The sequence below is a fragment of the Ictidomys tridecemlineatus genome, chromosome 14 (genome assembly GCF_052094955.1).
Source record: "Ictidomys tridecemlineatus isolate mIctTri1 chromosome 14, mIctTri1.hap1, whole genome shotgun sequence".
NCBI classification, from domain to species: Eukaryota; Metazoa; Chordata; class Mammalia; order Rodentia; family Sciuridae; genus Ictidomys; species Ictidomys tridecemlineatus.
Window position 1 is genome coordinate 69,358,413 of NC_135490.1, and position 70,170 is coordinate 69,428,582.

The following is a 70,170-nucleotide window of genomic DNA, read 5'->3' on the forward strand; positions in this document are numbered from 1 at the left end:
TACTGCTGCTAGCAGCTAAGCTCTAATGTGTTTCTTACATTATGCTACAAGTTTCTGACTTTCTGTGTCTCTGGCAGGAGAATCCCAAGTTCAAGACCAGCCTGAGCAAGTCAATGAGACCCTGTTTCAAAAGTGGGAGTGTAATTCAGTGTTAAAGCACCGCTGGGGTCAACCCCTGGTTCTGCTGCAACAACAACAAAAGTTTGTGTGTTTGTATGTCTTGTTGTTTTGTTTTAATTGGAAACTGAGTTTGATAGTTTTTCAGAAAGCATTTGACAAAATTTTTGCTTCAAGACTTTGACCAATTGTTTTTATAGCTTAGTGGCTTATTTTACCTGGAAATGCTTTTTAGAAACTGAGGCTAAGGGATTTTTCAACAAAATGAACTTTTTAAAATGGTGTCTGCCTCCCTCTCTCTCCCCACAACCCCCTCCCTCCCTCCCTCTCTCTCTCTCTCTCTCCTTTTTTCCTATTTCAGATCCAGAAACATGATGGAAAGTTTCCATCTAGGAAAATGTTTTGTCTTGAGCTTTAATTTGTTTTTAATTAGCAATGGAGACCGGAGCTTTAAACATATATATTTTTAAAAGCCTTGTCTAAATTTTTATGGCATCTTTCCTTCTCATTTTTTTTCTTTATATCTGAGAATTTGGGTTTTCTTAACTTTTATCTATTACTTTGTTTAGTACCAGAAACTGTGCAACAGATCTTGAAACACTGCTATGCATTGGAAAATATTTTTTAATGTCACTTAAAAATTATAGAGTCAGGCTTCAGGCTGCAGGCTTCTGCTAATCTTGTTTTACTTTGAAGCATAAGCTTTTAATTGCACATTGGTTATTTATACCACATAGTATTTCCAGATGGGTAGTGGTTAAATTCATTCATTCTTTGTTTTATTGAAGACATAGTTACTGAACTTCTATTCTGTGCCAGACACTCCTAGGCTTTGAAATACAGCAGTGAACAAAAACCAAGCTCCCAACCTCACTGTATATGGACTCAAGTGGGGGCTTTTAGGATTCTGTTGGGGAGTAGTGGGAAGGGTTGGTGACTGGGCAGTAGTCTGGAAGATGAAGGGTTTGAGCGTTTGGTGTCTGGTAAAGCTGGTGAATTTGGAGGAATGGACTCTCTCTAGAAGAATGAGCTAGAAATGAGAAAGGAGAAATAGAGAAAGGAGACTGGATTTGGGTAATTGGATTGCAGACTAATACGATTAAGATTTTACTGTGTGTGTCATTCAGAGGATGAGAGAATAGAATGCATCTGTTTTTTTTGTTGTTGTCTTAGCGCCAACTAGACAAAACAGCAATGCCCCCCTCCGCACTCAAATGTGGAAGGAGGTTCATTCATTCATTTTTTGTTTCATTTGATAAATATTTTACTGGGCTCTTACTCCATGCTAAGCTTTGGAGTATGACAGTGAACAAAACTTGGCCTCACTTTGCTTAGATTCAAGTTGGTATAATACTTTTTTTAAAATACAGAATTGCACTACAATCTGGCCTAGAAGTTAAGTAGCATACGGAGATGATTTCAGTGCTGGGAAAAGAGATAAAGCAGAGCTCATGTAAAGAGAGAATTGTAATTGAGACTCCTCTGTTGAGTCTTGCCACTTAAGTGGGACCAGAAAAAAAAAAAACCACACACTTGCACACAAAGACAACAAAGGAAGTGTATCTGTTTCAATGTGAAGATCTGGAGGGAAAAACTCACATAGCCCTAACTGTATGTTATGATTTGGATATAAGGTGCCCTCCCCCCACCCCCACCCCCCCCCCCCCGCCGAATTCCTGTGTTAGTGCAGGAGGTAAAATGATGAAATTATGAGAACTGTGACCTAATTATTGTGTTGATCAGTGTGATGTTTTAATAATTTGAAAGGACTACTGTATGAGGCAGTAACTGTAGGCAGATAGTATGCGACTGCAAAGTCTCTGGGAACATGCTCTTGAGGATTTCATATTGTTCCCTGATGTTCTCTCATATCTACCCCTTCCCACCTAGCATAGCTGCCATTAGCTGAGAAGTTTTTCTCTTCCATACCCTTCTGCCTTAATATTCTGCCTTACTTGGACCCAGAGCAATGGAGTCAGCTGTCCAAGGACTGATCTTGGAAACCTTGAGCTCAAATAACCTTTTCCTCCTCAAAGTTGCCCTTGTCAGATGTTTTGATCACAGCAACAAAAAGTTGACTAACACACCATCTGAAAACACAGACCAGAACCTAACCTGAATTTGTGATTTGAAATTGCAACAGCCAAGTTGTCTGGAGTGCGGGTGGGGCATCAGAAAGTTTGGCAGAAGCAAATGTAATGCTACTCTAAAATTATGTTCTTACGACTCCTTCTGCAGAGGATTCTCTCAGAAAAGCAAGTCGTAAAAGCTAAGATGAGCTGATTATTAAAAATGTCAACTTAGAGGAGGAACAATGGCTGAAGGTGAACAGAGTAAGTCTCAGCTCTGGAAACTCAAGTTCAGTGGAATATCAGTCAGAAAGAGAATATCAAGAAAGGGTGCTTTAAGAATTAGAGACAAATTAGGAAAACAAAAATCTCAAGAGAAAACAAGACCTTATGATACAAGGGCAGGCAGATTCGAAAAACTAATCAAATAGAAACTCTAGAAATAAAGAAGACAGGCATTGAAGGTAAAAACAAACACATACCATAAACAAAAAACCCTACGGAATGTTGGATTAGACATAGACAATGAAAAAATTAGTGAGCTAAAAGATTGGAATGAAGAAATTATTGGTAATGCAGCAAAAAGAGAAAAATACATGGAAATAATAAAAAGGCCAAGTATCAGGGCAGTGAAGAGAATGAACATTTATAAATAAAATGTTTTAATGAGAAAAAAATAGAGAATTAGGGGGAGAGCAGTAATCCAAAAAAAGAATGATGGACTTCGTTCTAGATTTAAGAAACACATGGCTCTCCTATTAAAGAAACACATGAATCTCTGCTTAGATAAAAAGGTTGAAAATTCAGAGTTCTTGTTTGTCGAGAGCCTTCTGTGGGCTGTGGGTGGACTTTGTCGGCATTGAAGTCTAGTGAATAGGAACATCTGGTGTCTGGGAACTTCCAGTGGACATTTCCTCTGCGTAAGGCTGCCCAGAGACATTGTGAATTTCTATCCCACTCTGCCATGTCCCACACAGCATCTGAGATGGTGTGACCTACCAAGATGCCAATCAACCTGCTGACTGCAAGTCATTATGAAGCAAGACTCCACCCTTGAAATCTTATCCCTGCCTGTGATGTACACCCTTAAATAAACCACTGGACCCATTTTCTTTGTCTAGCGCCAGCTTCTATGTGATATAAACCTATCAGGGGCTCTGCTTTTGAGAATATCTTTCTGACTCTGTGTCTTTTGTTCTTCACTAATTATTCTAGACTTTAATATCTCAGGTGGCTTACACCCTCTTCGGCAGGAAGAAGAGCCCCCCAACGAGATGGTGGCTGTCACTCCATATTTGTCACAGGCAGGAAAACACCCAAAATTTTGAAAGTGAACAACATTATCTACAAAGGAATGAAAATCAGAATGATAAGATTTGCCGTTAACAACAGTGGAATGCAGAAGAAAAAAGATTTTTACGTCTATTCCCTCACTCAATGGTGAGGTCAAAATTTAAAGGGGAAAAAAAAGTAAACAAAGGTAGATTTACCGAGTCACAGACTTTCCTGGAAGAAATCATGAGACACTTCAGAAACAAGACATTGAAAGAGAAGAGAGCAAGAAAAAAGACTGAATATAAAAACTGTAAACGTGTCGGTCAATCCAAAGCAGTGCTAATTATACAAATGATAATGGTGATAATGACTAACTTGGAGGTGTCAGAAGTTTGAAATAAAATAAGCAGCAATTTGTGCATCAGAAAGGAGTGATTCCAAGTGTTCCAAACTTCTTTATTCAGGAGGGTAAAGACCTTAGATATTGCTATGTAAAGGATGAATCTTAAATTTTAAGAGTAACCATGAAAAGAAGAGAAATCAGATATAAAATATCAAAACAACAGGAGGGAGAAAATTTAAGATTCAATGATCCTACTTGAGTTTAAAAAGCAGAGAAAGAAGAAAAGTGTAGAAAAAGCAGAGTAAATATCTTTAACAAAATAGAATGATATAAATAAGTCTATATGCATAGAAAATTATAATTAAAGCAAATAAACATAATTTACAATCAAAACATACAGGTTTTATCTTAGCATGTTTGAAGCCCTGAGTTTAATCTTGGACTCTGGAAAAAAAATGTACATATATGTATTTCCCATTGGACCAAACAAAATCCACTAATTAGCAATTTACAGGAAACAAATCTTAAAAAGGGTACAGACAGATTGAAAATACTGATACCAGAAGAAAATAGACTAGGCAATACTAATCAAACAAATATCAACCAGACACTTCAAGACATAAAGCATTAAGAGAGATTTTTTTAAAAGAACAACTTATTAAGAAATAATATTTTGGGCTGGGATTGTGGCTCAGTGGTAGAGTAGTTGCCTAGCATGTGTTGAGGCACTGGGTTCAATTCTCAGCACCACATTTTAACAAATATATAAAATAAAGATTCATCAACAACTAATAAAAATATTAAACAACAACAAAAAGAAATAAGGTTTTAAAACTTACATGAATACTATGATGATTAGAAAAGAGATTAAAACAAAGTAACTTTTAGAGTTTTAACATATCTTTCTGTGTTATTTGATACATAAATCGAAAATCAAAATTAGTAAAGGTATAGAATTACAAAAAACACAAGCTGGGCTTTACTTGGTGAATCCATGTAGAGCCAAACACTAGAGAATAAACATTCTTTTAAGTACACTTGAAGCATTTACCAAACTTGACCATGGTGTAGGGCAAAAGGTGGACCTCAACAAATACAAAGAATAAATTTTAAAAACACTATGCTGTCCAAATGGAAAACTATAAAATTAGTGTTATTATAAAAATAAATAAAATAAAATAATCCCTCCAAACAATAGATTTAGAAAATGTTAAGCATGTATTTTAGTAATTCACAGATTGAAGCAAATTTTAAGGGGAAGAATGGGAAAATATTTAGATTATAAGGACAAAAAAAAAAAACTATGTATAAAAACACATGAAATAGCTGAAGTAGGAGTTAGAAGGGAATTTAAGATCCAAATGCATGTTTTAGGCCAAATATAGAGAAAAGCTGCCTTTTTAAAATCCAAATTTAAAAGTTCTTTAAAAAATTCTTTATTATGAAAAGTTTCAAATATACATAGGACGTTGTAAAAACTGTATAAGGAGCCATCTTACACCTACGCCCACTTCAAGTCCTGTTTCACCCACCTTCCCTTCTTCCCTCCCCTCCCACAGTCCTTTGGATTATTTTGAAGCGAATGACTGCCATTCTGTTATTTCATTCACAAGTATTTCAGTACACACAAAGTTTACTTGCTTATTTTATTTATTGTTTGTTTTTCCCTGCTAGAAACTGAAACTCCATGAGAGAAGGAATTTTTCTCTGGTTCACTCCTATATTCCCAACACCTAGATTTCAGGCCCACATACATGCACAACAAATATTTGTCAAATGAGTTAATGCATTTACATCAATCGGTATTTGACAATTTTTTAAAAAGTCCCATTTAAAAGACAAGAAAAAGTTAAAAGACAACATAAGCATGAACAAAATATGTGAGTAGGATTTCACAGAGAAAGAAACTCAAATGGTCATATATATGACATTTTCAACTTCCCTAGACATCAACAACTAAACTAGCAATGAAAGCATTAAGATTTGCCAAAAATATTGCATAAATTAACTGGAAGGGTTGGTGATACTGTTGAACAACTGGAACCCCCTGCGAAATTCCACCTGATGGAAGTGGACATTGTTACCACCTTAGAGAATAATTTTACAATATCTGGAAAGCAGAAAATGTGCAACTTAGCAATGGGTGACTTCATTCCTAGAGGACATTTGGAAGTGTTTAGCGACATTTTTGGTTGTCACATTATGGAGATGAGGGTGTCACCAGTACTGAGTGGATAGAGACCATGAGTGTTGCTAAATGTCCTATAACACATAACAACCCATGATAAAGAATTATCCAGTTCCAAAATGTCAGTGCTGAGGTCAAGAAATCTTGCCCCAGAAGCATGTTCATAGCAGCAATATTTGTAATAATAAAACATGTACAGATCTAATTCTCAAAACAGAGGGCCATGTAATGATTAAAAAAGAAAACCTATGCAAATTTAAAAGTTATACTTTAAAAAGATAATTTTATAGACCTTGGCAGAGTAAGATCAAGTAAAATATGTATAGGATGTGTTCTCCAAAGATCTGCCAAAACATTGATTCTTTCAAAAAATAGCATCCATTCAAAGGCTATCCAGGCAATTTATGATTATGAAACTGATTATGATTCCTTCAGTTCTTTTTTGTTTTCTACTTTCCTTTCAGAAATTATTTTTTGACTGTCTCCCTCAGATACTTAGAAAACAACATTTTCTTAAACAGTTGCTTTGTTTAATATATTTTTTCAATAAAATAATAAATATTTAAATGTAGGGTAACTAATATTATAATAATTCTACATATTACTCTTTCAATATTGCATACCAGTTTCACAGAGAAGGTTTATTTATTAGTATTATGAAAAAATCTTATAGTATTTGTGTAAAATGTTGGAATAGTTGATTTACAATTGTTATAATTATTAGGTGGTCAAAGCTGTTAATTTATAATACCTGACTTGGTTTCAAATTTAGAAATAAAACCTCAGCAAAAATCTGGGTGTTAAGCAACTCAGTGAGACCCTGCCTCTAAATAAAATACGAAAAGGGCTGGGGGTGTAGCTCAGTAGTTGAGTTCAATCCCTGGTATCAAAACAAAACAAAACAAACAAACGAACAAACTTCCATAGGTTTAAGGTTGTTGGTAAGTTTAGAATACCAGTAAATGTTTTCCCTAAATTTGAAGGCTTCAATTGTTTCATATCTTGGGCTCTTTCTATAATCTGAACCTAAAATAAAATGAAAATTTTGTCTAAATTCATAACATGCATTTTATCCTTATTTGAAACATGTTTCAACAGAGGTGCTATTGCTGAGTATTAAATTTATATGGCTAATATTTAAAAAATATTTTTAATGTAATAAGTCTTTCACAGAATGAAAGAGATGACTAGATGGAAAACTTTGGTATTATTCTATGTTTTAACAATTTAAATATTATAAAACCATTATAGATAGCTGCAATATGTAAATTAGCCTAAGATTATAGTAAAAAAATATTAGAAAGCATCATTCACTTAGATATAACTTATTTAAGATAGAGTACGACAATTGATCATTCCATTTTTATGATGTCATCTGATTTATTAATACTCAGTTACTAATTTTACTATGTAACTCTATAACATAAGTTATAATTGAGAATAACATTATATTTGAGGGCAAACAGAGTTAGTATCCATCTTCTGATATTAAATACTTTCCTAAAATCATTGTTACATGATTTCTTTACATTTACTTTCTCTTGTTAATGATGTGTTCTATCATCCATATTTTTCAATAATTTATTGCACACTTTTTTCAGTGATGTGTTTAAAGATTACTGGCAGTTATTCTGGCATCTGTGAGGAGCTAAAGTCCTTATTAGATGATGTTCTTTGCTTTATCTCTTTAACCAGTACTGGCTGCCTCTGACACATCTGTTTCACACACAAAATTGTGACTAAGGATAATGCTGTGCTTAGGCAGGAGTTGACTCTTTATGAGAGTACATCCACTTTAGATAGAATAGTGTAAACCCAGTGGCATATTTGACAAATTATGTTCTACAAGGACAAAAGGATCCAATTAATGTGCAGATTGCTGAAGTTTCCACTTCTATCCTAAGTTTTAAATCAAGGTTGGTATTTACAATAATCATAAATTCTACTTTTAAATATAATAAGTACCATCACACAGGTATGTAATAATTTAGATTATAAAAATAATTCCTTACAGTTATTTCAATGGGATATTTAAAACTTAATTTTAAATACTAAGTATTCTGCAAATTAGTCTTCTTGTAATTACTGACTATGTGTTAATTCTCTGTATTACTTTATAAAAAATTAAATATTTTTTACTTATAAAAAAAAACAAATATGTATAGAGGGGATAAATTTCAAAATAAAATTGGGAGGAGGAAAGAAACAATTGCTACAGAATATGTACAAATGCAATTTTTGTAAAGTTGTAAACCAAAACAGTAGTGTAAGTAACCTTTCAATCATTTGGCCTTAAATTGAATGCAATTGACCACTGACCCCGTTCTCCTTGACACGTCCTTCTCTTCATTTTACTAAGCTTGTGGGAACAAGACCCCACTTTTTCATGATTTCTTGTGTTTTTGAAAAATAAAACTTTATAGATATAAAGAACTACAGACTCCCTACCAGAGGTAACCACTCTTCTGATGTTAAAGCATATCATTTCCATGTTTTTAAAATTACATATGTATGTAACAGCAAACATTTTCTTTCTTTCTTTCTTTTTTTTTCTTTTCTTTCTTTCTTTTTTCTTTTCTTTTCTTTTTTTTTTTTTTTTTTGGTGCTTGGGTATAGTAAATTTCCCCTACAGTCTGATTTACACCACTAATTTTTTTATAATGATATATTTTATTATTCAATTACAAGAAAATGAGTATCTTGAGAGGTTCTAAATTATAACTTTAATTGAATATTGAGTCTTGGGTATTCTGGGGTGAGAAGTATGAAAGCCTTCTCTTTCCACCTACTCCTTTGCTTCTACCTCTATTTCAGAACATAAGTGATCATTCTTTTGGAGCACAAGTTTGGAGTGAGCTGATAAATAAATAAAAACAGTGTCACACGTGGTGATTCCAGCTGTAGGTCAAATAACTGTGTTCTCAGAAGCACAGATTGAAAAAAAAATTTTTTTGGACACAAGCCCTTTCAGCCACAAAAGTAAATGCACTGGGGCCTTGCGCCAGCAGAGGGTCCAGAGCTTGGGGTTACAGGATGGTTGTCCTGAGCTACTTGTACAATGAAGTCCTGTGGCTCATGGAGTGTTTTGGATAAGATAGTTCCCTGCTAACCTAAGATTTTTACTTTGGTCCCAGTATGCTTTCAGGGAGGCAATCATGATACAGATAATTAAAAACCCCAAGCATAATTTTCATTTTGAAAAATAGCAACAGATTGAATCTAAAACTCTCTTTTTCATTCAAGAGGGAAATCCCTCTTTAAAGGTTTGGCAAGGGAAGCTTAGATCTGGGGAATGTCTAAAGGTTAAGCATGCATGTTATTCCGGTTCATCAACAAAATGCCTAAATGAAGAGTAAGCACTACATATCAGGACAGCTGGGTCAAAAAATATTTTGCATTTACTGTGCACAAGATATCAGACTAGGAGCTTTGGAGTTTATGCATAGGTCTAGCCATGGCCCCTGATCTCACAGAACTGGTTCTCCATTAGACAAAAATATGTGAAGACAAAATAGCAGGATACTCTTCATTTCAACACTTCAAGAGATGTCCTAGAACACCTAACATACGAGATCTGCTAAATGGCAGTGATAACAGCTGGATGATGACCTGGTCATTGTTTGTATCATTCACCGAGTGCTTACATGGTCCTAGGTATCTTGTGAAGTGTTTTCCAAATATGACCCAGATGCTTCCAAATCCTTCTGCTTTCCCTGGGTCTGTCTCCTTTAATATTGAGATAAAATATTGAGATAAAATACTCTCCGTCATAAGGTGTAAAGCCCAACACCTCCCACAGTGTTTTTTGAGCTTTCTGTGTGTGTTCATGAGGGAGTGAGGGTGGGGATGGGGCATTACGTTTGTGTCTCCTCTCCCCAGATTCCTTCTCCCTTATTGATGCTCAACCTCCCACCTGCCAGGTATCCACTTGAATGCTGGTCCTCTCCCCGCTCTCTTAATGCCACTCACAAATCTCTTCTCTTTTTCTTCATTCCCAAAGCATCACTCACCTACACCCATGGTGGCCACAAATGTTTCTGAGAGGAGAAAAAGATCAAAGACACTAAGTCCAGAAGAAAATAGAAAATAATGCAAGCTTGTATGTTTTACCTCTATAAGTTTCTCAAAGAAGACTCCTACCTATTTCTTTTTCCTCTCCAAACTGTAGCTCCTCAACTTTCGGTCCTCTTTCCTGCACTGACCACAGCTATCTGGATCTCAAATACTTTTCTGAATAGAGAAACTAAGGTCTTTTAGAATTCAATCTTCTTCCAAGATCTAGACTCGTGGGCAGGGGATGAGGCAAGTAGCTTCTCTTTATATCAGAAAGACACAGCAAGATGTCTTCTAAGCCAAACAGCAATTTTCCCCTTAGGAAGCATTCTACTGTCTTGACCATGTGACTCAAATGGAAACAATCTTTAAAAATAGCATACCTGCTTTCTGTACTTACCTGGGGGCAAGTTATTATTATTCTCATTTCATGGATGAACAAACAGAGCCTAAGGAGATTGATGTGTCCAATTCACCCAGATGATAAATAACATCTGGAATCCAGATCTATGTCTGCCCATTCATCAGCCTAATCTGGGGTTAGGGTTGTAGTTCAGTAGTAGAATGTTTGCTTAGCATGAGTAAGGTCATGGGTTCAATTGTTAACCTTGCCTAAAGAAATTAATAAATGAAGGCTTATCCACCTGACCACTTTCTTTATACATTTTCTGATACAGAAAGTCAGGGTTTTATGTATTCAAGAAAAGTGAGACACACAGAGGGAGAAGAGGGATCTCTGTTGGGAGGAAAGTCATGTAAATGAAAACCAATAGACACAAGGTGACAATTAATGGAGGGGATGGGATGGCAGTGGGTAGAGAACATTGACTATTTGGTGGGGAACCAAGAGAGAAATTTAAAATATCATCAAGTTTTCTAGCCTGACAAACATCATTCATTCATCCAACTAACAGTTATTGATGTGTCAGGCACCATATATATTAGGCATTGTGCAGAGTGCAGGAAGTAACAGGAGTGGGAAAGTCAGGGATGAGAAGACGAGGTGTCTGTCTGTTTCAGATGAGAGGAGGCTACCGTGAAGAGATGCTTTTCAGTGTGATGTCTAGCAGCCAGCAAGAAATACAAAACTCATTGTCTTTAAAGAGGGAGGTGCTCAGAGACACCAGGGGGCAGCATGTGCTCAGCAATTAACATGAAACTGGCAAAGCCAATATCCATGAAGACTTACATGTGGCATCTGAAACAGTTTAAGGCACAGCACTATTTTCTTGGGTGAGTACTTTAAAAAAAATCAGAAGTAGTGTTAACTCATTAAATACTGGTTTAAACACAAACAACTCCCCAGCTTTTTGTTGGTAGGTTGGTTGGTTGGTTGGTTTTAGTAGAAAGCTATGTGTGTTAATTTTGCTTACCTCTTACATAATGTAATTCATCAAAAATCTTGAGAAATATGTACATGATTAGGACAACAGTTGTTCAGATGGACACGTTCCTAATATTATTAAAGTATACATTACCAGGTTCGCAGTTTAAAAGCTCATGGCTGCCTCTATGGAAAGGGATGGAGACGACTGAGACATCTTGAGGTTTTATTATTGCTTCATGTTTTGTTACATAATTAGCTCATAGTATTCCTATGTGTTTAAGTAGATCTTTTTCTATATTTAGCATAATCTTCGTACAATGCTTTCCATCCCATCCCACCTAGCACTAAGTGCACTTAATAACCCCTTGCTCTCAGCTTGCTTCATCTTCCTGGTACAATTAGTTCCCTACCTTCTCACTTCCCCTGTACTACTCTCCAGGCTCCCATAAAACCACAGTTATTAGGGAAGGAACCAGTGTGAGAGCTCAACTCGAAATAATCCATGGAGGACAGAGGCAACACTTCACTCCTCCAAGCTGAGCGTTGTGTAGATACTTGAGAAAGAAACAATGTATAATTAATGCCACACTCACACTGTGGATATGATGGTTTCTAAATCCATGATTTGCAGTTTGCTGTAGAGAATTGTTCTTAATTTTATTTAATCAGTGGTAAAAAGTTTGTTTCAAACTGATATAATGGTTATCAGCAAGTCCATTTGTTGTCTTCCATAATTCCAAATAATTGAAATTCTTCAGGTATTGATTCTGAGTGCATCCAACAAAGTAAAAAATTAAAAAGTAAGAATAAAAAGTTAGAAGAAGCTTATATTATGAGCAATCTATCCATCAAAGCAAATGTCTATTTCTGGGATTTGGTTAAACTTTAGAAGGTGGAAAAAGAATTCATTGCAAGACTGCCACAAAAAGAAAAAAAAAAAAGGAAAGGAAAGGAGATAAATCAAAAAATAATCCAGAGGGAAACATCATACACTAGGGAAGGAGCATTTTACAAAACAACTGTCAATATTACAAAAGACCAAGAAAGCAAGACAGTTAAATGTAATCATTGTACTTGGATTGCACCTGAAATGAGAAAAACAATTTACAATAAAATAATTGAGATAATTGGCAAAATTTATATATGGGCTATATATTAGACAAAGTATTAGACCCATTTCCTGAATTTGATCATTGTACCTATGATTATCTAAAAAACTATCTTTAAGAGAAAGTGGTAGAAATATTTAGGGAGAAAAAGGTAAAATGCTTTACCTTTAGAAGAAAAGGCATACAAAAATGGAGAGAGGTAAGAAGTCAAATATACCAGGATATTAACAAATGTTGAGCCTAGTATGACTTAAAGGTGCAGTCCTTGGATTATAATAAATTTCCATACATTTACTGTTATTGTTAATTAAAGGTAATTATGATAATAATAATTCAGAGAAACTTGACCTATAAAGCTTCACACTAGTTACGTTTTTCTGTTTCAAATTAAACTAGTTTAGTTGGACACATTTTTATTTTCTTTATAAATTATTTTTTAGTTGTAGTTGGACACAGGACCTTTATTTTATTTATTTTTTTTGTGTGTGGTTCTGAAGATTGAACACAGGGCCACAACCCCAGCCCTTGGACACATTTTTCTAATCATCTATTATGGCTGTAGAAAGACATATGACTGAGTCTGTGTATAAGATTTATATTAAATAAACTTTGTTTTAATTTATTTACATATTTATTTTTATGTAATATGTTATTTAAAGAGTTTTTTTCGCAATAGGAATATTATCAATATAATACAAAGGTCTTTTTTTTTCCCTGAATCATGGATAGTAACTTACTAATCTGACACACAAAACCATGCAATACTCTACTGTGCATTCCCTACACACAAGGACATTCTCCTATGTAACTACAGAACAGCCAGCCAAATCAGAAAATTAACAATGATACATGCTTATTGACTAATTCTCAGATCCTGCCTTGCTAATGGTCCCAAAGGTTTATAGTGCATAGGGTCCAGTTCAGAACCTCATGTTGGATTTAGTTGTTGGTTCCTTCATGCTCCACTCCAAAACTGTTTCTCAGGACTTGCCGCTTTTGAAGATTACCAGAGTACTACTTTGTAGAATGTCCTTCATGATTTGATTGTCTGTTCCCTGTTGAGTTGATTCCTGTCACATGTCTCTGGCAGGCACATCCTCGATGAGAAGCTGTGATCCTCTCTTTGCATACTTTTGGTTCACTGTGACACTGTTGGTGCACATTTTTTATTTGTTCAATTACTAGTGAGGTCCTGTGATTGCTTGACTAAGCCTGGTGTCTGCCGGACTTCTCCAATGTAAAGGTATGCTTTTTTATCTTTGTAATTAGCAAGCATTCTGTGGAGAGGTGCTTTGAGAATGATATCCCACTCCTCATCAAATATGCAATTTATTTGTATTATGGATTTATAGTTTTTTATTTTATTTCAATTGGTTCTGATTTATGATGATGATGATGATGATGAAGATGATGATTAGAAAAGCAAATTGCCAGCAGAAGCCTCTTTGTCACAAGAGATGTCTCTGGAGAAATGTCCTAGGAGTTCCCAGAGAAAATGGGGAACTTGGCCCAGGACCAATGGGGTTCTTGGCTTATGTGAGATGATGGAAAAGAATTTCAGCACTTGTCAACCAACGGCATAGACAGAGGTTTATTTAAGGAAAGTTAGACAGGGTGGTGGAGGGCGTTCTCAAATGAGCGACACCTTTGGGGTAAAGCAAGGAATATGCATTTAGGAGAGGGCAGGCCATCTCCAGAGGGAGAGACAGCAACCGTTAATGTAAGTGTCAGCAGTATTTATAGGACAGTTGGAAGGGGCTGGACTAGAGGTGGAGGCAGGATGGAACTACACAATTTCATGCCAGTCCCCTGCCCCACCCCATCCTTGCCCTGTGCTTGTGCATTTCCCTCATTTTATAAGGACATGGGCCAAGGGCCTGTCACTCAAGATTTATAGCTGTGCTTTCTGCATCACAGGGGCTTGTGGGTATTTACTGTAAGACGCAGTATATCTCACTTTTTATCCTAAATTCCCATCTTACCTTCAAGCTGGTTCCTTTGATGTCTTCCTTCATTCTTTTAGCACTTTATTAATTCCTGACCCCAAAAGATGTCTTTATATTTTGTTTGTACGATTGTTTATTTTGCTTTTTGTGTGTGTGTGTGTGTGTGTGTGTGTGTGTTCTGGGGATTGGATCCAGAGCTGTGTAGATGCTAGCAAGCTCTTGACAACTGAGCCACATGCTTAGGCCTGTCTCACCTTATACTTTCTACACCTTACCTTTACGAGGAGGAAACGAGTTCCTTTTTGTGAAAAACAGTTTTAAGAAAACCAGATCTGGGAGCTGCATGTTCTGCTCATTGATATTGGAGCATCACTTCACCCAGATCCTGTCAGTGGACAGACCTGGAGTCTGTGTGTATCTATTTATCTTTCTTTACCTACCTCTCTCTATAGTCCGTTCTCCATACCCACTGGTTCTGTATCCACATTTTCAACCAACCACAGATCAAAAATACTAAAAAATTCCAGAAGTTTCTCCAAAGCAAAACTTGAATTGGCCACATATAGAGCATTATGTGAAATCCCTGGGAATAGAGTGATGTACAAACACATGTTGGCTGAAGCCTCCTGCCGTTTCCCAGACCCTCAGTCTCTCTAGCACTCACTGTTGGAGTGCATTTCACCTCATGTCTCCTTCATGTTCTCCTTGATGCTACCAATTCCACTCCAGTATCACTGAGTTCATTTAGTTTTCTCCCCTTCTCCAATGGTGAGAAGTCTGTGTCCTGTTACCCTTAATTGATCTGCTTATTTGATCAATTTCTCACTATGTCAAGTATCTCCGATGGCTGCCACCACCCACTTGGTCAGAGGGATGCTTTCTTCTCCCCTGGGGCTCAGCTGCCACCTTTACCCCCTTCCTGGCCTCCGTCCTGATGCTCACGTGGCTTCAAGTCTCAGAGGTGGCCTTCTCTCCCACACAGCCCCCATAAGCCATCATCTCTAAAGGTGTCCTTTACACTCTCTCCAGGTTCTAATGTCCCCAAGCAGGACACACCTGTGCATGAAAACTGTTCCTACACTGCCCAGGGGGGGTGGGGAGGCTCCTGCTTTCAACAGACTTCTTCACTTTTATTATTCTTTATAAAAACCAAGTGAAGATAAAAGGGAAAGTAAAATTTACCTGGGGTTAAATTCTGCCACTGGAAACAAGGCAAGGTATTTATAAGCTTCAATGCCGCATGCTTGAATTATTTATTTATCAAGATAATAATAGCCCAGGAAGCCCTAAGTTCTCTGAACTCAAATCCAATGACATTCATCCAGGCTGAGGAGAGTTGGTAGACAGCGTGAGATTCAGAAGTCAAAATAACAGAATCAGCTCTTCCTCTCTTCGCAAGATTATGGAATGATTTATGAGCATCCCAGATGATATCAAGAATTTCGAGAATGTGCTTCAAGCCTGCTCCATTTTAATGAAGTCATCTGCAGATTCTGTTTTTATTATTAAACAGACAATCTTGTCATTGAATGGCACATTTCTTGAGTAGCCCCTCGCCCAGGGCTTATTTGAATGGTTTGGAGCTAACAGTGGCCCTGGAACAACTATGGTGGGAGCCCTGTTTATCTCCTGCTTTGTTCTCTGACATGGAGAATCTGTAGGCAGTTTAGATAGTGTGGATGATGCCATTTACATGAATTTTTCTGGCGTCCTCTCTCTGGCTCTTGACCTGTGTTTAGACTTCCAGCTTGTATGTAGGAAAGAAAATGGGTTTCAGAACCAAAGTTTGAAATCTGTTTAAATAAAACATAATTTCCTCATATATATACAATAGCATAAAAATATATTCATTCTGCTAAATTCCTGTGAGGATTTGAGAAAGCATAAGTGCAATGGAGGAAATAATTGGATAATTCTGTGCGTTTTTTAAAATTATTTTTTCACTTCTGATTTTCCAAACACATGACCTTGATCCAAGAATGACCATCTGCCTACAAGAAGAAGATTAAGATTTCTATAAAAGGAACACAAAACAAAATCGACAACAACAGAATGACAAATAAGATTCAGTTTCTGTCATTTAAACTAGGACTTAAAGTATGATTCAGTTTAAATGAAGCAAAACATTTCGCACTTTGAAAAACATTAGAAATGTGGTTTAAATGGAGCCAAACAAAAGCCTCTCCGGCAGGGCCTTTGCCTCCAAAAAGGATTAACTCAATTCATTTATCTTTTTCCTTAGCATGTCGAGTTTCATGACAGGGACACGCAGAGGAGGAGAATGGGTGAGAAGTCACCCTTTCCTTTCCTGAGACAGTTAGGTAAGGGGGAGTGAGAGAGAGGAGATGGAGGTGGCCAGATAGACGCTTGGTGATCCTTCTCTCTGGACTTGGTTCTTCTGTAAGTCGAGTTCACGGACTCATGGCTGTTTGAGTCTCAGTGAGGAGAGCAACTCATGAGCACCCAACTTCCAGACAGGAAGCCATCCACAGTGGCCAGACACAGAAATGCTTTGGAATTCTACTTCCTAGGCTACTCCTGATTCCCGCCAGAAGAGGACGCTGTGCCGAGGGCCAGTGGGCTGGCAAGAGGTGGCCAGGAGAAGGCGAAATGACCTTCAGCAGTGACTAATGGTAGACTATGTAGCCAGGCCACCGCATGGAGGATAAGACAAAAACTGGAAGGTCAGAAAGCAGGGGGAGATGAACCAACCTGTGAGAGCTGACTGGAACTTTCTAGAAACATTACCCCCAAATCAGCCCCAAACAGCAGTTTTGGAAGCAACTGATCAAGCAATATCACCCTCGACGCCGACAGATGTGGCAGATCACGCTCCAAAGCCAGCACAAGACCCGAGTTCTCCATTCCCACCAACCAGGAGGTTGTGAGCCACCTGTCACCATCTTCTATATTGACTGTATTACCTTAGGGAGAAGGCAGGGCAGGGGGTGATCTGAGAAACAGATTATTTCACTCAAATGAGATTCTTCGTTTAATCGGGAAGATGGTATTTCATTTTTAAGGATGGACTGAGTGAACCGCCTTAGAGATTTCACTGTTTGGTGTCATCCTGTATAGAGATAAGGGAAGGGAAAAGTCCCTAAATGATCTATCCCTGCTCACAAACTAAACTTCTGTCATTCCTGACTTGCTTGTTCATAGGACATTTTTAGACCCAGTTCAATTCCAATGACTTCCACCAAAATAAGTATCCGAGAAACTGAGAACAGGGTCTGAACAGAGCCAAGGCCATGTTTCAAGAGTGGTTATTAACATCCCATCTGTCATGGGCTCCTCCGCCAACTCTGAGTGTGCCTTTGGTGGCCAAGGGTGGGAGACAAGGGGAGTTCCAGTGCCTTTGCCTTCTTTTTTGGTCATTTCTAATAAATAAACCTCTTTTTCATTTTTTTTTAAGGGCATATTGTTAAGAATGTTGAATTTCACAAAATAAGAAAAAGTCCTAAGGAAGTTTCCAAAGTAATGTAAGACTTTCTGTAATGCAGGCTGTTGGTGGGACAATATCAGCCAGTCATTTCTGTACATCCCAGGATATACATCCCGGGGACCAGCCTCTGCACCCCATCCAAATAGAAAACTACTTTCAAAAAGAATCCTGTGCTCAACTGAATACTTAGGACTTGGATCAAAGGAAGAAAACAAAACCAAACACAAAACAAAACAGGAAAGGAAAGTGTCTGGGCCTAAATGTTTACTTGGTACCACCTGGAACTGTATTGTAAAATACCAATGATTCAGCTCATGAAGCTCCCCTGCCAAAACAATACCTCTAAATGCACTTGGAACATCATTTGTGTTTAATTTTAAATGAAAATGATTAGAAGTGTATATGTTTTATTTACCAACAAGGCCAAATTGCTCACTAGTGTGGGCTGTGTTTCTGCCCAAGCTTTGCAGATGCCAAAGTCTATATAAAAAGAGCCTGAATTCTAAAGAGAAAATAGGAATTTTCCTACTGGCAGCTCTCATCTTGGTTAATTAGATGGTATTAGGAAGATAAAAAGGTTGGCCATGTTATCTAGAAGAAATTATTAGAGATGGCATTACATCCTAAAAACACTTAATATCTCATGTTCCGGTCTCTGATGTGCCATCTGGAGCAGTTACTTGGGGGAAAATTACAGCAAATTGATAGGAATTTTTAAAAATGCCTCAATTCATTAACAAAGACAAAAACTCTCCTGATGAAAAATAGCATTTCAAATGTCATTTGTGTGTCATGATTTGACAGACAACAAATGTAGATAGATGATAGAAAGTCACAAGACTCTTATCTCTTGTAAGAATCAGTATCACATCTGTACTATTAGAAGGCAAGTCATTTCTCAGAGATTCATTTTCTCTTGTAAAATAGGAGTAACAACTTGTTAATGGAAAAAAAACATAGCTAAAAGTCTTTTGCAAAGAAAAATTGAAAACTAACTATTACCACTACACACCCATTAGGATGGCTAAAATCTAGAACGCTGATATCACCAATTATTGGCAAGGATATGGAGCAACAGGAAGTCTCATTCGCTGCTCTGGGGAATGCAACATGGTGCAGCCACTTTGGAAGACAGTTGGCCAGTTTCTTAAAAACGAAACATATTCTTATCATGTGATCTAGCAATCACACTGCTTGATATTTACCCTACAGACTTGAAAACTTATATCCAGCCCAAACCTGCACAAAGACGTTCATAACAACTTTATTAATTGCCAAAGCTCGGAAGCAACTAAGATATTCTTCAGTTAATGCATAGATAAACTAACTGTGATCCAGCCAGACAACGGAATATTATTCACTGCTAAAAAGAGATGAGCTATCAAGCCATGAATGATGGAAGAATCTTAAACTCATGTCACTAAGTGGCAAAAGCCAATCTGAAGATGCCACATACTGTAGGATTCTAACCCCATACCACTCTGAAGAGGAAAAATTATGTAGCAAACATATTGGTGGTTTCCAGGGATAGGGTTGAGGGAGGGATAAACAAGCACAAGACAGTGAAAGACAGTGAGAACTGTCCCGTAGGATATGTTAATGGTGGATACATGTCACACACCAAGAGTGAGTACTAACGTAAATCGTAGGCTTCATTGATAATGTCTGTCAATATAAGTTCATCCTTCATAACTAATGCACTGCACAGCAGGGGGTGGTAGGATAGGAGAGGCTTTGCATATATTGGGACTGGGGTCTACGGGATCTCTGTGCTTCAATTTTGTGGTAAACCTCACACTGCTCTAAAAATAAAGTCTTAAAAAACTATTCTGTTTTTTTCTTTATTTTCTGACTTAAATAAGGAGTGTTCTGATGATTACTGATTGTGTTTTTTGTTGTTGTTTTTGTTTGTTTGTTTGTTTGTTTTTTGGTACTGGACCACTGAGCCACCTCCCCAGCCCTATTTTTGAATATTATTTAGAGATAAGGTCTCACTGAGTTGCTTAGGGCCTCAGTTCTGCTGAGGCTAGCTATGAACTTGCGATCCTCCTGCTTCAGCCTCCTGAGCCTCTGGGATTACAGGCACACACCACCACGCCAGGCTCAGATTTTGCTTTTAAAGTCTCAAAAAAAAGTTTTATTACCATAATCTTATTTCCAAAAGCTCCTCATGCTTTCAATCAATTCAAGAAGAATGGGGAAAACAATTGAAACATTTAAGACATAGTTCTCAAAAATAAATAAGTCATGGTGAACATACCTGCTATTTACTTACATTTGCCATAAAAGACTTTAAAAGACTAATAGAAACAGAAGAGGAGGAGAAAGCAGGAAGGAGCCACTCTTGAAAATACCACCACTTTGTCTATACACCTGGTTCTTGGAGTCCCAGAGCAGCATTCTGGTTATTATTATTATTTTTGCCTGTTATAAAAACCAATGGGTTCTCTCTCTCTCTCTCTCTCTCTCTCTCTGTGTGTGTGTGTGTGTGTGTGTGTGTGTCCAGGGATGGAACCTAGGACTCTGCATGCGAGGCAAGTGTTCTAACAACTGATCTATATCCCCAGCCCTTCAGTAAATGAATGGATAAAGAAACTGTGGCACATATACACAATGGAATATTACTCAGCAATAAAAGAGAATAAAGTCATGGCCTTTGCAGGTAAATAGATGGAATTGGAGAATATCATGCTAAGCGAAGTAAGCCAATCCCCCAAAACCAAAGGCTGAATGTTCTCTCTGATAAGTAGATGCTGATCCTTAATGGGGGCGTGAGAGGCATGGGAAAAATAGAGGAACTTTGATTTTGGACAAAGTGTTAGAGAGGGTTCAGGAAAGTGTAGAGGGGCAGGAAAGATGGTGGAATGAGATGGACATGATTACCCTAGGTACACGTATGACTGCACATATGGTGCAACGCTATATCACATACAACCATAGAAATGTAAAGTTGTGCTGAAATTGTGTACAAAGAATCAAAATGCATCCTGCTGTCATATATAACTAATTAAAAAACAAAACAAAAAACAAAGGGCCAGTGGATCTGATGTCCGCCCTTCATTCCCAATTAACAAAATGCATCTGTGTTATGTTTTTATTTGATGAAACAGGAGATAAGCTCTCCTGGTTCCCAACTGTTGATGTTAGTGACTGGACAGCATCTGGCTTCTCACACTTGCCATCTAAAGGCCACTGCAAATCCAAGATAGCTAGTACCCAGGATCATCCAATACATTTTTAGTCCACATCTCTGGAAATAAGAAAATTATCTTCAGTCCCAGCAACTTGTTGGCGAAGGGAAAGAAATATATGGGATCAGGCAAATAGTTCATGAAAAGTGGTTTAAGTATCTGGCCCCAAAGCATTTAAAATGCATTTACTCCACTAGGAGTTAGCAAAGCACAACAAGTTTTAACAAGATCTGAACAGACTGGAGGTTTGAATTATATAAACATATTTCAGTGCCAAGAGAAAACATTGTTGAGTGGTTTAAGCAATTCAAAGAATAGAGGTTCTAAGTAAATGTTTAAGCAGGGAAGGAGAAACCAGTACCTTTCCAAAAGGGGAGCGGTCGTGAAGGTATTGATATCGGATTTAACATTTTCAAATGATCTTCCTTGACCTACTTATTTTAAATAGTTTTAACATTTTATTTGCACTTAATTCTTTTTTATCTGTTTCTGTAGCATTCACTGAAAAACAAGCACAGAAAAATCGAAAGTCTCTTTGAGAAACTTCGTAGCTCACCCCTGTGAAGATTCAGGGAATCAAAGTCCTCCATCTCTGGTCACAAGTGATACCCAGAGAAAATTACATTATTCTGGCTTCTCTATTTATTTCTATATGGTGTAGGTTTAATTTGCACAAGGACTGTCCTGGTTAGAAAAAAGAAGAGGCAGCAGAGCATCCTGATGTCCTGGATAGGACAACATAGAAGAAACTGCAGCCTACGCCGTGTCCAAGGTTAGTGCCAGTAAAAGCCTTTGTACATTAATAATATAATGAAAAACCTCAGTGCTCTGCCATGTTTGGCACAGGTACCTCCCCCTCTCATGCTGGTAGCCTTGCTGAATTATTATCCTCAACCCCCTGTATCAATGATCTATTATTCTGTAGCAAATTACCTCAAAAGACAGAGAAACAGCTGGGCTTGGTGGCACATGCCTGTAATCCCAGAGGCTTAGGAGGCTTTGGCAGGAGGCTCTTGAGTTCAAAACCAGCCTCAGCAATGGCAAGGCACTAAGCAACTCAGTGAGGCCCTGTCTCTAAATAAAATAAAAAAAAAAATAGGTCTGGGGATGTGGCTCCGTGGTTGAGTATGCCTGAATTTCATCTTCTGTCCCTCCCCCACCCCCGCAAGAAAAGAGAAACCAGTTGTTTCTCTTCTTCCTCCTCTTCCTCCTCCTTCTTCCTCTCCTCTTTCTCCTCCTCCTCTACTGGGAATTGAAGCCAGGTGTGCACTCCACTGAGCTATACCTCCAGCCCTTTTAATTTTTAAATTTGGAGACTGGGCCTCAGTTGCCCAGGCTGCCCTCAAACTTTTAATCCTTGGCTTCAGCCTTCCAAATCGCTGGGCTCACCGGTGTGCACCACTGCACTTGGGTCATCACACGTATTTGCTAAGGTCCAACACCAGTTTAGCTGTATAGTTCTAGCTCAGCGTCTTTCATGAGGCTGTCGTCAAGACATTGGCCAAGGCTACAGTGATCTGAAGCTTGACAGGGGCTAAGGAATCTATTCCAAGATGGTAACCCCACAGGAGTTTTGGAAGAAGCCTTAGATCCTCATTGGAGAATGGGAGGCTCAATTCTGTCCTCTGTGAGCCAATTCCTATGGGTTGCTTGTGTGTCTTCATGATTTGGTAGCTGGCTTCCCCCTACAGAGTGATTCAAGGGCCAGAACATGAGCAAATGACAGTGTCTTTTTATAAGCCAGCATCAGAAGTGACATAGCATTACTTCTGTGGTATTCTGCTGGTCACACAGACCAATCCGGACACAATCTGAGCGGAGATTACATAGTGTTTGACAAAGAAAAGACAGATCCTTGGAAGCCACCTTGGAGTCAGGCTACTACAACTACCCCAAATAATGAACTGCTGATATCTGTTTCAATAGCCTCACTTCTTATTTCAAATTAGCTCTTTTCCTGGGTACATTCAAGTTTATTTTTTTTTCCTTTGGAATGAAAAAATATGAAAATACATAGATTTTAACTGTTGAATTTATGAATTATCCCTCCAGAAGTATTTTACTGTTAGAGAGGTTTTTTTTGGAGTTTATAAAAATATTCTGAAATTAAATGGTGATGATGGCTGTGCAACATTGAGAATATACTAAAACCATTGAATCATATACTTAAATTATGTGAGCTTTATATCAATAAAAATATAAGCAAAAAAGAGTGGGAAAGACCACATAAACAGTACTGATATCCATTTATCTGGAACAGAAAGATTAATAGTTGATTTTAGCTCTAATTATTTGTTCTCATGGTTCAAAACTTTTTATGATTAATCCAGACACTACAAGGTCCTGTGAAGATGGATATGGAGCTAAAACTCATGGTAGATTGGATCTACTGGAAGTTAGAGTAAGCCCTGGTGCAATGTCATGACAAAATTTTCATAATACCATTGATACACATTTTTGTGATCTGATTCACATGATTATTCTATCAAAAATACATATAGCATATTTTATTCTGGCATAACTGATGTTGACCAATGGTAACAACAGATATGTGTATTCTTTGAACAATTCCTCCAATGTCACTTTTGTAAGGATAGTTTTTTGTATGATTTGTGATTTCATTTGGCAATTATTTTGCATTATATTTCATTATATTATCAGTTACTTGGACAGACTCCAGTTTTCTTTTCTTGTATTTAATACCATTAATAACTGTGAGAGCCAAATCTGCCAAAGCTCTTTGAACAGTTTTACTGTCGTCATGTACATTTCATCCTTATCAGTATTCAGGAAAACAAAGTCAACATCAATGGGTACTGATTACCTACTATGAGCCAGGAATCATATACAGTGTGTGATTTAATATCAATAACTGTACTGAATCGTTGTTTGTCTTTGCCATTGAGCCTTGGATTGGTTATTTGACTTTCCCAGAGGTCACACAACAAGTTAGAAATGTATCAACAAAAATAAGACGCTGAAACACAGATCTATCAGCTTTAAAGCAATTCAATATGTTATAGTCAATTTAGCTGAAATTAATGAATTGAACTCATCCGACTGGAAATGTACAAAGATTATGTGTCAGCTGGCACTCCCTAAGAAACCACTGTAGGATAAACTGAAATGGCAAGTTAGAGGAAGCAGAGAAACGAATATTTCAAAATACCCTAAACCTCATTTTGAAATCATTTAGCTCAGTAAGAGGGACTCAGAGGAAATAGCAATTATAGATAGGGTATTTGGAAATATAGCTAAACAGGAAAACATCAATTATAGGGAATCACCTGATAAGGAGATGGAAATTTCATACCAAATAGTCAAAAGAAATAAGTAGATTTTGCTTAAAATTTAATCCTAAAAATAGCCAGAGGAATAATAAATATAAACTTATTTCATCTCCTATTCAACAAGTTTAGTTTTCATTGCATCTATATGCTAATTCTCTGAAGGAAGCAAAACATAAATGAAGTGTTTGATGAATTAGAGTTTGGGTAGAACATAAATTAAGTAGCAGTAATGAAATGTTCATCCATCATTGAGTGCTCATGCCTTGGAAAGAGTCAGAGAAATGTGTCTGAGGATGCAAGCCTGCTCCTCTAAGCTGGTGAATTAAGGGCTCTTCTATCAACACCTATGTCAAATGCAGAGACAGAGAGAAATGGAGTCAGATACTTTAAAACATCAAGCTGATGGCTGTGAGATTTGCTGCTCAAATTTGCAAAAGGATGACTACAAAGACTTTCCAGAGGTAGAGGGTCAGAGGACTTAGAGAGCTCCAGTCTTTTGGGAAATAAAGAAGGGAGCAACGGGAACACAAAAATCTTGTACCCAGGCTTGTGGGTGGAGCTTTGGGTAATCCCAGAATGACCTGGGATCTGAATATGCTCTCTGATACCACCAACAGATAATAATCCTGGGGTCCAGCATAAACCTCTCCAAAAGGAACTCATTGAATATGTCTGCCTTAACAAATGTTAGGGTTCCAGCAACGCCCTTTCAGTAGAGCTAAAGGTAACAGGGGAAGAAAAAAAAAAGAAAATCAGAAATTACTTATTTTTAATGACTATATCCCAATCAAGAAACTTATGCTTTAAAAGCTGGATATCAAGAGTATTTCATGCCAGACACGATGGCTTACGCCTGAAAATCTCAGAGGCTTGGGAGGCTGAGTCAGGAGGATGGCGAATTCAAAGACAGTTGCTAAGTGAGGCACTTAGCAACTCAGTGAGACCCTCTCTCTAAATAAAATATTAAGAAAGGGCTGGGCTCAGTGGTTAAGAACCCCTGGGTTCAATCCCCAGTACAAGAAAAAAAAGTGTGTGGTTTTTTTGTTTGTTTGTTTGTTTTTGGTTTTTTTTTTTTTTTTTTTTTTTGATGGGCTTCAAACAGTTTTGGAAAGTTTAAAATCCTCCTGTATGCCCAAAAGCAAAATGTTTTCATTGGTAACTTGGACTTTTGGCCAAAGATGGTATTAAAAATATTTAATAACCAGTAAAGTAATATTAAAAAGTAGATTTAAAATCTTAAAACATGCCTCTTTATATCCTCTATAAAAATTTTTTAAAAATCTATATATTTTATGAGATTACTTTGCCAAGTGATTAGAGTATAAATGAATCATTCTAATAATTTCCAAATCATTTGTTGATTCTTAGAAATTGCTTATGTGGTTTTTATTTGATATGAGTGTCCCTAGCCCCGTCTGAGCTCCCAACATTAAGCTTCTTCACAAATTTTCCACTGAGTCTGTGCGGACAAGGTGATCTGTGATCCTGTGGATCCCTTGAGGGCACTGGTGTCTCATCTCAGCTCTCAGCTCTCCCCACAGCCCTCTGGACCTTGCATCCTTTCTTGCCATGTCCCTAACACCTCATCATCCACAAGAGGACTTCCTGGGGCTGATGATACACCAGGAGCCAGTCCTGGGATACGTGAGCCCCAGGTGGGAGGAGAACGGAAGGGGAAGGGAAGGGGAGGCAGAGGGTTGGTCTTCTGGTCTCCAGAAGCCCACATTGTTCATCTGCTTCACACCACCTTGACAATGGGAGAGGATGGCTGCAGGTGCTGCGTGGGTCAATGTGGGGTCAGCCTGCAAAAGTTAAACCCAGCTACTAAACAGGATGAAATGGAGGGGAAGGAAAAGGGAAGAGGAAAATGGCAATTAATGACAGGCTGGACAAGTGCTTTAGGGCTGCCCAGAGATAGGAGGGCTCTGTGGCTCAGAGGTCCCATTTGTCCCAGAGAGCAGAGAACAGGCTGAGGGAGACAGGCCTCCATGGCAGCAGCTCACCATTGGCTGAGGGAAGGTTGTATGGTTACCTAAGTGGATGGTTCACCTTTCCCTGTTAAATAGGCTGGTGGCACTTTTATCTCATGTGCGTGAAGATCCTCAACATAGAGGGGAAAAAACACAGAGGTCCTAGGTAGGTAAATCCTCTCCCACAGTCCTCTTCATATTGCTCAGAAGTGGCCACTTGCACCCTTGGACAAGTGGTCAAACAAGCTCCCCTAGCCATATAACGGACTCCGCCACACAGGGACCCCAAATAAAACCTTGCTGTGCCCAGCAGCTCCCCAATAACTATCTGAATGCAGTTAAGAAGTGATACATAGTGATACACAGAAGTGATACATAGAAGTGCACTATTATATAGTGATACATAGAAGTGCACTATTATACAGTATTTGTACCATAAGATATAGTAAATGCAAATAATTTTGAGCACAGGTAAAATAATTAGGAATCAAGGAGTTTTGAGAATTTATTACTTAAAAATTATTTAGTTTAATTGTAAGTTTGTACAACTTACCTTTTCTTTTTCCTTTTTTTTTTTTTTTTTTTGGCATTAAAGATAGCACCCAGGGTCTCATATGTGCTAGGCAAACACCCTACCACTGAGCCAGATCTTTTTTGGTACCAGGGATGCTTAATTACTGAGCCATAGCTCCAGCCCCTTTTTATATTTTATTTAGAGACAGCGTCTTGCCAAGTTGCTTAGATCCTTGCCAAGTTGCTGAGACTGGCTTTGAACTTGCAATCCTCCACTTTTGCAATCCTTTGAACTTGCAATCCTTACTTTTTAATAATGGCTATGAGTTACAAATTTCCTAAATATTTAACAGTGGGCTCTTAAGAGCTAATAGAAGCCCACATGAGATACCACTGTTTGTAACCCAGAAATGACACTTCTAGATATACATCCACAGAAATATGTACACATGTTTTCAAAACACATGCACAACAATTCTTATTACAATATTTTTTTTGTCATAGTCAAATATTAGAAGCAATCCAGAGGCCCGTCGGTGGTAAAATGGAAAGATAAATGGTTGCATTTTCCTGGCACAGAATATGAGTCAGTAATAAAAGTGAAATTACTGCTCCAGCAGACTCAACAAAAAGAATACTGAGCCAGGTACAAAAGAGTAGGTACTATCTGATCCCATTCACCTATGTTTGAAAAAGAGGCCACATTCATCAATGATAATAGAAGTTGGGATCCTGGCAGGAGCTGGCACATGCCTGTAGTCCCAGCAACTCTGGGAGACAGAGGCAAGAGGATCACAAGTTTGAGGCCAGCTTGGGTAATTTAGCAAGACCCTGTCTCAAGATCAAAAGGGCTGGGGATGGAGCTCAGTGGTACAGTGCCTGCCTAACCTGTGCTCGCACCTCAGTTAAAGCCCAGTACCATGAAAGAAGAAGGAGGAGAAGGAGAAAAAGGAGAAGAAAAGGAAGAAGAAGTCAAGATCCTGGTTATGTTCTGGAGAGGAGTAGGGTGGAGAGTGACTGGGAGTGGGCCTTCGAGAAGTTTCTATGGTGCTGGCAAAAGCTATTTCTTATTCTAATGTGATTCCATGAGTAGTTACAGCATTAAATAATTAAATGTTATTGAGCTGTACCCTTAATGTTGGTACAGGTGCATGTTATCCTTCCTAAGAAAACTTATGTTTTTAAAAATCATGTTGGGAGTTATTTTTCTTGCTTCACATGCTCCCCAGCAAAAATTGCTCTGTGATATCCTCTCCTTTAAAGGAAATGAGCTGATTTTAAGGAAGTTGTTGGGAAAAGTAAGGGCGAGCAGCTGATTGTGGTAGAATGTGTGGCTGAAGGGAAAACACATCCTGGCCCGTACCGGGGAACACATTTCCCAGAGGGTGGAAAATGCTTGGTTACAATGACCTATTCTACTCTAAGAATAAAAATATGATAAGTCAGATCAAATTAAACGTTTAGGGAAGTTGGTAAAAACCATGAAAGCAGGGTCAGGTGATGCAGTTTCTACTGATGTTCTCAGGCGTGCCAGAGTGTGGGGAAGGCTGGGGGATTCTCACATCGCAAAGGAGCCAGGCTAGTTCAACAGTAACACATTATCATCTCCATAAGGAGCATATTCTGATGTAGAGTTTGAGATCTTTCAGGGAGAGTGATTCTCTCCTCTCAGGTTTTATCTTATTCTAATGTATTATATCATAAAAATATTCTGCCAACTCTAAGGTTTTTCTTCAATGCATGAACTTATTCCCTATGTTTGGATTTATTGATTTATTTTTTGAGATAGAATCTTGCTATTTCCCAGGCTGACCTTGAACTCACAATCCTTTTGCGTTAACCTTTTAAGAGGCTGAGATTACAGATGTGCCACCATCATTGACTTCTCAGAGTTTGGATTTCTTTTCCTTTTTCCTTCTTTTTCTTTTCCCTAAGTGTTTTGGCTTTGCTTACTTATGGTGTTAAGAACAAAGTCATACTCCATATAGTCATTAAAATGATAGAGGACATTCTGTAATGCTAAAGAAATCCATCAGCCAACTACATTTTAAACATTTTGTGCAGGAAATTCTAGAAGGTCATAGTTAAAAAGGCATTTAAGTCAAGTAATGGGTTTAAGTAGAAATAGAACAAAGTAGTTGGAAGACTTCCTTGTTTTTTCAGTGTTCATTAAGAGGGAGTCACATGACTAGTATTCTCCCTTTATCCTTCTCTCAACATTTTAACTACCAAGAATCCTTCAAAAATCTTAATATCCCTCTACCCCTGTGTTTTATAAGATTGTTATTCATTTAAAATGATACAGGATTGCCAAAGAGGACATCTATTCAGCATAAGCCAAGCTGATGACCAGCATTACCAAAATGAGACAACAAATTTCATCTGAAGGAAAAAGATACACATTTTAGTTATCTTGCACTGACTAAATGGAAATATGACATCAATATACAATTGATGCTAAATGATTTTGGATACATTAACTGAAATTTAGTTTTTTTTAAGTCTTCTTTCATTTTTAAGCCCTTTATCCTGAGTTGAAAAACAGAGAATTATTGTGAAAGCAATATGGACATTTCCCCATTACTCAATGCTTCATCTTCAATTTATGAGTTGGCTGCCAGAAGGATTTTCCTCCTCATCTGACATTACTTAGTAGAGGGTGCAAGGACAGCAGCAGCAGCAACAACAACAAAAATCTTATCCTTGTATAATAGAAGACTGGAGTAGAGGTCAAAATGATTTTCTAAAGTGAGGTATGAGATGATATGCCAAACTTCAATTACCCACATTAGCCATGATATTTTTTTCTTTCTTTCTTTTTCTGAAGACAATAACACTTCTATCCTCATTGAAAGGCTACAAAGCATTTTTCTCAATCTTCTTTTTACATTTCTTATAGGAAAATCAATGCATGTATTGTTATTCTCATTTGTGTATATGGAAATGGAGGCTAGAGAGGGAGCGGCACCCATCCAAGACCTTTTTGATTCCCAACTCAAGAGTTCTGTCACCATGAGATCATATTGTCCAACAGATAATTAAAGATTCCTTAAGGTTGTTGTAGTTTTGAATCATGTTTCCTCAAAAAGCTATGTTGAGTCCTCCCTGTAAGAAGAGGAACACGTCATGTTGGAGACTGAAGATAGGAGGCTGGAGCAGTGGAGCTGTCCCTCCCAGATGCCACAAATCCACGGCCAGCATCCGGTGGGAAGGGGCTGGGAAGGACCACTTTGGGTCCCAGAAGGAGCAGGGCCCTGCTTTACTTTGTATTTCTGGCCTCCAGAACCGTGAAAGAATAAATTATATTGTTTTAAGCCACCCAGTTTGTGGCACTTTGTTACAGAAGGCCTAAAAGACAAATACTAGAGCAAATACTTGAGTTTCAGTTGAAGGCCAGAGGCCTGGAGACAGTTATTTTCCTGTAAAGTTCATCTGGCTCCCATAACTGAGCCTGGCTATTTCTGTGAGCACTGACATAAGGATCCCCGATTCAAAATCACATCTCAATTGTAGTTATAGCTCTCTAGATCCCACCCAAAAGAGAACCTCTTCAAAGGAGACAAAACTTCAGGGTGACTCTCTTGAAGGCACACCCTCTCCTTCACAAGTGACTTAACATTTTTACATGATTCTCTAGGTTTTCCCAGAGACCTGAGAGATGGGCCAGTGTCGCCCCAGAAATGCCGGTGTCACTAGAATCAATGCTTAACAAGCAGCACACTCTAGACAGGGAGAAACTAAAAAGAATCAGATCTGGAATAAAAATCACCTTCTTATGATAATGCAACAAAAATAAAACACATACCTTCTCCAAAGAGATGCTCTGTAAATAATTCCTGCATGGACCAGGGAAGAGATTCTAAGCTGTGCTCCACAGAAACCTAGTCCATAAAGTATTCCTTAAAAAGGGAGTTTGAGCCAGGCACAGTGGGACATGCCTGTAATCCCTGCGGCTGGGGAGGCTGAGGCAGGAAGATCGTGAGTTCAAAAATCCAGCCTCAGCAAAAGCAAGGCACTAAGCAACTGAGTGAAACCCTGTCTCTAAATAATAAAAATCAAAATAGGGTTGGTGATGTGGCTCAGTGGTCGAGTGCCCCCGAGTTCAATCCCAGTACCCAAAAAACGAAAGTTGGGATTTGATGGTCCCATAAGTTTTCGGAAGCAACAACATTCTCTTTTTCTGGAATATCCACCATGCTCATTCGCTTATACTTTCTCCAAGAAATATAGCTTTAAATGGAGTCAGAAAATGTATTATCTCATATTGTATTTCCCCATATTAACTTGATTATGAAATCTTTTTCTTATAACAGTCATTCATATCTAAGAATCTACTATAAGAAACAATGGGATATGCTATCCCTGTAAAGCACCAAGTACCCTCAGGTTGACTTGATCTGAAAGTATGGCATATTTATTGTGCAATGCGTAAGGCTGAGTAATCAGGGGTGCGGCTCCACAGAAGAGGCATACATGAAAAGACTCGCTGACCTGCTAAAGATGAGGTGTGAGGCCTTTGCAATGTGGGAACCCCCTTGAAGGAATAAAATACAAGGCGGTCATGTAAACACATTGCTAAATTTCCTCAGGCCTTGAACAGTCCCAGGCAAGTGAAGGTCTCTGATGCATACACTCATTGGCTTCATGGAAAAATCTATCTTTGCTTAAACTCTGATTGGCTACCTTGAGATAAAATAGAAACCCAAATTCACAGTGGCATAAACAGAATAGAACTGTATTTCTCTCTCAGGTAATAAATAATCCAAAAAGAGACACTTCAAGGATGGCTACAGTGGCTTTGTTTGCATGAAGTCCCTTCTAACTTGTTTCTCTGTCATTCCTAGGATGTTGGCTTTGATACCAAGTTCCTGGTCCAGACAGCAGGACTGAGCAAGGGCTGGAAGGATGAAAACACCCCAGGCTATAGGGACGTGCTCTGCTAGAGAGGTCTAGAGCTCTTTAAATCCCATTGGCCAGAATTTAGTCACATGGGCTTCCTTAGCCCCTGGGGAACTTGAGAAAGATAGTTGACATTCCAGGTGGTCAGGTGCCTCAGCTAAAGGTCACGGGTTTCACTGTTGTAGAAGAAAAGGAAAATCAATATTAGGGAAGCTAACATTTTCTGTCAATCTCTCTTCCTCTCCCCTCTGTCTTTCTTTTGTCTCTATTTCTCTCTTCAATTTTTTCAAAAGTCAAAAACCCACGCACCTGACTATCTGGCATTGCTATGTCCTGCACTGAGACGCTGATGCCCCTTAAACCATCAGAGTGGACTTACACTGGATGTGCGTTTAGAAAACTGCAAGGTTTTTTTTTTTTTTTTTTTTTTTTTTGTGTGTGTGTGTGTGTTTTTTTAGAAGAAAGTAACATAGAAAGGATTCATGAACTGCAGGGGTTCCACATTCTTTATAAGCAAATGATACTTTTCATTAGCCTGTGAAGCCCTAGAAGACATGACTGAGCGTGAGGTGAGGGAGATGCCAAGAGAGAAGGGAGCAGAAAGGGGAGGGGAGCCACTGCCAGCTGCCAGCCCTTCCCCACCCCCTTGGAATCCAGGAAAACTCTCCAGGGAGGAGAACGGACTGCATTTGCCTTAAAGCACCTTAAAGCTTTTAATTTTTTTTCCCCCTTGGAAAGGAAAAAGCAGGAAAATAAACACTTTATTGGAAAAAAAAAAGTTTTAAAAAGAAAATCTGCACTTGGATTGCTGGGGAAAGAGACGAGAAGTGGAGGAGAGTCCGAGAAATATGAGTAGGTTGATTTCTGACCATCTGAGCCATGTATTCCTATTAACAGCCTGATCTTTCTGCTCCACAGCCTGTCAACACTTCAGGCAGCAGCGGAAGATTCCCGGGAACCATCTTTGGCGTTTGGCAGGCTCGCCAGGGCCAGCAGTGAGTGTGCCCCTTCAGCCTGCTGGATTTGGAATCGCTCTTTAAGAAGTACACTCCTGGAACAAAGGGGCCCTGTTTGTCCCTGCCACATTCTGAGAGTCTCTGCCTGGAGATGCTGTAGAGACCCTGGGATGCAAACTTCTTGTGTTCAAGGGAGTTTTGTAGTTGTACGTACACACACACACACACACACACACACACACACACACACAGATATTTTTTGTGATGGGGTTTAAGTCCAGGCCCACATGCATGCTAGGCAGGCACTATATCTCTGAGCTGCACCCTTAACCCTTGTTTCAAAATGAGTTTAAGACACTCACAGAAAGGGTCTGTTCACATGGCAAGGGTGTATTAGACATTATTCCGGACTATATGGTTACTCGTCCTTAATAAAGCAGGAAGGTCCAGGACAGAGCCTATAAAGAACCACTGTTATCCTCCACTATCAACAACATTTCAACAAACTATTCATTTGTTGAGTCTATTAAACTATTTTGAAGAGCAGTGAGCTACAGTAGAAAACCTAGATTAAATCCAAAGAAAATCATTCTTAATCAGGTGGAAAACAAAAGGTTTGGCAAGGTCCAAACTTCTGGTAAAGGCCAAGCAAACGTTGGGCTAAAATGATTAATAGGTCATGGTTCATTATTAAAGCAAAGCACTGTTTTTAAAAATACACTTGAGGTGTATTTTTAAAATTTATGTGTATTTTTAATCAAGTTTATGTTGGTGCATTCCAGTTCATTCCATGGATCAGGTATGTGTTGACAAGGAGTGCTGTGTAGGATGGCTGGTGGGGATGGAGGGAAGGAAAATGGGCAGCTGGTTTTTGCTGCCTTAGCAAGTGAATAATCCCGTGAGAGGAGGTAACTCAGGCCCACAAATAAATAAATACCATTCTCCTCTCACTGGATTATTCACTACTAAAATAATAAGCTGTGATAGCAGTCCTCTTTTTTATAATCTATGTTTTCCTCTAATTATACTCTATAATTTATATGACATAAACACAATAGGACAACTCCCTTTAGAATATATAAAGAAACCAAAGGGCCGGGGGTATTGTGTGGGAGTTGAGCACTTATCTAGCATATGTGAGGCCCTAGATTTGATCCCTAGTACCACAAAAAACAAAATAAAATAAAATAAAAAACCAACTAACAGGAAAAGGTGAATAATGTACTCTAGATCAGACCTCAAGCTGAGAAGCCGGGTTTCAGACTCAGATTGTTAGATCTTTACCTTTTGTCCCATAAGGCACATTCTTCACACAATATGAGGGCACAGTTGGAGCAATCACAGATTATCTTATGGAAGAGATTTCTGAGGTGGTTTTACAGGATACATCAGTTTATGACCAAGTGATTAGAAGGAATAAAATCATCTAAGGTCTGGAGACAGAATAGTTTAGAGACGGTTTAAGGACCCGAAACATGTCTAATTTGAAATGGCAGCAGTGTGGAGAGAGTAGAAGGAGATAACATGGAAAGGTGAAGGAAGGGGGGCGGGGTCAGGTAGAAAGTCCAGAAAACCGATGTTCTCTTAGGATTCTGCGAAGGCCTACCACAAAAATCACACAGTATGGTTTCTTCTGTAAAATGGAGATCAAAGTAGAATCCTCAACTCACTTTCCAGTTCTATACCTGTGCTTCCTTTTTCCTGGAACTTTTAGTTTCCTCTTTCTGCTTCATATCTCTGTCTATGGGAATCCAATACTTCCATCTTTCTGCTCACTCCAGCCTGCCAACCACTCTCCAAAGCAAAGCAAGTGGTTTCCTGGTGGGTAAGAACAGGGGACTGTCAGTGAGCTGGGTTTTACCAGTGTATTGAAGGACAAGTCCATATGAGTGACTCTACTGTCCCGTGTGGTGGACTTAAGGGTGTGGGTTGGGTTTGAAGAAGAAAGAGATAAAGTCTGCCTTTATTCCCAAGAAGAAATGGACGTGGCAAAGTCTGCTATCTTGCTGTAATATATTCTTATGTGTTCTTTGTGTGTGGGTTGACCATAAGTGGACTCCTTGACCATCTCAGGGACTTTGGCTCCCTTACTTAGACCTTATTTCTCCATGTTTGCCTTGCTAAGAGCCTTGTGTTGGGATTATTATTGAATCCTTGCCCAACTATAAATAAAACTGTGTATTATTTTCCCTTTGGTTATTGTTCTTTGTGTGTGTAGATTTCTTGGTTACAAACCCTAGGGAAGAGGAGAGGCAAAAGGACCAGAACCATGAAGGAGAGACACAGGAGTAAGGAAGAGTCGGGGGAAGGAAGGCAAACTAAGAGAGGAAAGAGGAAGGTGCTCTTGCCAGCTCAGGAAAGGCAGATGTTTGAGTGGTTGATGTCTGCAGGGGTTGGGGGGAAAGAGTAGCCAAACTTCCTCCTTCCTAATTTTTTTAGATCCATTTCCAAAAGGAAGAAAAATTTTTAAAATGCAGTTTAATTCTACAAATAATTCCTGGGCACTTAGTACATGCAAGAAACTATTCTAGATATTGGGAGGGGGTTGCACTTAAAGAGGAAACAGATAAATGAACTTCTCTCTACTTAGCTTCCCAGAGAACTAAAGTACAAAAACAGCTCGTCATTGAAGTTTAGTTGGAGAATTCACTTCTTCCAATTTACTGCAAACTCTACAAAATATCAAATGACAAATTGACTCATAAGAGCTCTTAGAAGTGAGAACTGGGTGTCTTCCAGGGGGTTATATAAGAGAATAGCATTTACAAAAATGAGCTTCTTTTGTAGTTTTTCTCAACTCTGGAAGTTTTGGTTACCCTTCTTACCTCTGATAACTTTTAAAAATCATGCAGAGATGTTCAAAGTCCAATATACGCTTATTTAAGCAAATGCAGTTCCTTCCAATAGCCCATGATCTAAAAGAGAACTTCTCTTTTAAAATCTCTTCATAGACAACAAAAAGCAAATGTTTGAAATCATTGTAAACAAGGAAGCGAGGGAGATTTCTAGAAGCACACATTTTGTAAATTAGATCTGAGAAAACACTATTCCAATTGTTAGATTTATCTCCATCTAAGAACATAATCCTTAAAAACAGCATGATTCTGGTAATGCCTTTGCAATGTTCTTTCTCACTGTTCAATAGCATCCCTGCCTCCTTCCTGGCATATTACATCACTAAACTGAATATAAACTTCATTATTCATTACCAGAGAATATCTATAAACTTCCATAGTCATACCTTCTATGTGTTTTGTTGTTTGTTTCGAATGTTTTCCCTATGACAATTATGAGATTGGCTGCTTTCTAAATAGCTCCAGTTTTCTGTCGACTCCAGCCCAATTAATAGTTTCAAAAAGAAACTAAAACTTGAGAGTTACAAGGGCTAGGAGAGATCATCTGAAACATACAAGAAGACAAAAGCAGATTCCACTGCTGAGGTTTTTGACAGTGAAGTTCCTCCATCCACCCATCTCTTTCCCATCCTGGACTTCTCAGAAGCCAAGCCTCCTAGCCAATTAAAAAAAAAAAAAAAAAAAAAAAAGCTAATTTCTTACATACAGTCACCATGATCTTTACATGTATGGGTGGGAAACATAATAAATACATAGGGAAAGGGTCTAAGTGGATTCCAGTGGAAGAGCATGGAGTCATGGGAGTTTTCCAGCGCATGCCTTTATTGGTTTATATGCAGAGATCACAGGAGACGTGTGACCATGTGTCGCAAGGAGAAGAGTGGCCTTTTATATTTTTCGTCCTTTCCATCCTGGGAGCAAATCTTTTGCAGTTTTCCTGTGTGTAAATTGATGGTACCTAAGATGCTAGCCCTTGGTTCTTACAGAGAAGAAGGAGGACACTGAGATGGGGATGAGAATCTTCTCCTGCTGCTGTAGAGTCCAGCTATGGTTCCGAGAGTGTGTCTACACCGAGCAGGGTGAGACTCTGCCTGACGCTGATTATGCCTCTAGGTAGTGGGACAGAAGGTTGAGAGAATTAGGTTGCCATCCACCTAATTGCATACCAAGCTGCCACTGCCCAACTTCATGGGCAGGGAAGGACCCTGGGAACCCTCTGTTTTATCCACCTGGCCCCGTATTGATTCTCATGGGGCCACTCTTCCTTCTCAGTAAGTTTGGACCCTCCGCGGTCTCACCATCTTCTAGGTCCACCCATCTCCTGGCCTGTGTTATCTGACACCCGATTGTCTCTGACTCTATGGGAACACCTGCTCAGCAATGAACCAATCTTGCTTTTAGCTCACTGTCAGCTGCATTCAGCCCCTTAATTGGCTTCTTCTTTGACACTTTACCCTTAGTGGTCATGCTCCTATACTGTCCTCCTAGAGACTACTTCTTATCTTGTACTGTAGTTCCCCTACGGTGGATTTTTCTGCTGCTGATCTTATTTTCTCCTTCTATGAGGTGACCTCTATCCTGTTAATGCCAACTTCCCACCCACTTGGGCTTTTCACAAATACGTGACCCACCCTTAGTTTGCTGGACACCATAGACTTTTACTGTGTATATCTCCTGTTTCTCTCTTGAGGACTAACTCTTAGTTTTTAAGAGCTTTCTTTCAGCATACATCTCTGGTATCATTTGTTCCTAAAAATAGCTAACCCTTGACCTGTTTTCTGGCCTTCTCCTCCTGATACTGCTTGTCTATTCAAATTCTTAGTCTTTCTTTTTTGTTTTTTTTAACCTTGGCTCATTTTACTGCCTTCTAACCTCTGGTTCAAGAAGACTAAATTTGACAACTGAAAAGAACACTTAAAATTCATTAATTGGGGTTTTCTTTACAACTATGTGGCCAGTTGTATTATATTTGTCTGCCTCCTCTAAAATTACCATGCTTCTCATGAACTTAATAGAATATATAAACATTTGTTTATATATCCCTAAGTCTCAGGTTTTGCCAGCAGTTAGTATTTTACACAATGACAGCTAGATCAATCTTGAGAACTTCTTAGAACTAATAAATTATTAGTTACAACTGAGCTGTATGTATAATTCTATTTCTTTAGTCACAAGAACATAGAATTCAAACTCAGTCATAACAGGATTAATCCATCTCAGGGCTCAGCTATGAATAGTTACTTCAAATAATGTATAGCAAGAAGGCACAACTATCCTTCCTAACAAGTTTTTAAAAAACTATATTCCAGAGTGTTGGTAGCAATTTTTGCTCCTTTTATTCATAAATTTGCCCATGCTTTTAAAGATTTCATTTGTGTTTCCTAAGAGAACACTTCTGTAGTACATGACAGTCTCTCTCTCTGTATCAAAAACACAGAGAGAGAAATAGGTACTGAGGGTGAGGGAGCAATAGAAAATTTTATTCTGTCTTCTAATAAAATGTAATAATAGGTATGGTTTGATTTAGAAAATCAGATATTTTAAAATGTAAAATATTTTAAGAATATTTTATATGTTTGGTATCTTTAGTGTGATGTAGTAAATAGAATATGAACTTCAAAGACAGATGATGAATCTAGGTTTAAATTCCAGTTCTGTCCTTTATTATTTGCATGAACTCTCTGGGCCTTAGCTGCTTCATCTGTTAGACATCCGAAGCTTGAGAGAGAGAGAGAGAGAGCAGATATCAATATTTATCCTTAAGATCTGTTGTTAAAATTAAAAGTAATAATAAATGCACTTTGTTCTTAGTAGGTACTCAATATAGGGACATAGTAATAGTAGTAATACTAATTTGGTATAGCCCATTTAGAAATGTTCTTTTAATTAAAAAGAGAAGGAGGAGGAGGAGGAGGAGGAGGAGGGGGGGGGAGGGGGAGGGGGAGGGGGAGGGGGGAGGGACCAAGAGAAAGCAGAGTTTTATTCAGTCTTGGCACCATGTAGGCAGAACTTTCTTAGGGAACACGGCCTTGACCTGAGTTGTATAATACAGTCACTAGTCATATGTGGCTTTTTATATTTAAAATTTTTAAATAAAGATTCAGTCCCTCACTTGCACTAGTCATAGTTTAAATGCTCAGTAGCCACACATGGTTGATGGCTGCCTTAGAGCAGGTAAGAAACATTTCCATCAAAGCAGAAAGTTCTGATGAACAGTGCTGGATGGGAACCAGAGACTCTCAGTAAGATCTGCTGCCACTGTCACAAAGCACCTGTAGAGGCCCAGGCAGCCCTTCCCGGCACTGAGAGCTAGATGTTTGCCGTGTTCGGTTCCCTTGCCCAGCCAGGCCGTGGCTTCTCCGGCCCAGCCTGCTTCCTCCCTTTGTGGGCACCCAGGCCCACTTCCATTCTCTCGCCGTCTGCCAGCAGCCTGTCTCCTGGCAAGGCATCTGCTCACAAGTCCAGTTCAGATTTTAACCTTTGGAAGCATAATATTAAGTGCTTTACAGGAATAACTGAGTTTTTATACTTCAAAGTAATGGTTAAAATCCTCTCATTACAGAATTTCAAGAGGAAAATGTGTGATAGGGGATAACTATGGTCTGAATGTTTGTGTCCTTCCAAAATTGAAACCTAAACCCCAAGATGAAAGTATTAAGAGGTGGGGAACTTTGGGAAGTAATAGAATGTGAGGTCTCTGTCCTCCTGAATCAGTTTAGTGCCTTAGGAAAGAGACCTGAGGAGGAGTTTCTGGCCCTTTCTACAGTGTGCTGGAACATAGAAGACACCAACCATGAGGAATGGGTCCTTTCCAGATGCCACATTTGCTGGCGCCTTGATCTTGGACATCCAAAGCTCTAGAACTGTGAGCAATAAATTTCTATTGTTTAAAAATCACACAGCCCTAGGAATTTAATCACAGCAGCCTGGACAGATTACGACAGGTCTACCATGTTTCTTTGGGGCCACCAGTTCCCTTATGTCCAGGGGTAGTTCTATTCCGGCTGTACTAATTGGCTATATTGAAACATGAAATATCTCTTAGAAGGATCATATTTTGGGATATAGACATTTCTTGGGAAGTTATATAGTACATAATTTAGTAAATTTTTGTTTAATATTTAGCACATATTACATGCCACATATTGTTGGTGTGGCCCGGAGAATAGTGAATATGAAATGGTTAAACCATAAAACCTTGTGGTTCTGTTACCAGTCAACAGTGTTTAACTGGAAGGGCCATGGTGTTAATTGACTTAGAGCAGAAAAGGGGCTATATCTGTTCAAATCTGATCAGGAAATTACTTTTCCTGGCTAAAGTGGCTAAGCTTTCAGTATTTCTGTCACTCAAAGAGACAGAATACAGAAGTTTGAGTGGAAAGAGAGAAATGCAAGGTCACATAATAAAGAGAGGAGACACTGCCATTGTGTAGCAAGCATTTAACTGGGATCCTTGAAAGAAAGCAACCTCTTTAAATATAGCAGGTGAAGACTATATCTGAAGCCAGCACTTTGAACATGTGTAACAAAAGAGACTATTTTCTACATTTAATACATGAGAATGACGACCTGTATAAAATAGCCTGGGACTAGAATCTCACAAAAGACACATAAAAAGATCAATAGGACCTGGAAGCTAGATAGAAGATGAGAATTCTGACCAGACTAGAAAAAAAATTAATTCTACTAGTAACACTAAAGGGAGTTAATAAAATAATATTTGTCAGGAAGGCAGGTTTATGAATTAGAATTGGAATTCTCACTGTATAGCAAATGTTGCTCAATTGAATTATTAATTGAATTCTACACATACAGCCAGCGAATTCACCTTCTTTCGGTTGTTTATTTTTTAAAATCCTAGTTAAAATTCACTTTCTATTCATAGATAGATGACTAGATCTTGTATTCATCATTCCTATTTATATGTGGATATTTAGATTGGCTAATCCAATGATACAAATTTAATTTGAGATTACAACACCCAAAACAGCAATGAGAGGAAAAGGATATCTACCAAAGGCATCTTTTTCGGGGGGAGGGGATAGCTGGGCTTGAACTCAGGGGCACGTGACCACTGAGCACATCCCCAGCTCTATTTTATATTTTATTTAGAGACAGGGTCTCACTTGAGTTGTGTAGGGCCTCTCTAAATTGCTGAGGCTGGCTTTGAACTTGCGATCCTCCTGTCTCAGCCTCCTGAGCTGCCAGTTGTGTGACACCATGCCGGGCTCCAATGATACTTTCACAGGGCTTTGATGGTGCTTTACCAGCAAACAAGAGGTATCAGATATTGGAGGGATGCAGAGATGAGGCACAACACTTCCCTAAGATACCACTATGAAGACTTAGAAGGATGTGACACAGAAAGCATTCCGCTTCCCATAAAGGAGGCAGCTACCATGCTAACGCAAGTCAGTTTTGTGAAACACCAGTTTGCAAGCAGCTAATTCACAAAAAAGCAGCTTCAGCAAGAAAAATCAATCCTCTGCTACATTACCAAGGGGGTTTCATTTCTTAATTTTCATTTCCCCAAGCCATCACAGCAGGTATCTCACCATGAATGTCTAAGCGCAGCTTAGTTGCTTGTGAATGTCAAGTGCGTTTCAAATTTCAGATGCCAAAATACTTATCTAATGTGCAAGGATGGAAAAGGAGCTTTGCTTCTTGCTGCTTACTCTTTTCTCCATTTTTGAAAACCAATGTCCTAGTCCGGTTCATTTCTACCCATTTGCTTCTGCTTCTCAAAGCAAAACACCATAAGACCTTGATTTAAGGTATTTGTCTCTCAGTCTTTTCTTTTGGTCAGTTGGTTAGTTATCATTCAGTGATCTGGCGGTTAGTGGCTGTGAGTTAAATGGTCCTTTAGGGAACTGGACTGAGTTGGCTTCACTTGTTTCTCACCTTGAAGGTGATATGTGCTTGAGAGTCACCACCAAGAATAATTTAGATAGCCCATGACCTGCTCACACCTGTATGCTGATTTTTTCCTCACTGTTGAAATTTGTGTCTTCTAATTTACAATCATTCTCCTACTAACTTCATGATTTTTGTAACATCTTCATAGTACCTGTACTATTGTTTATTTAACGTTTTTACTTAATTTGACTTACTTCATCGTAATTTCTTCATTTTTAAAGGAAACTTTCAAACCATTATTCAAAGGGGTGGCAGAATATGCCAGCCCAAAATATATCACTACGGCATAACAATCATTTAAGTTAAAAGGACTTAAAAAGGATCAAGAAGGGTACCCCGACTCACACACCCCATCTTTTATTCCCTAAAAACAGGGAAAAAAGTCTTTATCTAGAAGATGACCTCTTTATACTAGAAAGAGATTATCACTACAGATGGGGAGTTGAAACTGAGAAAAATCTGTACAAACAATCTTATAAATTAGTCCTCCTCCTTTTTTTTTTGTTTCTTCTCGTACTGGGGATTATACCCAGGGGTGCTACACCACTGAGGTACAATTGGTGCCATCCCTTACTACCCTGTTTTTTTGTTTTGTTTTGTTTTTGGGGACAGCATCTTGCTAAACTGATGAAGCTATTTTTGAACATGTAATTCACCCGCCTCAGTCTCCCCAGTCTCTGGGATTGTAGGCACGTGCCATTGTGCCCAGCACTGATCCTTATTTTCCAAATTACTTTTCCACCTTCCCTGGCCCACGCCTCTTTATCTTGCCACATTTTCATAATTTACTACTCTTTATCCAGTAGCAACTGCTTCTTTGGGTGTTCATTTCCTTCGAAGTTGCTCGCATGTCAGGTAAACATTTATATTAAATAAATGTTTATGCTTTTCTCCTGCTAATCCGTGTCATGTCGATTTCATTCTCAGGCGCAGCTGAAAACCCTGAATGTAGAGATTAAATTTTGCCTCCCATTCAGTACTGAACAAAAATATCTGTGAATTCACAAGTTTGATGTGCCAGTTATATATGTATATTTTAAGTACACATAAGAAATATATCACTATTTGGATAAAAACGTTCATCTCTTGAAATACTTAAATTCATCTCACATATGGATACACGCTGGGAAAACAGTTGAAATAAAGACTTAGAGAACATGGCTGCCACCCCAGGGCCATGACCACTGGACACAGGAGTTAGATCTCAACCACAGCCACATACTGGCTCCACCTCAAGCCAAGTGAATAAATATCTCTGGGGCAGTGGGACTCGGGCACAATATTTTATAAAAGCTTCTAGTTGGTTCTATTTACAGTCAGAGTTGAGAACCACTGTGCTGAACCATATCATCCTACTGAGTTCCATGAAGGAGTTTATTTAAGGCTTTGTTCCCTGCTACTAAAACAATGCTGCTCTGATCAATGTTGAGTTCATTAATATTCTAACAGGAATGGCAAAGGAGCGAGTAAGCTCCACTGTGATTCTGCATTAAGGAGAGGTAAACCATTAAGAGAAACACCCAGAAACTGCAAAACACTCAGCTCTGAATGAAGTGGTTAGGAGTTAGGAGCTTCCTTGAATAGTTTCTTTTGATTTCTTTTCATGTTCCCTCTTTGCTACTCTTTACTCTTAATGGTCCAGACAGGATCCCTTAGACCTAATCTACCTCTGTTTCTGATTGCCTCTTTGTCCTTGAACGGGGCATCTTATCGTTGAGCTGCCTCAGGTTCCTCGATAAAAAGAGAAAAATCAAATCCCTCAGCCAGTTAGTGGGGCTGCTAGCCTTCTACACAGGAATTGTGTCCTGCAAAGAGCCCGGTGACTAATAGCTTGTTTAAAAAATGATTCCAGTGAATGTGTATGTTTCTGAGAAAAGTTAAAGGAGTAGCATTAATTATTCCAAACCTTTCTCTCCCTTTCCCTTCCCCACCCAGGCTAAGCAGACTTGAACAAACACAATGTGAGCTTTCACCGCTTTGGCAAGGATGTTTATAAATGTGTGTGCTTGTGTGTTTACCCAAGTAATTTAAAAATAACCCAAGTGAACTAAGTAAAGTAAGTGTATGCCACGCTCACCAGGAATATTAGGAAGCAAAGGCCCTTAAATATCTGAATTAGCTCTGGCATTGTTTCAGGAAAGAACTGGCTCACATCTCTTGCATAAGACTTATGTAAGAGATTAGATGCGGTGCCTGAACTATTCCAGTTGTCTACGGCATGGGGAAGAGCAGAGCATGCCACTCTGTTCACACAGCTAGGCCCTCTCAACATCACCAGTGTCTACTGCTGGTAGAAATAAAGCACCTCTGATTCAGAGAGAGAGAGAGAGAGAGAGAGAGAGAGAGAGAGAGAGAGAGAGACAAGAAAAGAGCAGAAGAAAAGGAGGAAAAAAATCTTAGTTTTTTAAATGTTTACCACAAAAATAGACAGACAGAAACCAAAAGAATGTTGGCTATGGTCTAAGCAGTAAATCATTTAGAAATCGGGTAGATATTTACATTTGTTCTTATAGAAACAATAGCAAAAGTTGTAGTTTCTTGATAAAATTTGAAACTCCAAGGCCACATTCCACACATAGAACAGATTTTCCCACATCTTATAAAACAGCTTCTTAAAATTTAGAGCACAAGTCATTGTCCTAATCATTTTCTATTCTAAGAAGAATTTTGATCAAGTCTGATTTCCACATTTTTTGACCATAACGGAATTGAAGGTCAGACATGACTTATATAAGCCTTGTCTCTGCTATAAGGTTATGCTTGGTTCTCATGAGAAAAATTATATCCGTGTGTGTGTGTGTGTGTGTGTGTGTATACATACATATATACACATATAAAATATATGTTACATATTTGTTTCTTTTTATATACATATATATATCACACATGTAATTATATATAATTATACATGCATATGTAATTTTTTCTTGCAGATGTAATGTGTGGAGAAAAGAACTTGAATTTTAGTGATACACCAGCCAGTGTGGGTACAAATATCAGTACCATTATTTACTTGTTGCAGGACCCAATAAAATTACTTAATTTTTCTGAGTTTGTTTTCTCTATTATAAAATTGGAATGATAGAATTCTTCTTAGGTTATTGTGAGGATTTAGATCTAAATAACCAATTTGGGTTGAGGGCTTACTTTGTAATTGGCATATCTCAGCACTTTACCTAGAAAAATATAAGTCATTTAATCTTCACAACAACTCTATGAAGTAGAGTGAGGAAACTCAGACCCAAGTCATCCAGTTTGCAAGTTAGATAACAAAATATGACTGAGGTTGTAGGTTACATGACTCTAGAACCCGCAAGAGTAGACAATGACAATTCTCTAGTACTCAGAAGACCATGAGGTCTGTATTAAGTTCTGCTGAATGTCATTATGCTTACCTCGTTTCTTTCCAGAAAGGAAATTATGCAATGAGACAATATATGCTCTCTGATTTCTGGAGTCCCTCCTGATCCAGGATGTAGCTGTAGATGCCATTTACCATTTGCTTTGCAATTTTAGCAGCTTGAGGTAGAAGGAATTAAAAGCAGATTTAGTGATCTATTAAAAGCTGGAATAATTAAAACAAGCCTGAAATATCTGCATACAGAAAACTTGTGCTTTATCGTAGTTATCGGGGAAAAGAAAGTCTGCAAATGTATTTGGCTTATGTGAATTAAGATGTTGAGTCTTGACTGTTTTAAGATGGGGCTTGGTCAGTGAGAAAACTTCTTTAGAAATATTTTATAGGGTGTACAACCAGAGATTTGAAAAATTGTGCTCTATATGTATAATATGAAATGAATTGCATTCTATCATTATATATAACACATTAGGATAAATAAATAATTTAATTTAAAAAAAAAAGAAACATTTTATAGGGCTGGGGATGTAGTTCAGTGCCCCAGCGCTTACCTAGCATATTGGAAGCCCTGACTTCAATCACCAGCATGGGAATGAAAATTTTTTTTTCATAAAAAAAAACATTTTATAATAAGATTCATCATCATGTAAACTGCTACCCACAGAACTAAGCAGAGAGTAAATATCTCCCTACAGTGCTAGGCAGAGAGTAAACATCTAGCAATTTGCCATTTTGTATTATTACATTCTGTCTTATGGTATATAAACTTTGAGAATATATGGTTGGAATGAGAACTATCCCATTTCCCAGGAATCTCTTGATGGCAAGGAGGTTGAAGGTAAAATACACTTAGTTTAGTGTCTCACCCAAAATCAAACACAAAGGACAACTCAGGGTTCCTGAAGTGAGACTGCAAGTTACCAAGGTGTTTGGACCACACTCATACTGTACCCAAGCAAGGGGCTCCCTACAAACCCTGCCAATGAGAATCATGACTTCATGGCTCCCACTGTTCCATGAATCGGTTACTTTGATAGCACTAACTCACTTGGTCCTGGTAATTAGTTATGATGGCGATGTGGCTTCAACACAGACATTTGCCTAAGTAAAATGAATCATGTACAAATCAAGACTATCATAACCCAAACTATTCTGGCTCTGTAGATTAGCAAAACAAACATTTCACAGCCCCACAGGGAACTAGTTCTGCCACATTTAATTTCTTTAGATCTGAAAGACTGGAAAGAAATATCTAAGCAAGAATTCACTGATCAGGGTAGTAGAGTTATGTTTACATTAATTTTAGTATTCATTCTCTTTCAAAATGTCCAAACACATCCATTGATAATGATTACTCCTTTGTAATTATTCAGGGTAACTAAGAATTTTATCACATAGCCTTTACAAAAGCATCAGGTTTTGTATAGAGAAAGAAAAACATTTCACTATACCACTACGACACCCTGTGTCCTGAAGTTGGTTGTCTTCCAGTTGTTTGTCCAAGTCTTGACAGTAAGGAAATCCTGTCCATGTATCACTCAATTACGAATGTTACTTGTATATTAATTTTACACATATACTACTGAACTCATTTTAATTTCAGAAGCTATCATCTCATCATCATTAAATTTTGTGAGAGGTTTTAAAGAGCAGGATTAAACACCTTATGAGTAAACCTTACTGAAAGAATTTGCAAAGTTACGCCTTCATATTTCAGATGATTAATATTTATATCTTGTTGATCATAATGGTTTCATTCTATCAACAAGTAATATTCTAAGGCACAATGGGTCCTCAGGGTAAGGTTCCTCATTAATGAAATTGAGTATAAATCCATATTTCAAAAATCTTGATAATCTTTCTTGTTTGGCATTCTTCTTAAAGTTTCTCGGTTTCAGATCATTATCAGCTTAACCACATAATGTAGTCAGCGAAGATCTATGGGAGCAGAAATGTCAATTTGACCTTTATCTTCTTGTTTTCTTGTACTTGAGCTACTTCACCTTCAAACAGGTGGGGTTTTTGTTGTTTTTTTTGTTTTGTTTTGTTTCTGTCTTGTTACAGTGTTGGGTTTTGGTCTTTTTTTATAGAAGTTTATGCCACTTGTCCAATTTGTAGAGTTTTGTTTGAGTTAGGGCTCGATAATTCAATTCACAAGCCAACTTAACTAGATCTCACAAAATAGTGTTATATCCAAATACACTAGAAGACCAAGCAGGCAGATATCAGCCCGTGTGTGGTAGGCCCCCGCTTCCCTAGGGTTCTTTGCAGGCAGCAGGCCATACGTGAATGGCTGCCATGTAGCCCAAGGCACAGTGTTGTGGTTCATATTTTATATATCAATTAAAATGGGTTAAAAAACACATAGATAGCTGACAAAATATTAAGTGTGTCTATGAGGATGTTTCTGGAAGAAACTGGCATTTGGATCTGTAGACTGAGTCAAAAAGGCCCATCTATACCAATGTGGGTGGACATCATCCAATGGACCTGAATAGAATGTAAAGGAGGAGGAAGTGTTAATTCTCTCTCTGCTTGAGCTGGGACAATATCTTCTCTTGCCCTGGGACATCAAATCTCTTGGGTCTCTAGCCTTTGGCTTCTAGATCTATACCTCTGACCCTAACCTTCATGCCCTTGGCTTTGAATTGGAAGTCCGCATTTCTATAATAATCTCCTCTTTTATCTCTCTCTCTGTTTGCTACTGGATCTGCTTCTCTGGAGAATCCTAACATATAGCTGGCAATATTGTCAACCTGTATATTAAATATTTGTAAAGTTTACTTTCCATCTTGTTTTTAGGTTAAAAAATATATAGAAGTTCCCCAGTGAATCATCTTGTGTGTATCCAAAAGAACGTATATTCCATTTTGAACACAAACACCTTAAGGCAAAATTAGAGAATGCTAAAACTAGAGATCCTGCTGAACCTGTTACTGTTGACAGAGGCATATCAAGCAAGGGTGCTTGAGTTTTTCACAGAATTGATTTTTTCTGTCTCTTCTACATATTCTCCCTGGAGTTAGCTAATGCAATGTTGTTTTTCAGACATTGTTCTCCTACATCATTTGACTTGTTTCCTGCACAAGATTACAGACCTGGCTTATTCCTTCTGAGAGTCTGTGGCATGTCCATGATAGATGGACCTATTCTAGCCTATAATAGCAATACGTCTCAGTTTGTTAAATACTATCAGTGAAATAGACCTGGGATCCCCAAGGATGCTAGGTTGAGTAGCCACAGAGACAGTGCAATTGTAGGTCAGATCTGGGCTTATATAACAAAGACTCGTTAGTTCATGTTATCTTCAGAAATGATAGGATTAAGATTAGGTATATTTTGCAATTAGAACGGAAACATTAAAAATCACTCTGTCATGTTTGTGAAAAATAGTTTTATTTATTATAAAAGCTTTTAGTGTGTGGCTTTAGAAACAGTAGATATTTCCTTTGAAGAAGGGATATGAAAGAACTTGTCAGTTTGAAGACTGCATAAAATTATGCTAGTATTGATGAGGCTTCTCTCTGACCTTTAGCACCAGGGAGATAGTCATGGCTGAAGAAAATACCAAAATGATGATTTATGAATACAAGACACAATCCATGGTAAACTGCTTCTTTCATCTTTTCTTAGGATGGGTGTGTATTAATAAGAATTGAGAATAAGGAAGAATTTGATAATCCTTTGATATGTGAATAATGGCAACTCTAAGACCTTAATTCATAAATGCAACTGCATGTTTAAATGTTACTTTCAGAATATCAACCAGCCTTGTTGTCTACTTGTGACAAGTAGTGCCCACTACCTGGTGGGCTCGAGAGCAGAGCCTCCTGAGCTACTTTTTCTTATTTCATGCACTTTCCCACATACGTGCAAAACAGCATCTTGCAGCTCTCAGGAATTAAACTCTGTTAAATTCAGCTGCCCCAGCAAAAAACTCTCTCTTTATGTATATTTTTATGGTTGAAGGGACAGCAAAATAATAAATATGTCAGTCTTTTAACTATTAATCCTATGATAGATTATCTCCTTGGTTAGGACTTGGTTTCTATTCTCTAGCCAAATGCAAGGTGGTACTAGTATTGGAGATTTTTTTTCTATGTTTGTATGTTTTCAGAGACACAAAGAAGTTAAAGGAGTAATAAAGAGGATGACTGTATACTCCCTCCACACACAGTTTTTTTTTTTAACGTATTATTTCATTGGTGGTTGGTAAAAGATTTTTATTCTATTATTTCTTCAACATATATTAGCTGTCATTCTTCTGAAAAGATGAGTTCTCTTTCGCTTCGAAACTGGTGATGACTATAATTGCACTCAATAGGAGAGAGTAAGTTCTCAATATTTTCACTAAAAAAAAAAAAATCTCAAAGTAAGATGTTGGTATAATAGCTCCCAATGGTGGTAACTTATTGACTTTCCTTTTCCTTTTCTTTTCTTCATTGTATCATGTGAACCCATGGATTCTTATTTATTCATTATATTTTACTCAATTACACTTTTGAACTTCAAATAGGCCCAAATTTGGCCAGTTGAAGGTCCCTCAAACTGATTATGTTCTTCTTCTCATTATTATTATTTGTTCTCTTTTTTATTTTGAAATAATTTCAAACCTTCAGCGAGCTGCAAGAATAATATATTTCCTCACCCAGTCATTCATGTTATGCAACATTTGATTTATCCTTCTCTTTCTTCCTTCGCTGTCCTGGTTTTGGTTTGTTTTTTATTTTAGGTTTCTTGATGAGCCAACCCAGTACACTGCACATCGGATGCCCATTAACCCTGAACACTTTAGAACGCATTTTTCAAAAGCAAGGCACTATCTCATCTAACCATGGGACAGCCACCAACTCTTAAAATCAGCAATGACACAATGCTGCCGTCATCCTCTGAGCGCTCCCTTGGCTACCTCTCTCAGAAAGAAAGGTGGTGACCTGTTCTTGGTGAGAGAGAGACAGCCCCAAATGTGACAGTATGCGGATTCTAAAAGGAATATCTGTTACCTATTCAGTGTTGCAGTTCAAGCAACTTTCTCTAGAACTGGGATGTTATTTCATCGAATATCCTTGGGCTGAGGACTTGCTGAGAAAGATAATTGAGAAGAAATTAGCCATAAAAATCCAGTACATTATTTTTGGTTTTCTCCAGCAAAAATGCATTCTTTTTCCATATAAACAACCAAACATACACAAATAATTATTGAGATTTCCTTAATAACAGAGTTTTTAAAAAAAGAAGAAGAAGAAGAGAAAGAAGGAGAAGAAAAGAAAGGCCACTAAGCATATTCTGGGTCTTGCTGACTTTCAAATTGTCCTTGACTGTATTTGTTGATCTTTAGAGTGGAAAATGTAATGATAACTTATGTTTAGGTTTTCAGATATTGTAGATGGGGCTCCACGCATTGGTCTGTGCAGGGTATTGCTGACTTTACAACACCCTACAAGTTTCCGTATTACAAGTTTTCAGAATAGCCTTTACCTCTCAGAGGTTTGCAAAAATATGAATATTGGGACTTGCTTTATTTCCCCTGCCCCTTAATGGCAATTTTATTATTTTGTTTTTAACCTCCCACTTGTGAAAGTTGTGGAAGTTTTTTTTTTAATTTATTTTTGAAAAAAAAAGTATTTTTAAAAGACAAGATCCAATTTGAACTAAGAGAGGGTTTAATTATTCATTAACATATTCTTGTGAACTTCTTAACTTATAAATGATAGACATTGTTAAAATGTATGTGAAACATGATGGTGATTGCTATCCAGTTAAGATCTGCATTCATAGATAAATTAGTTCCATGTCATCAATTCTAGAGCTATAGTCCACTTAAAACCTCTCACATGATTTATATAGTTGGTGTGAAATAGACATTTACATCACTCTTTTAAGATTTAGGAATTTGTTGGGTTTGTGGCCAAAAGACATTTTGCCTTCTATTTTTAGAAGCCACAACAGGAATATACCAGAATTTTAGACTATTTCCTCTTCCTTCAAACCTTTCTTTTCTTCATACCTATCCAAAGATCATAAGCACAATGATATCCATGTCTGCTCTTGAAAGCCAAGAAGCAACCACCTGGCTAGCTTCTTTTCGGGAGTGTCTTCATTAGCTTGTGAGTTTAACCTTCCATGAATAGTTAGGTCCCTAAACCCCCAGTCCCTACACTCCCAATGGGGATAAGAGAAGCTCAGCTGTCTCTAATGGCTTGCTGGCTGCCCATTTTCAATGTGAGTTTGCTTTAAACTTTCTCCTTCTCTCTCATCCATAGACCATTACACATCTTATGACCTTTTCCAATCTCATGCCTGTCAGTTAATTCTTTTCTCTATATAGAAAGTGTAAGATAAGCCAAATTATTTTCCTTTTACAAATACTTTAAATACATATTTGAAGCACACACAAAACCAGTAAACAATACCTTTACTATAAAATACAAATATTTCCTCAACATGTGTTTACATATACATTAGTCAGCAAAATAATTTATTTGCACTCCAGGAATGAGGAAACAAGTTTAGATCTCTGTTTAGGAAACCTTGAAAATGGTCCTCCACTGTAAATCCTATTATTTGTAAGACATACAGGCCCATTAAGAAAATAGTCTAGATAAACTCTAACCAATCAGCTCAAGGCATTGTGAAGTTAAATGAGAATTCACATCTCATGAAGTGTATTTGTTTTCACAGGAGACCCTTGAGTCAGATGCTGTTTACAATCCTTGTCACCCCACAAGAGGGTGATATACAAGCTGTATATGACCCATGCAACCACAGAGAGGTACTGGTAACTCCCAAGTGCATGATTATGCCCCAGTCATGCTGTCTTGCACGTACACTAGCTTACTCTTCTCCACTTCCGGGATGAACCAAAGATTGTTTTTCCTTATTTATGACTGCCTATATCCAAAAAGAATTTGAGGCAGCTTGCAAAATTGATTAATAGCCATTGGAAAAACAGAATCCAGGGCCAAAGTCAGGTTTTATCTGGAAGAAAATTTCACCACACTAAGCATAACAGTTGATTGATGCCAGGAATAAGCTAAAAATTACACAGGAAGACTCATTAGTGCCTCTTATGTACTTTTTGAACTGCAAATACAAATGCACTTTAAAAGTTACAGAATATAGCAGGTTACATCAACCTAGACAACTTACGATTGTGAAAATGTTGTTGACAACTTCAAAGATAAAGGATATCCGTGTAACAAAATATACAGAGCTTGTCTTTGAGTAGGAGCCACTCCTTGTCCAAATAGAAATGCAGTCTAGCTACAAACAAACTTTTCCTGCAAAGGAAAATGTGATATTAGCTGATTAGTTTCTTCTGTCAACCCTAAAGACTTTCCATGCCAGGAAAAAAATTTCTTGAACATGTACATAAACCAGCACAGATACCCCCAAATAAGACTTAGAACTTGTAATCTTTTATTATGGAAACCATGAGCTGTTTTGTATTTTCAAAACAGTATATTTGAAAATATATCCAAAATCTAAACTTCCTAGTCCAATGTCCACCATTTCTTACTAGGACAGTTGCAGTAGTCTTCCAGTGGTCTCCTTTTTTCCCCTCTGATGACACTACTGGAAGCAAAGCACTCATTGTTGAGTGGATAACTGTGACAGTTATGCTTTCCCACAAACTAAGATGTGACATTTACTTGCCTTCAACTGACTGAAATTCCAACTCATTGTGACAATAGTAGTAAACTCATATGGAACAAAAGTTCAGTGTGGAAGACATTTATACAAGTGCATCATTACTTTTTTCCTCATTATTTTCTCCCTAAGGAGTCTTTTTATATTAGTTGCCCCCGTGAAAGTTTAGTACCATAGCTACACTGTCTGTATTTTCATGCACTTTATGTGTGTGTGTGTGTTTTATTTAATTTTTAACTTATTGTTTTGACTGATATATTAAAGCATAAAAATATAAGTAAGTAATGAGGTTCCATGTGACGTTTTGAAATGTGTACACATTTTGTAATGTTTGTAATTTCCTTCCTTTGGATATGAACTCAGTAGTCGGATTACTAAATCCTAAGAGAGTTCTATTTTAAGTTTTTTAAGGAAGCTCTGTGCCGTCTCCCATGATAGTTGTACTAATTTACATTGCCACCAACAGTGTGCAAAGCTCCCCTTTTCCCCCCGCGTCCTTGACAGCATTTATCTTTTGTCTTTGTGATATTCTGACTGGAGTCAGGGGACATCTCATGGTGGTTTTCTTTTGTATTTCCCTGCTGCTTCGTGATGCTGAACATTTTTTCATATACCAGTGGGCCATTTGCATGTCTTCTTTTAGGTTAAACATATCTGTCTCAGCCAACTGTTTCATTTCTTTATGGTGAAAACATTCAGAATCTTTTCTTTTAATTTTTCAAAATCTACAGTCCTTAATTGTTTCCTAGAGTCACTCCTATTTTATAACAGCACACCAGAACTTCTTGTTCCTATATAACTATAATTTATTGAGCACTGATTAGCCTTTCCCACCCCCCTCCCTCTTTCTGTCTACAGCCTCTGGTAGCCATTCTACCTTCACCTTCTAGAAGATTCACCTTCTTAGCTTCCACATATGAGTGAGATCACACAGCATTTGTCTTTCTGTGCTCGGTATATTTAGCACAATGGTCTCCTGTTGTATCCATGTTGTCATGTGTCACAAACAACAGGATCTCCTTCTTGCTATGGCTAACTATTCCATTGTGTATACATACCACATTATCTTATCTATTTCTCTGCTATTGTGAATAGTGCTGCGATAAACATTTAACTGCAGATGATTTCATTTCCTTCCTTTGGATATGAACTCAGTAGTCGGATTACTAAATCCTAAGAGAGTTCTATTTTAAGTTTTTTAAGGAAGCTCTGTGCCGTCTCCCATGATAGTTGTACTAATTTACATTGCCACCAACAGTGTGCAAAGCTCCCCTTTTCCCCCGCGTCCTTGACAGCATTTATCTTTTGTCTTTGTGATATTCTGACTGGAGTCAGGGGACATCTCATGGTGGTTTTCTTTTGTATTTCCCTGCTGCTTCGTGATGCTGAACATTTTTTCATATACCAGTGGGCCATTTGCATGTCTTCTTTTGAGAAATGTCTGCTTAGTTCTACTGCCTGATTTTTAAAATCTGGTCATTTGGTTTTGTTTGTTTATCTTGTTATTGATGTTTTGGAGTTGCTTATCTGTGTCTTATACATTAAAAGAGAAAGACGTTTCCCCAGTTCCATAAGAACTGATTTTTGCCCCCATTGAGGATGTGTGATCTACAACTGCATTGAGTCAAATTGGGAAAATAAATTTATTCCTTAACAGTACCGGTTAGTCTGATGGAGACAGTCTTCCTGAATATGGGGTGCACAGGAGAAAATTAAGGCCCTAATTAATGTTTAAAAGTGAAAACCACTTGAGTAGATGTTAGTAACTCTCACTGTCACCTTGTTAGGCTATCTTCTTTGTACCAGTTGTATTCCTTTCTCCACGCAACTGGAAAAACTATGGAAAATGCAGGAAATACACTGCACCGAGAATCCCTGACTTTAGTCTTCAGTCTGCCTAGCTTGCTGGATATATTGGTTTTGATTATATGCCTGCTCTGTGTGCCTACTTTATCGTGCATAAGACAGGCAATGCTTTATGATTGTTTCTTCTGTGTCCTACATGAAGGGGTTCAGATCACAATCATGCAAAGAGTAAACAACCAAAAGGAACAATAAAACAACACAAAGTGAAAAATATGAGAAGATACAAGGCTAAGACAGACAGTATAAAATTAAAGGTCAGACTCCTAGTCTCATTTAATGATTTTTGAAGAGTATTCTACGGACCCTTCAGAGAGGGTCATGCTGCAGAGAGAGAGAGAGAAGGGGCAGGCTTTAGGGACATGGGGAGGCCAGCAAGTGAAACTCAAGGTCCCCTATCACTCTATAATCTCAACCAGAACACTTCACTTTCATATGTACCTTACCTGGGCATTTGGCATGTTTTGCTTTAAGAATAATGTAATGATCTAATCTATTCTGGGACATTCTTTGGATATTTGAAGTTGCTGAATTTGGAAGAATTGTTTCCAAAGGTATAATTTTTAATACTGGCATAGTTAATATAAAAATATGCAATCACAAGATACTTAAATGTCAGAATCAACCACTGTTTTGAAAAACTAATCATCATACTGGCACTGTCAAGGATTCTCACTACATTCATCAGAACCACTTAGAGGGTTTGTTGAGATCAGATGTTCTGGGTAGGGCTCATTGCTCTATTAGACAGTGGGACTTGACACAAATAAATAAAAGTAGTTTAAAATCAATACAAAAGAAGCCAGAAAAGCTTTTTCTTTTAAACGCTCAAGTTTTATCTGTTCCACCTGGGGATCTTTCCTGCTCATGCCTTAATTTTAGTCATGGTATTAAAATTGAAGTCCTTCTATTATATAAGCATCAATAACTACAAGTCTCTTTTGAGTCTGTGGATCTTAGATTGTGGATATATCTTGTTAAGACTCAAAAGAGCATGGAAGCTCAATAAAGCTGCAAAGAAATGTTCTGTCTCAGACACTTTCCTCTGCAAGAACATAAAAAAATAGCTGGGCACGGTCGGGAATGCCTATAATCTCAGTGGCTCAGAAGGCTGGGGCAGGAGGATTGAAAGTTCAGAGCCAGCCTCAGCAATTTAGCAAGGCCCTAAGCAACATAGCAATTGAAAATTGAAAAGGGCTGGGATGTGGCTCAGAGGTTAAGTGCCTCTGAGTCCAATCTCTGTTATATATATAAAAAAAAAGTGTATAAAAAGCAAAACTGCACCAATCTATAAAATAATGCCTTCTACTTCCATCACTCTTTGTTCCTTAATTTGCTATGTGATGTTATTAAATGATAATGTTTGTTCTTATATTCATTTATTATCTATTTATCCCTCTCTCTCTCCAGAGTATAAGACCCAAGAGGGAGAAGACTTGGTTTTGCTCATTACTATTTTGCTCATTGCTTGTTTTACTCATTACCTCCAGAGTCAAAGAGCGCCTGGCACCTAGTAGTATACCCTATAAATATTTATTAAATACATGTAGGACTGTGGCATTGATTTTCGTGGTTTGTTCTTCCTAGAAAATATTGATTAAAGCCTTATTTTTACAAAAATAGAATTTCTGATTTGTTTTTCTAAATATAAGTTCATGTTAGAAATAAAAAATTTTAGAATAGCAGGAAGAACAGATCACTAGTGAACCCACTGTAATTCTTGTTCATGATTTCCAGTCTGTTCTCTCTCTACTGTACTCTGCGTGTGTATGTATTTGTGTGTGTATATTTAAACAATTGACATTACAATCCACTTTTTGAGCTCCTCTTTTGAAATCTGAATATATTTGGAACATTCCTTTTGTTGTTTGGTGTATTTCTGTAGTACTGTTTTATTGATTGCATCTTATTATCTTATTACATGATAAGGATGGAAACGTTTATTAAATTATAATCCCCCCTTTTGCAAATTTAGATTGTTCACAATTTTTATAATAAAAACAATGTTATGGGCTGGGGATGTGGCTCAGTGGTAACATGCTCACCTGGCATGCGCGGGGCGCTGGGTTCCATCCTCAGCACCACATAAAAATAAAATAAAGATGTTGTGTCCACCAAAAACTGAAAAATAAATATTTTTAAAAAACCACAATGCTACGAGGAAACACAGGCAAATTTCACATATCCACAGTAGCAAACGTGAATTTTTTTTTTTTTTTTTTTTTTGGTACTGGGGGCACTCAACTACTGAGCCACATCCCCAACCTTATTTTGTATTTTATTGAGAGAGAGGGTCTCACTGTATTCCATGATTTTATTGAGCTCCTCTTTTTTTCTGAGACTGGCTTTGAACTCACAATCCTCTGTCTCAGCCCCCCAAGCCTAGGCTGGGGTTGTGGCTCAGTGGTAGAGCACTTACCTGGCATGCAAGAGACACTGGGTTTGATTCTCAGCACCACATATAAATAAGTAAATAAAATACAGGTCCATCAAAAACTAATTATTTTTTTTAAATTTAAGAGCCAATCTGAGCTTTCATTAAAGATGATGGTAAAGCATTTCATCAAGAGGAGGAGAGAGCTATAGTGCATTATTGTGAGCACAGCTGGATATCTTAAATGAACTTAACATTGATTGAAATGGATGTAGATACTTATTTAGTTCCTCAGATTTTTTTTGTCTAAAAACCTCTTGTGTAAAACCCTATATGTTTTATGAAATTGATTAAGATGTTTCTGCTGTCTCATTAATAAATTTCTGATTCTATCTTTATGAGTTCTGATGGAATTAGGGATGTGCCTTCTCAAACATGCTAAATTGGCACGTTGATTATTTCAAGCAGAAATCAATTGAGGACTGTAACTTCAGAGAGGGCCATTAGACTTGTCTTTTTCCTACTTGCAGCAAGCCATTATAATTGTTGTAAAAGGGATGTTTTTTACATACCACAGCCAGGAAATAGCCTGGATCACCAGAAACTGATAAGTGGGCCTGCAATAAAACTGGGTAACAAACTCTAAAGTAACCCTTATCTTCCACTAGCTTCTATGCAAATTCTAAGTATCTCTTTATAACAACCCTAGAATGTACTACTCTAGTGCAGAGATCCATTTGTCCTGTCATTTCTTCACAAATTTATCATTCTTTGTCCAAAAGTATAAAAACGCCATGCTTTGGTCATTTGTTTGTACTTTACTCTCTTGTGAGAATCCCCATGTACATGCAAAATTAATAAAACTCATTTATTAATCAGCTCTTATATACATTGGGTTCCTACATCCAAAGAGCCCACATGTGACCTAAGGAGAGTGGAAAGGCAGGGTAGGAGAGGGAGACCTCTCTTTCCTCTATAATTCCATCCTTCTGTGTTCTACGATTTTGTTTTGTGTCTCTTTTAAACTATTTTATTTGCATGTTTATTTCATTCATTTATTTTTATTTATTGTTTAAAATAAATTTATTTAAGCCTAAGAAGTTATGCACCTTTCCCAAGTTCGTTTAGCCAGCCACAGGCCTTCAAGTTTAATAAGTAGTATCAACATTGTTACTATTTTTAACATAAAAACATAATTGAAAATTTGGTTTCCTTTTTAACTGAAGAGATTTTAGGGTTTTAAGGGCAATTTATTTATTATTTTTGGGGTGTGTACCGGGGATTGAACTCAGGGGCACTTGACCACTGAGCCACATCTCTAGCCCTTTATTTTATTTTATATGTGACAGTGGAATGCATTACAATTCTTATTACACATATAGAGCAGAATTTTTCATATCTCTGGTTGTATACACAGTATATTCACACAAATTTGTGTCTTTATATCTGTACTTTGAATAATAATGATCATCACGTTCCACCATCATTTCTAACCCCATGCCCCCTCCCTTCTCCTCCAACCTCTCTGCCCTATCTAGAGTTCGTCTATTCCTCTCATGCACTCTCTCCATATCCCACTATGAATCAGCCTCCTTATATCAAAGAAAACATTCGACATTTGGATATTTGGAATTTGCTAACTTCACTTAGCATTATCTTCTCTAACTCCATCCATTTACCTGAAAATGCCATGATTTTATTCCCTTTTATTGCTGAGTAATATTCCATTGTGTTTATATGCTACATTTTTTTTTTATCCATTCATCTATTAAAGAGCATCTAGGTTGGTTCCACAGTTTAGCTATTGTGAATTATGCTGTCTAGCCCTGTTTTGTATTTTATTAGAGAGAGGATCTCACTGAGTTGCTTAGCACCTTGCTAAATTGTTAAAGCTGGCTTTAAATTCAAGATCCTTCTGCCTCCACCTCCTGAGCCTCTGTGATTACAGGTGTGCACCACCACACTCAGCCTTAAGGACAATTTAAATGACATATTTACACATATAATTTATAGACACATTACATGTATCCAATATGTACATACACACATTTAATCTTTTGATTTCTAGTTCTATTGATTGGGATTAGCCTCTGCGGGCTGTTATTTCCACTGTGCAAATAGTGGACATAGAATTTCTTATCATTTTAATATGGGATCAGGGGGACCTGGGGCACCCAGGCTGGGGATAAAACCACTGCTTGCCTGCAAGGTAGCTGGCCTGGCCAGGACCTGCCTTTTGAGGAACAGTGAGCAGAAGGAATACCTCTCAGGACCAGAGCAGCTGCTCCAGTAATAGAGAAGCCCTTTTGAGATTTAGGGATGCTCTGAGGGACTTGGAGCTTGCTATTGGTGGAGTTCTCTGGGCTGACAGCAAATTAAAGATAACTTGCAAAAGGTGAAAGCTCAGATTCACAGTTGTATAAGCCGTCACCTGGAATGCCTTCAGAGCCGTGAGGTATGGCCGTGTGAACAGGTAGATCTCATCTATCAACTTAAAGAAGAGACACTTCAGGGCTGGGGTTGTGGCTCAGCAGTAGTGCACTTGCCTGGCATGTATGAGGCACTGGGTTGGATTCTCAGCACCACATATAAATAAATAAAATAAAGGTTAATCAACAACTAAAAAAATATTAAAAAAAAAAAGAAGAAGAGACACTTCAGCAGCAGGTTCAGCAGCTTTAATGGTTATCAGTCCAGTTAATTTGCCTTATCCATCAACTGGACTGTACCCAAAATAAAGATCTAACTGGAGAGACTGGTCAGTTGGACCCTTTAGCCTGAAGATTCAACTGTTCTGCTCTTTGAAGCTGACACAACTGCATTGCACCAAACCATCACCACCTTTGGGTCCCTCAAGACCATTCAAATTCCTGAGCACCTTATAGCTCATGCTAGCTTATCAAACATTGGACTCTTCCTAGAGAAAAAGTTTCTGGAAAACCAAGTTAGCCAAAATTTAACAGCCATTCTACTGCCAGTTCTTTCTCCATTGAAGTTGAAAAGGTTGAACATCTAGAGCTCCTTGATCAAAATGCAATGGGGTTGCCTGATTGGCTGGTGACTCCCCAGGAACCCTGCAAGTTGGAGAAACCTGAGAATGGCAGCCATGAAACCAGTGAGAAGTTTAAGCTCATATTCCAGGTGTTCCAGGAGCCCTGCAGTGTGAATGATTGGCTTGCCAGACCTGACTCCTGTACCAACCGTTGGGGCAACAAACCCAAAGGTGGGAAGATTGAAAACCTGGGCAGTCTGAAGTGCCCGAATGACCACCTGGAAGCCAAGAAACCACCATCCACCGGCAACATAATCACTGAGGATTGGCTTGTCCAGAATCATTGGGATCCATATAAAGTAGAAGATGTATGCAAAGCCAATGAGCCCTGCACTAGCTTTGCAGGATGTGTGTGGGAGGAGAATTGTGAGAAGGAAGCTTTGTGTAGATGGCTTCTGAAGAAAGAAGGAAAGGATAAAGATGGGATGTCAATGGAACCCAAACCGGAGCCTGAATATGTAGTTCTGTCCTTCCCGGAAATGAGGTAACAGAACAAGCTAAGGCACCAAAGGCAATGGCTTCTTTTAGAAGTTCTGATTCCTTTCAAGTCATAAGGAACAGTTCCTCGTCAGGGTGGCTCATCAGGTCCTCATGCAAAGAAGGAAGTCCCAAGGAAGTGCTCAGTTCCCAGGACAGGGCTAGCAAACAAAAGCTTAAAAGCCCCATTACTACTTCCTGGTGTCCCTTCAACTCTGCTGACCGGGTCTTGCCAGGAAAGAAAGTGGGAAACCTCAGCCATCTATCCTCAGCAGAAGACTAGTGGCTACTTTGAAAGAAGGCCTAGAAGGTATTTCTTAACTCACTCCTTCAAGAGGAACAGAAACTCCCTCCGGACGGTTATAGCCTCCCAACAGTTTGTGATCTCTGCCTGTGTGCAGCTTCAAGTTGATAAAGAAAAGTGGTTATATCTAACTCCTCTCCAGATGTGAAGGCATGGACTACTATACCAGCAACTTCTCTGCAGATTATCACACATCTGTGAACTGGGTGATTGCAGCTTGCCAAATCATCATGTTCCTGGGTCCGACCAGTTAGCTCAGTTTCTTTCATAATTTTGAACTAGCAAAGAAAAATCATCAAAAATTATGAGTTTCTTTTTAAAAGAAAGAGGTTGTTTGTTGATGCTTAGGTCATTCATTTCCTTTTTTCAGAAGTATTCAAATGCACCATCTTGGTGGACAGGTTATCATCAGCTTCCATGGCTCTTTAGATTGGGTTGTTAACTAGTACATAAACACTGTAGTTTTGAAAGTGAATATTTCTATAACCAAATTGTGCTGATGTATTCTAAAGCTAGTAAACTTCCCTAAACTTTTGATTGCCCCCCCAAAAAAAAGTGGGATCAATTTTTACAAATGTTCAAATGCTAAAAAAAAGTAGTTATCGTCTCTCTATATGAAGAATAAGTTATGCACACATACATACACATGATATACGTATTCAAATATATTATCTCACTTTTTTTCTGCTCAACGTGCAAACACTAAAGAATAGTGTCTCACTGATAAATATCCACTATGTCTCTTTTTTATCAGTTTTTTTAAAGTTGACAGTTTATTATTCAGTTCAAGAAGACTCGCAAATTTTATACCTTCTTTGCTACATGTCTCTTTTGGTACATTTTGACCTTTACTTTGCAATTCCACATTGTCTTGTAATAGTCTTTTAACAGTTGCTTTTCTTTTTCACAGTTGGCAGTGGAATTCTGCCTTCATGCTGTGTGTTTTCTACCAGTTCTTAGTATTAGGTGATGCAAGTGTTTTAATTTTTTAGTATTAGAACAGATACCTCTTGGAGGACACAGCCCTCTTTAGAGATGTGCCCCTTCTCCAGGAACCTCCTGTTTGATCCCCAGCAGTCAAAGAAGAATTGGGTGGTTCAAATAAGATGGAAGGAAAAATATCAACCTTTGATAGTAAAAGAACAATCAATAATTTAGGAATACCTTTTTAGCCAAAGAAATATCGTCTAGAGTATTTTTTATTATCTGATATTAAATGACAGCAGTAGAAACAGTTTACAAATGGCATTGTCATAAGTTATCTCATTGGTCAAGAAAAAAAATCCACTGTATATTCAGGAAAAATACAGAGAAAAGAAAATCAAAGTGTGTAGAATAGGAAAAAAAAAACAAGGAAAAAGTTTAGTCATATAAAGAAACAAACAAGAACTGATGGATATAATTTGTATTTAGTTCACCTTAAATGGATCCTTAAGAAATGGTTTTATTTTTAAGGCAAATTATATGTTTAGATCTAGGAGGGAGAAGGGCTTAAATGGTTTATGCTTCTTGCTTCTACTCTTTCCCCTGCCCCCCAGCATCTTCCCTGCAGTCATGATGGACTTTGAGAATTATAAATAAGATGACATATCAGTCTCCTGTTTAAAATTTGCTGTGACTTTAATTTTATTTCTAGGAAAATCCAGGTCTCTTTTACTTGAATGACCTGGAACCTGACTCCTCTCCAATTTCTTTTCACTCCGTGCTTCCGTGGCCCCTAGATTTCTTCTGCCACCCCAGCCTTCCTTCAGCTGCTCAATCATAACGACTTCCTTCCCCCTCGTGTCCTCTGCTCCTAAATCTCATGGCCCTGAAGCCCTTCTGTGAATGCTTCAAATGGTGAAACCTGCCTCACATCAGCATCACCACCCGAGAAGGTAGGCCTTCTCTGTGCCCGTCAAACTACCACTACCTGGTCCTCAAAAGCATATCTTTCATGTTACTGTGTCCACATTTGCTGGATTAATTGGTTAATGGAATAGACTACTCCACTAGATGTCAAGCTTCATGTGGACCTTGATAGTATCTGTCTCAGTGCTGTGGCCCCAGAACCTAGCACTGTGCAGGCCCACTCAGATGCTCAATGATACAGATACTTTTAAGTTGTAGCAAAACATATAATTTACCATCTGAACTAATTTTAAGTACTTTCCATATTTCCTGCCATCACCACCCAACCATCCACAGAAGTCTTTCTATCATCTTGTGGTGCTGGGATTGAACCCAGGGCAAGGGCAAGTGCTTTACCACTGAGCTACCTCCCCAGACCTTTTAAACATTTTATTTTGAAACAGGGTCTCACTAAGTTGCCCAGGCTGGTCTCGAACTTTCAACCTTCTCATCTCAGCCTCCTGAGGAGCTGGGATATAAGGGCCATAAGCTATCAGAGACTACTCATCTCTTCTTTCTATAAAGAAGAGATGAGTAGTCCCTTTTGTAAAGTGATGAATCCTTTGTAATGTAAAATGATATCTCTCCCAACTTAACCACTAGGGGAGTTCAGACTTTTCTAAGTCTGATATTCTTAAATAAGAATCACTCAAAAGGTCACTAGTGGATCTAGAAATATTTGTACACATGGGCTGTCACAAGAAAGTATTGCTGATTAGATCTGAGAGAAAAAAATATGGAAGAAAAAGTGAATAGGAAAGCAGATAAATTGGCATAAATCAGAAATAGGACACACACTTGAAATCTCTTTAGCCCTTGGGTATGGTAAGATCTTTTACCAGTGAATGCTGGCTAAAGATGTTGTGTTTCCTTTAAACATGGGTTTGTTTGTAATAAACAAGTAATGGAAAGTGTTTTACTCTAAGAAAAGAAACTACTCAAGAAAGCACAGATTCTGGGAAAAGTGCTTTAGGTTTTATTCCTATGAGATACTTCCAAAGCTACAATACTGTATTGTCAATTGTCTTGAAACTCACTGTCAGACAAAATCCTGTGTGTGGGGGGTGGGGTGTGTGAGCTCAGAAGGTTCAGAGTATTCTACTAAGACTTTTGAGGCTTGTGGAGGCAGAAGACATATCCACCCCCTAAGTTTCAATGTAATAAAACAGGAGTCAAAGCAAATTGGAGGCTGCATAGCAGATGTGTGTACATGATGGCATGTTTATGTAGTGTGCTAATTACAACAAATGCTGCAGCGGTGAGAGACACCAAAGCTGGTCTTATAATGAGCAGGTTTAATGAAAGACGGTGTCTCCAAAGCACAGTGATTTGATGTCAATAGAAACACTTTCCCTGAACTAGCACAATTAGCATGAATGTAACTCAAATCTGCTTAATTTACAAGTGAATCTTTGAGAACTAATAGTAAGCCCTGTAAATGCCATTATAAATCACTATGTCTAAAATCCTTCAAACAATGGATTCAGCACAAGAAACCTTTGTGAAGGCCAGCCAGTATTCAGTCAGGTCAGTTTTTTTTTTTTTTATTTTGAAATATTTTAAAAATAGTATTCCCTGTCTTAAAAAAGAAACTTAATAAATGAGGATGAAAAAACAGGCTACAGTCAAAGCAAAAGTTGCAGTGAAAAAAGTGAATGAACTGATCACAGATCTGCAGGAAGTGTGTTCTCAAGGTGAGCAGCTTCTTATTACTAGATACCACCAGTGCTGTGTGAAGTGCTGAGCTCTGCAGGATTTTCCTGTTCCCATCAGTTAGCATAACATCATTTGGCTCCTGTGCTAGGTATTGATGTTATGCAACATAAACACGCTTATGTAAGAATACTGCTGGTTGCTGATCAATACCTTCAGAGCACACGTTTCAGACTGTGCTTTCTAAATACTGCTGCAATATGTTTGTACAACCAATTGTGAGCTACCTAGAAAGTGGTATCAAAATACACAGTCTGGATAAGTATTTATTTTATGTTTTTTAACTGCTCGTTCACTTCCTATTACATGGCTTCTCCTGTATGGCAACCAGTACTAATGGCATATGTGTATGGAACACCTGCTTGATTTTTTTTCTGTATAAAACAAAATGACTATTGCCTTATTAGCTTTACTTGAAACTGATTGTCCTAGGCAACCCCCTTTCTCTGGTCACTTCTCCCCAGAAATGCCCAGGCATATCTGGGTTGCTAATAAGAGCCTTGGATCCAGGTTTGAATGTGGTTCCCCTTCTTATTAGCTTTGCATCTAGAGTAGGTTTCCTCATTTGCAAAACATAGATAATAGTACCTATCTTGAAGAATTGTTAAATGGTTAACAATCCACTGCCACTGACTTAGTATTTATAATTTTACTGCCAGTCTAATATAAGGACAGGCTATGACAAAAAGAAAATATCCAAGTAGATTGCTTCACTGGCTATCTTTATATTGGTGGGAAAAAATACATGATTTCTAATGGTTTCTAAAATCACATACATGCTTTATTTATTTAAACATATTGGGCTGGGGTTGTGGCCCAGAGATAGAGCCCTCGCCTAGCATGTGAGGCACTGGGTTCCATCCTCAGCACTACATAAAATAAAATAAAAATATTGTGTCCACCTATAACTAAAAAATAAATATTGAAAAAAATAAACATATAGAAATAAAAAAATAGAAATAAAAAAACCATATGTATTTCAACAAAGATCTGATTTAAGTGGGATTATGGTTTGAGTCTAGAATGGCCCTCAAAGACTCATGTTGAAGGTTTGGTCCCCAGTGCAGCAATGTCAGAGAAGTGATTGGATCATGAGGGCTGTAACTTCATTAATGGATCAACCCAAAGGGGATTCATAGCTGCATGGACTACTGGGAGGTGGCGGAAACTGAAGTGGGCATAGCTCATCCCTGACCCCTTATTCTGTTTCCCTGCCATGAGATGAGCAAGTCTCCCCGTCACATTCTCTTGCTGCCATGAGGTTTGCCCTCACCTCAGACCCAAAGCAATGGAGCCAGCTGACCATGGGGTGAAACCTCTGAAACCATGAGCCAAAATAAATCTTTCCTCTTTTAAGTTGTTTATGTCAGGTATTTAATCACAGCAACAAGAAAGCTGACTATCACAAGAGGATAAAACATGTTGATTTCATCCCATATTCATTCCAGCTGTGAATTGGGGATTCCTGAAGACTCCACAGCTGTGATGGGACAGAAGAGATACACAGTGGTTTTTTTAGTCATATATATTCACTGCCTATGGGAGAAAGACACCACACGTTACTTAGGGTGGCACACAGGAACCCAGGGAACCATCAGTGGATGTGAGAGTCAGGCTTTAGAGTACCAACAAGGTAAGGTGTCTTCTGGTTCCCACAGAGAATGTGACTGTATTATTGCTAGAATAATTCTGCAAACTGGTTGGGGGAAAAACTGCTTCTGGTGCTCTTGATAAGGAGGGTTGTTCATCTACAGCACCTTATCCATTGGAGCAGAGCAGGGATGAGAAATTGCACTCAGAACATTCAAGGCCCTGCTGATTTCACCGTGTCAAGGCAGCACATAATACTGACCCTTAGGACTGACCCTTAGGACTTACCCTGGTATGTCAACAGGATGGACCTTCCATTCTCTTGGTATGTGAACCAGAGGGCATGAAAGTTCCAAAGGTGACCATAAATTGCTAAAATACTTCCCCCCCCCCCACTTCTACACACTATACAAGGTTAAGACTAGATATTGTTGAGAAAGAACCAAGTATTTGGTATTTTAAGGAAACAAAAGATTTTATTTCTTTCCATGAAATATGGATTTATTTCTGCTCCTAAAACCTAGTTCCCAGTGTTCAGCATGTTACTGTGGATATGATCACTGATTAAAAGGAGAAGAACATAGGATTGGCTGTTGGTCAATATAGATTTCATCAAAACAGAAAGAGTAGTAATTTCTTATACTGTGTAGCCATTGTTTCACAACCCTCCCCTCCCCCACTGTTGAAAACTACCTAAAACGGTCTCACTCTGTGACATCCTGATTTATTCATGTACAAGAACTGGCACTTCAGAAATGCATCCCAGATGCTTCTTAGATGCACTCCAGTTTAGCAATTATTAGGCTAATTAATGAAATGTGTACATTTGGAGAAAAAGAAGGTGAGAGACGCTTCAGCTACCTAGCAGAGGTCCACTGAGTCTGCTCTACTTAAGGTGTGAATGCAGATGTTTGAGTCTTCCCTCAGCATCTCTTCTCCCTAACAAGTTGGAGGGTTTCATAATAAAAAGACTTATGCCTTTTGATTATGTTTTACAGGTTTCTTTTGCTTTGTCTTTTCATTCTTAGAATGTATTTTATTTTTTACTCATAACTAAGGCCAATTAACTGGAAACACCTTGGTCTCTGTCCATGCTTAGACTCCATTTTTGGACTCAGATATGGCAACAGCAATCCCCAAGCCCTCTGACAGCATAGTGGCCCTTTTTGGGGACACCAGCAGCTATAGCTGACACCCTGGACAGACTCTCTGAGAACAAAGACATGCCTGCAAGCACTTGCTCCAATACGTGAAGACTGATTCTACTTCCTCCTGGATCCAGGAAGACTGCTCCTGCTAGTGCTGTGTGTGTGCCCCGAGTTGGTAGACTTCGGTGCCTCCACGTTCACAGCACCTGTGTGGTGCCAGATGTTGTCATTGCAGCAACCATCCGCATTTCTGCCCCTTTGTCTGGAGGTGCTGTGATTCCAAGACAGAGATACTTCTGTAAACACACATGTGCAGGTAGCATACTCCATGAACACGTTTAGGAGGCGTGGTGGATTTCTTTTACCTTGGCATAATCAGAGGAGGCAGCCTCGAACAACTGAGAAACCCTGAGGTGACCCCTTCTCCACGGAGCTCAATAGTCAATAACTATTGAGCTCATAACTAAGGCCAGTGAGATCTGCTTCAAATATATGTATATATATATCCATTGTGTCCTCAACTGGGAGGCCTGAGTACAAACTTGGTGGTCTTAGGGGATAAACACATGTGCCGTGAGACCTAAAAGATCTTTAGCATGTGAAAGGGAAAGAGCAGAGGGTGAAGAGCTGCCAAAGGTGAGATTCTGGTGGACCTGTTCTATACTAATTACTGTGGGTGGCTGGCTTCATAAACTTAGAAGAAAGCAGCCGAGGGAGCTCTATAGTCTTTTGTAGGCTGTGAACTCTTCTCTGGGTATCTTCACCGGTTTGATGGGGCAGCAGCATACCATCATGTATTGCACAGTTACCATTGGTAACATACACACACACACACACACACACACACACACATCATGTCTCCTCTTTTGCTGACCTGTATAACTAAAAAATCAGCGTGTACTTGAATATGAAATACTCTCCTTAGTATAGTTCCAATTGCAGTTTCTCCACATTTATTGAACATGCCTGTTGCATGCTTTGCCTGCCGAGTAACATGGTAACACATTCGCTGCTCTTCGTGGTAACATGGTAACACAAGGCAGCTCTTCAATCGAAAGCATCTTCCATCCCTAGGCCTCTACCACATACGGATAAGCCAAGGGCTTGTTGCTCCAGCGCCACCCCAGGAATCCCCTAGGAAGCCACTTTCTGGTCATTCAACCCTTTGGGTCAGCTGGGGCAAACCTGTCTCTGGCATCCTGACAGTGACCATCAAAGGCACAGAGATGTAGGGCACACTCAGGTGGACTCCCCAGCCTGTTCGGCCAGACCCTGTTCACTGCCAACTCTGCTTGTGCATCCTCAATTGGAGCCCCAATCCGCAACTGGCCCTCCACAGTCTCCACCTGTCCAATGTGACCTATCACCACCTCATTGCCCTTTGACAACATCATCTAACAACTGGCTTCTCAGAGTAGGGGCAACACAGGGACCCCACTCCAGCAAACTGGCAACTTACTGGTGGGCCTGGGAAGGAAGGAGATGCACATTCCTATTCATGGCCTCCACCAGGATTGGCTCAAGGCTTTGCAGCTGCAGCCAGTGGATGATTTTCTTTTCCATGTCCTCGCCCTCCTCTTCCCTCCCTATCTCCCTTCATTTCTTCTTACTCAAAAATAAAAGATTTCACTTGAGAACCCAAAGGGGCTTAATTTTCCACTGAGGGTAAAATACCAAAAGGCAGGAGTATATTCAGATTAGTCTCTCTGAAATAAAAAGGATTTTAGAAATAATTTCTACAGACCAAGGTGGCTTACTGTGTTCATATAGTGACACCAAAAATCACTAAGATGATTTTTGGTGTCACTATATGAACACAATATCCAACTCATACCAAGGTAGCAATTGCCAGTTTTCCTTATGTGCTTTGAGAATCTCTCTCTCTCCCTTCCTTCCTTCCTTCCTTCCTTCCTTCCTTCCTTCCTTCCTTCCTTCCTTCCTTCCTTCCTTCCTTCCTTCCTTCTTTTTTAATCACATAAACACCAAACAAGTTTGATTTATCATATAAAGGATCTGAAAGCATTTTTTTAAAACAAGTTATTTATGTAAATAGATATAGAAGGAAGCTTAGTAACCTCAGCTATTGCTGGCTGTATTTGAGCTATCTCGTTATATTTGGAGTCAGATAACATGGTGACATCAAATTTAGGAGAAACAAAATTGCAGCTGTTTAGTTACTCAGAATGCCTGGAGCTGCTCAGAAAGGTTGGATCTAAATCTGGAAAGCACTTTCTACCGCAGAGGCCTGAGTTGATGTAATAGGGGACAATGATATAGTGACATGTGGATTAATAAATTCTCTAAGGGCCAAAAGCACTTGAAGCAAAATTGGCCTGGGAATAAATGCAGTCGTGGGAGGCTTTGGTTCTCCCCGTGCTGGATTAGAAATGCTGTCAGCTACGAAATAAGGATCAGAGTCCAAGGTCTAGAGTCCAGCATTTTCCAAAAAAACTAGGGTCAGAATCATATTATATTGGTGTCCAGAATTCTGGCGGCTTATATGAACTGGTCAGCTGGGGGTGGAAGGGTCTTTAAAAAAATGATACTTGGGGCTGGGGTTCTGGCTTAGTGTCAGAATGCTTGCCTAGTACACGTGAGCCACTGGGTTTGATCCTCAGCACCACATAAATATAAAATAAGGATATTGTATTTACCTAAAACTAAAAAATAAATCTTTAAAAACAAACAAACAAAACCCCAATATATATATGTGCTGGGGTTATAATTCAGTTGGTAAAGTGCTTGCCTTGTAAGCACAAGGCCCTGGGTTCAATCCCCAGCACCACACACACACACACACACACACACACACACACACACAGAAAAAAAAATACATGTAAAAATCATAGTTTTCACAAATTTCCATTTGATAGTGGTTGTTTACTTTGGAATCCGTGGCCGAAGAAATATAAAATGACACAACATTTCCATCAACTTACTAAGAATATAACAAGCAAAACAAAAAAATGATACACGTACCAGAACATATTCCTACATCTCACATTTTACATAGACTTCTCTTAAGATATTTCTGATTTTTGCAAGGCATTTTGTTTAATCATGTGTTTGTGTTTGGTTTCATAAAGAAATTGGTGGGATCAAATAGAGTTCTGAAAATACGGGAAGCAATCTACTGCCTTAGTTCTCTGGAGCACCTAGCTTAATGCTTCCTTATCGACAAAAACATCAAAGGTTGGGTCATCAAAAAACACCATTGTCTTTTGACTAACCTGAAGTTTAGCAGAGTCTGGCTTCCCTCAGTCTTATTTTATTGTATCCATATTCTTAA

General features: G+C 38.4%; 1 pseudogene; it reads left to right on the forward strand.

Annotated features, from left to right (window-relative positions):
* The first annotated feature begins 32,289 nt into the window (after positions 1–32,289).
* Positions 32,290–60,692, forward strand: LOC101961360 (nuclear receptor coactivator 4 pseudogene; annotated as a pseudogene).
* Positions 60,693–70,170: the final 9,478 nt, after the last annotated feature.